This window comes from Leucopleurus acutus, assembly GCF_964270905.1.
Source record: "Leucopleurus acutus genome assembly, chromosome: 9".
NCBI lineage: Eukaryota > Metazoa > Chordata > Mammalia > Artiodactyla > Delphinidae > Leucopleurus > Leucopleurus acutus.
Window position 1 is genome coordinate 36,512,253 of NC_139144.1, and position 72,089 is coordinate 36,584,341.

A 72,089-nucleotide genomic window follows, 5' to 3' on the forward strand; every position below is an offset into this window, starting at 1 on the left:
GCCATGCTCACTCTTGTTTCCACGTCCTGTGTATCATATTCCTTTTAGCTGAAGCACTCTTTACCCTTCTTCTCCCTACAAACTCCATTGTGGAGCTGGCTTGTGAAGCCAGATAGCTCAGCCTCCAGAACCCATTTCATAAACACTGCATGATACCATGAGGCACACAGGATGAAGGACTTCTCCTGTCCTCTTGTATTTCATGATCCCAGCTGTTACTTTCATCCCTCTCTGCCCTCCCTGTTATAACTGCAGACTGCATCCACCTTCCTCTGGGTCTCACCAGCAGCCATTAAGGTTGTCTTTATATTTGATTCATCAATTCAGATGATATAGTGTCACTACTTTCCCTTTACAAGGTATATTTTTTAATAAAGAAACATAAAAGTAGAAATTCATCCTGCCAAATAATACGCAGTCATCTTTGAAGACTTTAAAAAAGAGAGATGAACAACTACCTGAGTAGACTTAGGTTGACACTTTCCTAGATGCAGAGTAATGTGAAAAATACTCAACAATGGACATGGCATGGACACTGACCTATCAGAATGGATGCTGGTCAGCCTATAGTACCTGGTGTTCTCACTGAATATCCACTCTGCCTGAAGCAGTGGATAGGCATGAAAATATTGCCTGGCTTTTATAAACTTCCATTATTGGGTAACACCCATGTTTCTAGTCTAGGATGGCAAGGGATGTCTTAGGAGCCTAACTATGAGGATATTTCCCTTGGTTCAAGCAAAAAGGAAATTAGGTACTGATGGTTGAGAGCATTGCTTCCGCTCCCCTCTTATGTAATGACTGATACGTTGCTTGATCTCGCATGTCTTGAGTTGAGTTGGCTGTTTTCTGAAGTTGAAATTGCCTATAATTAACCTATGCACTCCTGCCTGTTGCAATTTGACAGCAATTTACTTTCTCTTCCAGGATTTGTTGTTATGATCAGTAAGTTGGTTGAGAATGTTGATACCGGAGTTCTCTCAGTAACCTGTTTTTTTCTTGGATGTCATGATTTTCTTCAGTTTTTATTATTATTATTTTGAAATATAAATTAGTGTTTGTTACTGGAAGAGACATTTTTATGTTTATCTGTAGCTCTCTGTTTCTAGTAATCTAAATGAGTAATCTAGTAATAATCTAAATGAGTGTGTGTGTATGCATATAAAATTATATAGCCACTTATTTTCCTTTATTCTCTATCATGCTAATAATTGTAGGATATAGTTAACTCACAGCTGCTTTAAAACTATTCACAAGACCTTTTTTCCTCTATGAAAATATGTTTAATTCACAATTTTCTTACTGATTAATTTTATAGAACATTTAGGTTTATTTATTTTTCTATTTATTTTAATCATTTTTAATTTAAAAATAAATTAAAATTATTTTAAAATAAAAATAGTCTATTTTTTATTAAAAGAAGGTGGTGAGAATTGAAAGTGGATTCCTTAGTATTATTTTTGAATGACACTTTATGTACTCTTGACTCACCTCTGTGAGTTCCTCTTCATTTATTTTTGGTGTTTAATTCTCATGTTAATAAGTTCTTTGTTGTTGCTGTGTGCTTCTCATTTAATTTGAGCAATTGTACTTATTCCTTCATGCTAATTCTTATTTCAGAGCATGGTTCTGAAGTAATTGTTTACTCATGTTTATGCGATGATCTTCCTGGTGTGGGAGGGTGTGATGGGGGAGGATGGTGCTAGAGCACGGGCGAAGAGGATGCCAGGGTGTCCGTTGTGCTGAGCAAGGGAGGCCAGGCGCTTCACCAGTAACTGCACTGATATGTCCTGGGTTGAGCTGCTGCCTCCAGCCCTCTGCCCCATGCTCCCAGGTCCCTGTGTAATTCCCTTTTGCCCCAATAGCTTTAGCTGGGATGCTGCCTTTTTTTTTTTTTTTTTTTTATGTGCCTGAACAGGAGAAAGTGAAATCTGCCAACTCTTTATCTGTGGACCACATTCCCACCTTTGTAGCTAATGTTTTTCCTGTCTACTCCCAGCTTCCTTGCACAAGCATTGTATAAGCCACATAATCTGTCTGTGTCTCAATTTCTTATCTGCAAAAGGAGCTAATAACACTGGCTACTTTTCTGCTAAGATAGTCCTGAGGATTAATGAACTGACTTTCAAATGCACAAGTGTCTAAGATGATAGGCCCTCCATAAATTCAAATTACTATTCTTACCATCCTCCCTTTTTACTGCCACCAGAATATTAGATCACACAGGATCTAGTATTTATAAAGGGCTTTGCAGTTTTTACAATATCTTATAATCTTTAATAATTTAGAAAAGCCTCTCTCTGCACAGTCTCAGCCTCATACGTCTATGGACAAAGGATTTCTGTAGATCTTTTTCATGAACTCTTCATTGTTTTGCCAATTCAGATTATTATTTTTTGAATCCTATTTTGTCTCTCGAAGGATTTGTTCTATGTCAAGGCTGCTTGGGGTGTATGGGATTTATTCCTCTGATTGAATAATTTGGATAATACAAATGTAATTTGACTTATAAATTGGCAACCCTTATAAAAATATTGCTTCATTAGAAAGGAACTGGAGAGACTAAAAATGAGGCTGAGACCTGAATGGAGAACTCCAGAATGAAGGCTTAGACCAGGGACAGACTTCAGGAGCTTATCAAGTCATGATTGAATAATCAAAGGGCGGAGCCTGGACAAATGTTCACTTGTCTGGTTAAGCCTTAAATGTTTACCTTGGCCAGTTGATTCCCTTTCATCCCCTCTGGTCCAATAGGAGCCCACCATCCATTAAACTGATTCCTTGGCTACCCAGCTTTGTTCATTGTTTATACCCTGAACCAGCAGGATACAGTTGGCTCTTTATCCCTCTTGATCTCCCATGCTGCCTTTGGATCCAGTGCTTAATTCTGGTTCAGAAAGTCCCTGGGACTTTACCCAGGCACTAGTTTAATTAGTGGCAGGTTTTTCCCATCACTCATAGAAGGAGATCAGGCATTGCTTTGATCTATATCTTTTTGGCAATGGCTTGCTTCTCTTTCCACCACTTTCCTCCATGCCCCAGGTGTCCTGTGCTCTCCAGGACATCCAGATGCATGTAGTCTTCTTGAGGTTTCTTTGCTAATAACCAAACTTCAGAACTTCCTATTATTTCCTTCTCTACCTGGATGAGTCAGTGCAGTAACTGGAAGGCAGTCTGCCCTCATGACTTTGGTGTTTCAGGGTTTCACCACTAGAGAGTGGTATTTTCTGCCTATGATCCTTGAAATTGTTTATGTTGAAATGGTTTTTATTAAATAAATATTTCTATAAGTGAACTTACCCATATATTCTAGTGGACAAAGTAAGCCTGTATACTGTAAGGAATAAAAATGAAAACAAACAATAAATGATAGCTTTGGAAGCATTTCTCCTAAAAGCCATAATGTTAAGTCTACTATTAGATGATCAAAATTTGATTCAAACTTTTCTGTTCCATCTGAAGTTGAGTGTGAAGAATAATGACTTTGAACTTTGTAGCTCAAATATGGCTTTTTAAAACTTTACATGATTTATTTAAAGTTTGTCTGAAATCTTTGTGCATCATGCAATTACATTCTATTTTCTTAGTTTTTGTCTGGAGGCATTTGTAAAATAAACCATGCTCCCAAGTTTATTCAGTCCTCAGTTTATTGATAGTGGTTACACAAGGACATGTACAGATTTTACTAACAGACAAAAGAATTGGATATGTATTATGTGAAAAATCAAAATCGGGTCAACATTTTAAAATGTCCAAGAAAGAAAAATAAGTTGTCACTAAGATTCCACAGAATCTTTATCTTAGCTATGCTTATTTAATACAGAAAAAATGCAGAGCCATATGATTTTTACTCAGAGGGTCAAAAAATTTAGATCTGTTAGTTTCGCATAGGGAATAGGCAACGCACAGAACCAGTTGAAAGCAAACCTGAAAAGAAGAGAGGCCTATACCCCGCTGGGTGGGCCTAGAAGGAGGAAAAAAGAAAGAAAATAATGTTTGCTGCCTTGTTGAGTTTAAGAAAATCTTAGACTCTCTTTAATTTTTAACAAAATTCAAAACTACTCAATCCTTTTCAAATAACACAATTTTAATGTTAAGCCCATATTGGGATTGACTTTTCTGTTGTAACAAAAATAAACATCTGGCAATCAGGGAACCTAACCTGAGAACTGATGTTGACCTCATCACCACCTTGGTAAGTGTTTTTAGATAAATCACAATTTCAAAGCCTCAGTTTCCATATTTATAAAAGGAGACAATTGAATTTGATTGAGAGTTTTCAAATATGTACCATGGGAAACTGTAAGTTCTGTGGAGTGACTCCAGAGCCCCCCACTGCAGTGAAAGTGGTGGCTAGCAAGTGAGGGTGGTGGGCTATTCTCCCCTTACGTTTCAACCAGATGAACTCTGCTTTTATTATTTACTTTCCAAGTATATTTCTTTAAGTTTTGCATACTATTTCATTTGAAGAAATTGGTCCTCAATGCATGAGAGAATTATGTTTGAAACCAGTCAATTAAATTATTGCTAAGGTCCTTCATTTATAAAGATGTGTTTTCTATGACAATTAATATATATTATATACAGCACACATATACATATACCAACACACATTGTTATATATTTATATACTACCTTTCCCCAACCTAATCATAAAAAATACATATATAATAAAATTGAATACCCTTAACAATAAAAACTGAGCGTCATATAATAATGAAAAGGTATAGTGGGTTGGGTGAAGAGATTAATTATATTAAACAAACAAACAAACAAAAACCAGGGATATGGGAAGCTATTTTAAATGCACTAAAACCCAGTCTAACTTTCCCTAGTAGCCAAGGTAAAACCCAAAGCATGAGGGGATACTAGTCTTTAAGAGAAAAGATTAAAATTTGGAGGAAGAAATGTTTCCTACCCCCCAAATCTGAGAATAGTTTGTCACACATGGCCTTATGTGAAACATACTGGGCAAGTTCCCTGATTACACTTTTACAAAAATATAGAGAAATTTCATATATGGTCACACCTCGTCTTTACCAGGAGTAAAAACCAAGGAAGTAGTGCTAAGCCATCATTCTGTAAAGACCATTTTGATAACAGGCTGGAATAATATGCTTTACTTTTAAAGCTGCCTTCTGATTGGAATTGATCTAGGGATAAGCCTAGAAGAATTGTGTGCTGTGAATAGTTCATATGCCCTGTTCTAGGATTGGCATGGCTTTTGATGGAAACTACATGGTAGGCCATTTTAAATTCACATTGTGAGACCATATCCAGAAGGCAGACTTTCCTTATTGTTTGTGAATACAGCAAAATGATGTTTTGTGTGGAAATAAAGTTCCTGACATGATCTTGCTTTCATAGTTGTCTGCTGGACCTCAGCCACAGGACCACACAAGTTGAGCTAGCGTTCAGCCACCACCTGAGTGACTCAGGTGTGAGCTTCTAAGGGTACAGTAAAAGGAGTGAGGACTACTTAAGAGGCTCTTTATACCTCTGCCACGGGGCCAGATTAAAATGTTTCTCCTTGTGTTTATCTCTAATGAAAACTGAAAAGAAAGAACTTGGAAGGGGGCCATCACTTGGCTGTGCTGTTTTCTAAGTTTGGAGAAGAGAAGAAAAGCTGGGTTCCTTGCCTCTGTCACCACTGAGCTGTGTGTTAGAACCTGGCTTCCTTTTAATTTCTTTCCATCACCTAAAATTGTATCGTCTAAAATTCTATGATCTAAAATTATGTTGTAAAAAAGAGATAAAACCCCTCGGAGCAGCATGGCTTCACAAATTCCCTGGTTTTAAAATGGATCCCATTTCATTTGTGAACAGAGTCAAATGATGGTGACAGGAGATGAGATCTTGATGATCACATCATGAGGATCCCCTCATTTTTCAGACAGAGACGTGAGGCTCTCAGCAAGCAAGGAGTCACTGCAGGTCATAGCACCAACTGGGCACAAACCCAGAACTGGCCTCCAGATCTTGCTCTTTCTGTTCTACCACTCCACAGTATCCAAAAAATTATTACAATAGCCGATGTTTTCTTTAAATATATCTACTTGAAGGGGTGTGTGTGTGTGTATGTGTTTCTATATATATTTTGTGTTCAGGTGCATCCCTATTTGTGTAAAGATGGCAGATACAGGGATGGAGAACAGTGTTGGCTTTTTTTGTTTGTTTGTTTGTTTGTTTTTGCGGTATGCGGGCCTCTCACTGTCGTGGCTTCTCCGGTTGCAGAGCACAGGCTCCGGACGTGTAGGCTCAGCGGCCATGGCTCACGGGCCCAGCCGCTCCGCGGCATTTGGGATCTTCCCGGACCGGGGCACGAACCCGTGTCCCCTGCATCGGCAGGCGGACCCTCAACCACTGCGCCACCAGGGAAGCCCTCAGTGTTGGCTTTTTGATTTCTGGCTCCTGGTGGTTTTACTTTGCTGTTCATGAGGCGAAAAGGGAGTAGAAAGAAGTCAAACTTCCCCAAGAGTCTGAGTTTACCTTCTTAATGACATGTTTATTTTTCCACATCACACTTTGCAAAGAAGTGAGAAGTGGCCTTCCACAACCTGGCCTGCTTTCCCTAGCTTTGGGCATTACAGTAATTCCCTTAGTTTAGCTGCATATTTTACAAGATATCTCATAAAACCTCAGAAGCTGATTTCTGAGAGAGCTTGCATCACTTACCAATGACTGTGATGGGATGCAACTTAGAAGATAAATGGCAAAAAAAGAAATTGAAGATATGGACTTCCCTTTGAAGATATGGTGGTCCGGTGGCTAAGACTCTGCGCTTCTAATGCAGGGGGCCCAGGTTCGATCCCTGGTCAGGGAACTAGTTCCTGCATGCCACAACTAAAAAAGATCCCCTGTGCAGCAACTAAAAAAGACCCGGCATGCTGCAGCTAAGACCTGGCGCAGCCAAATAAATATTTTTTTAAAAAAGAAATTGAAGACAAAGTTGCATTTTATGACCATTACCTCGACATAACTGTTTTTTCACCTCTCCAAATTTCTTTCCAGTTTTTATCGGTAATATATACATTTTTAATACTTGCAACCATAATTCATATAAACTTTCAAGATCAGCTTTTTCACTTATACTATAAACAATTTCTCGTGTTGTTAGAGACTCTGCAACTATTTTGTGAAAAGAGGACATCGTGCTCTAAGTTGATAGCTTATAATGTATTCAATTATTCATCTGTTAAAGAACATTTGGGTTATTTTCAGTTTATTTTTCTATTTTATATAATGCTGTGAAAGAGAGTTTTATAAACATAGCTGTCCATCTTCCTTTTGAATTATTTTTTTGGGGAAAATACAAATTACTTAGAAGGACTATTAGAAGAATTATTGATGTGTCTTCCCCAAAGACAGACTCTATTTTATGGGGCCTGAAATTTATATAACTTGGAGAAAGGGGATCTTTGGGAAAAAGAATACAGAATTACAAACATAAGTTGTTAGGGTCCCTCCCAGTGCCGTGAAGGGAGTCATCACAGTGAGGGGCCATAAGCTCAACTTGTAACAGCTTAACATTATCAAAGTGGTTCCCTCAAATACTGTAATAATTTCAATTTCATCAGTAATATGTGAAATACTTCATCCCTGAAATTTCAAGAGTACTGTGTTTTGTAATTTAATTACTTTAGTATTTTAATAACCTGGCTACATTTAACATGGATAATTTGCTTTAGTGTACATCGTTTTGCTTATTAGAAAGACCATGTTTCATCACCTCTTGCTGTATAACAAACTACCCCAAAACTTAGTGGCTCGAAACATGCGTTTTGTTATATTTTACAATTTGATAGCGAGACGTTTAGGTAGGATTGGCTCGGCAGTCTTCTACCCTTCATAGTATAGGTTGTGGCTGTAGGCTTGCAGGTGGGCTGGTCTGGAGGGTTCATGATGGCTTCATATTCTCGTCTGATACTTTGCACATATGAGTAGAAGTTGGGGCTCAGCTGGGACTGTTGACCAGAGCACCTATATGTAATCTCTCCAGCATGATATGGCCTCAGGGCAGTCAGACTTCTGACATGGCAGCTGGTTTCACCCAGAGCAAGTTTTCAAAGAGAATTGGACAGAGCCTCCACGACTTTTTATGAGCTTGGAAATCTCACAACATTGCTTTTCCCACACTCTATTAGTCAAGCAAATCACTAAGGCCTGTCTGGATTCAAGTGGAATCTCAGTGAGAGGATAGCAACTAATTGAATTGGAGATCATCTTTACTCTACCACAGGGTAATAAATTTTTATTGATTGTGTTCTTATATAAATTACCTGCTTAATAACATCATATATTGGAATGTCAACAGAATTATGAAGGTTTAAGTAGAACATTAACATGGCTTTATGACAGTCAGGAAAGAGATATTTTGTAATTTGCTAAATCTATTAAATATGCCTTTAATAAAGTTGAAAACTCAGAATTATTTCAATAGCCGGCTTAAATAAGGTCACTAGTTTACAGTTATATATTACATGTTTTATATATATTATATCCTTGTCTTCCATTTCTTTCTTTCTTATTTATTTTATTCCTTTAGTAAGATGATAAAAATAAATGCCAGATTGTCATTAGCAATTTTAGGTATAGTCATGTTAAATAAATACTACAGAAAAATTGGCGTAGAATATAGGACATGTGAGCCATTTGCCTGTTTGCCCCTAGCCTCCATTTCTGTTCTTTTCTGCTCTTCTATGTATTGTAGGTTTCTGATACCCCACAGATTGCCTTTCCAGGTTTTTATTGCCAGCAAGATTCCAGTTAGGTCTTGCCAATGAGAGGTCCCGGCAAGAAACTGAGAAATGAAGGAGGGGGAAAGTGACTCACTTCCTGTTTTCAGCTTTTAGGCCTCCATCTGCAGCAACAAAAAGCTATGAACTCCAAGCATCCTCTGGCCGTTTCAGCACCATAGTACAAAATTCTTCCTTGATTGCAACACTCGCCTTTTGGCTCACTCCTTGGCTATACCAGCACCAGGATGTGCAACAGAGACCCTTGGTAACCTTGGCTCCAGCTCAGTGGTACTTCCTCAGCAGTTCCAGCACCACTTACACAGGGCCCAGTTATATTTCCAGCCACCCACCTCTCTCCAGCACCGTATTCGTGGTCCAAGTACTGACACAGGGGTCCCTGCTTGGTGTTTCCAAGATCTCTTGAGGCACCACACAAGTGCATTAGCAAGTGGGCACCTGGATTCCACCACCTCATCCTCCCTTTTGTTTCCTTGGCCCTGGGGATAGTAGCTCCTTCCTGCAGGTGTCAATATTTAGATTAGTTCACATTCCACGTTTTTGCTCTTTCACACTTCTACTCACCTCTGCTTGAAAGACCTCATACAGTTTCTATTTTCCTTACTGGACCCTGAGTGATACTGGAGGAGCTGTGTTACTACCAGTCATTTGCAGATATGGATAAAATGTGTACTAAGGGAGAATGTTCAGATCAGTGCAGCTGGTGTGACAGAAAGGTGAGCAAGCCATTCATAAAATATTGGTGCTTTGTTTTCCAAGTTTTTAATACCCTCCGTTGTTTATGGGCTTTGTGTCACAGTACCAGTTGTATTTTGCAAGGAAATACTGTCTTTTCACAAAACAGAAAGCAAACATTATTGGGAGTAATACTCATTTTTGTCAGTGTCAAATTGAATTTTGCAACAGTAGAAGTCACAGGAATAGGTCCACTGATTGTCCTATCATTAACAGTTCACAAGCAGCCTCTCAAAAATGAAAGAGTAGGTTATTATTAGAAAAAAACCTTGCATTGAAAATATTTCCATTTTTCTTAGTTTGACAAAAACTACAGATTTTGGCTTTGTTGCTGTTTTGAAGCTGTGAACTGCTCCAGATTTTTCATGTTTAGAATTATCTGTGCAGGCTGTGGGAATGGAAAAAGGTACTGCCAATTCCTTTTTGAAAAACAGAATCAACAATGAGGAATGTTTATTTGTTATGCCTTGATTCTTATGTTCATTTGTCAGTTCTGAAAAATTTGTATAAAGAAAAAAAAATTTGTATAATGTCAAGATCCAGTAACAATTTATTAGTTAATCTATGGCCTTAAATATTATACAAATATTAAATAATAATTAAGTAGTAGAATCAAAATGTTTTGAATAAAGAAAGCTAAGCGGAAAACTGTTCACAATTAAACATTTAATTTGGCATGAATGTAATTATCTTTGATGTTCAGAAGACAAAAATGATATGATATACATATATTTGAACAAATCAGGACTGTAAAATAGTCCTGATTTATTTTTTACCACCTTAAGCCTGGTACTGTGGTTATCAAATGTCAAATTGGATAATTATCTTTCTATCTTTAGAGTACCACATATTTATAGTTATTCCATATCACAGATGTTCTTCTTTTAGGATTAAGTTACTTTGGAATACAAAAGACTGGCCTCAGCTAACAGTTTATTTATTAAAGCCAGTTGGGGCTTACTTAGAATATCATTTCATGTGACTATTTTTGTGAGCTTGGAGGACGAGTGCTTGAAATTGATAAACAGGCTAGGTCAAGAATAGCTATTCAGATCTTCACAGAATGAGGTCTTAGGATGGGTGTAAAGACTAAAAAGAATCCAGATGTTTACTAGCTGTCAAATGTACAAATCTGAAGATAATTTAGGAGACTGAAAATATTTGTGATTGTCTGGTCTACTCATTTACAGTGAGGCACTTTAATCCTCACGTGTAGCATAGATAGTAACAGATTAGAAGGTAGAAGTTTAGAAACTGGAGTCTCCTGGATCTCTCTCTCTCTCTCTCTCTCTCTCTCTCTCTCTTTTTCTCTAGTTCTATCTCTGTTTGTGTTTGTGTGTGTGTGTGACTATTTGTCTCTGTCTCTTTCCCCCATCTCATGTTAGTAGGCAGCCTCTCTCACCTTGGCCTAGAACTAGTAGATAGTGGAATTTATGCCATTTCTTGGTTAGTCTCTCCACAGCTTTCACACTGCGGTGGGCATTTCTTTCAAGAAAACTATTCATATAAGCTACCTATATGCCAGATTTGCAAACCACCTAGAAAACCCTCACAGACTTCCTGTGATTTGTTGCAAATAACTTTTGGTCTGTTAATCCAGCTCTTTACTTTCTCAGCTCTCAAGTGGAAATTCATTCATCCATTTCATTTCACTGCATATTTTACTGAGTATCTACTATGTACTAGAAACTGATCTAGATTCTAAGGAAACAACAGTGAACAAAATAGGCAAAGAAATAAATCTTCATTCTGTGGTGCTTATATTCTAGTGTACGGAAAATAGGACATAACAAAATAAATTAGTCGTATATATTGCATATTAGAGGTTATAGGCGGTATGGAGAAAAAGAAGGTAGACACAGGCAACAAGGAATGTGTGTTGAATTACTAATTTTAAATAGGGAGGCCAGGGAAGGCATCATTTATGAGGTGATATTTTAGTAAATATCTAAAGATGCTGAGGAAGTCGCCACAGTTATCTGGGGGGAAGAGTGTTTTAGGTAGAGAAAACAACAAGCATAAAGGCCATGAGGAAAGAATGTACCTGGTGTGTCTGAAGAACAACAAGTAAGGCCAATGTGGGTGGACTCACATGAGGAAGGAGAGGGTATAGAAGATGACCTCAGACAGGTTATGGGGTCAGGTGTTTTGGACTAGGGCCATATAGGTCATATGACTTTGGCTTTTACTTGGTTGAGAAAGGAAGCCATTGCAAGGTTTTGAACAGGTGAATGATATGACCTGAGTGAAATGATCTGACTGTTTCAAGGAGGGGAAAGTGATAAGCTACATTGCATGATGTTGATGAATCAACTAAGACAAGGAATGAAAATTTACCATTGAATTTGGCAATGGGAGGTCACAGATGACCTTGACAAGAGCATTTCTGGTGGAGTGGGGAATGGGTGAAAATGATGGGAAGGCATGAGAGTTAGGAAAAAATAATTGTGGAGAAGGAGACAAGGTATTTTTTTGTGTGTCTGCTTTTGCTGTAAAGGGAAGGGGGAAAATGTGGTGGAATCTAGAGGGTGAAGGAAGGTGAAGACAGGTTTGGTTGGCTTTTTTTTTTTTTTTTTGAGGTGTCCAAAGTATCAGCATGTTTTTATGCTTATGGGAAACATGCAATAGACGGGAATACACTTGTGATGCAGGAAAGATGCAAGAAAGTTTTTGATGCATTTCTCTGAGTAGGTGAATAGGAATGGGGCCTGCAGAGCGAGGGAGATTTGGCTGGCACCACCAACAGCTCATCCACAGTAACAGGAAAGAAACCCAAGTACAGGGGTCCAAATATAGGAAGTTCAAAAGATGTGTTGGTAGGAACAGGTGGAAGTTCTCTCTGATTGCTTTTTTTTTTTAACCCTCAGTAAAATACGAAGCAAGATTATCAGCTAAAAATAAAAACCAAGAAGGATGTTGGAGATTCAGCAAGAAAGGAGAGGGGCGTGTGTGTGCCAGGGGCATTAAGTAAGATTGCCTGGCAACATTAAGAACTAACCACCTGGGATTAGTTTGTATGCTTTTCTTCAGCTACAAGCTGCTTTCTGGTTTATGATTAGTAGGTGGAGTATGGTATGGTCCCAAGGTATGGTTCCACTAGTTAGTGGAAGAAACTTGTAGAATATTTGGAGAGTTAAGGGGGCAGGCAAGAAGGCGGTTGTAATGACCGTTCTTGTCATTTAAACTGTGAATAGAGGAAGAGAGTTTTGAAGGGGAGACAGGTGAAAGGCAGTGAAAAAGTGATAGAATTGGTAGGTTGCCGGTCCTGTAGGGTGAAAGGATTGTTGGAATCAAGGGATTGCCATGAAATATTAATTCCTATTAGAGTTCATATCAATTTTAAGATTTTTTCTTTGTTCCCATTGTGGTTTCCTCTTCATCCTGTTTTATCCTTAAACATGTCCCTCTTCAGAAATTAGCTATGATTTAATCACTATTGTCCTCTCTATGTAAAATAATACTTTCATAATCAAATAATATATACTCATTGAAATTTTTAAAATATAGAAAAGGAAAATGAAAATCAGTCTCAAGAGTCTTACCATTTAAACACATGTACTGGTAGTATTTTTGAGTATGTCAGTCTTTGAGTGTCCTAGTCTTGTTTCTCTTCATGATTTTTCATGATTTTGTACCATGTTTAAGTTTTTTCATTTCAACATAGTCTTATAAGCATACTTCATGCTGTTACATACCTCTATCAAGATTATCTTTAATGACTGCATAATTTTCTAATGACGGGATGTTTCATAATCCGTTCAGTTTTATCTACGTTACAGGATATTTATATTAATTTACTTTGGCATTAAAATTGTGTGGTGATCTTATAATTCTAAGAGAAAGAAAAGAGGAATACATAAACCCCAACAAAGCATGCTGAGGGAGAGAGTATTTGTCCTTAACTCCTAAAGCAGAACTGGTGTTAGAAGTGATCCCTGGGCTATACCAGGAAGTGCCACGCCACTCACAGGGAAGAGAGAGTCCTACATTTCTCCTTTATCACCCCGAAATCCCATGTCTCTCATAATGTCCCAATAAATGTTTTTGCCCCAGAAGAGTTGCCTTGTAGGGATAGGCATCTTGATCTGCCTATATTTTATGATGTCCAGTAATATGTTAGTCTAAAACAAAATAAATTGAAACAAATATATTCTCATCACCTTTAATTATGACTCAGTGGCTCACAATGTTTGTTGTGCATCAGAATCTCCTGGGACATATGTATTGATACCTGGGTTCCACCTCAGGTTCTTGGGATATGTTCTAGACATCAGTTTTTAAAGTTCCATGACTGATGATGCAGAAGAACAGTTGAGAACTGCTACCCTATATTACACTAGCTAGGGCAACCAGCCAGGGGGCTGGAAGCAAAACCAGCACAAAACTCCAGAACAGCAGTCCAGGAGGACCCCGACCTGGCACCAGGTGGTGCTGTGGGCACAGTACGGAGCCTCCTTCCACCCCCCCCACCCCCCCCCCACCCACCCACCCCCGTTTCCCCAGCTGAACACAAGGAACCCTCCAGCTCCCACAGAGCAGTGAGGGTCTCAGTAGAGGGAAACACAAACTTCTACCTTGAGTATTCCACCTGCTTTGAATGAAAGGGGAGATGGAGAGGAAGGGAAAGGAAGAGTTCCTTCTGAAAAGGTTCGAAGTTCTTTTGGGCGAAGTGAGAGCGTTCAATTTTTCAGGCTGATTTAATGAAATAAAAAGGACAGTGATGGACAATTCTATTCATCTCATTCTGGATATTTTCCTTTGTATTAATTTGATATTTCTATTAGAATTTAACACATGAAAATAAAACAACAAAACATAATTTAAACATTAAAATTAGTCATTCCTGTATGGCTCAGTTATAGATATATTTGCTTTTTTCCTCATGATGGTTTTAAATATTTAAAAAAATTTTAATAATAGAAGGAATTTATATTGACTATTTCACATCCTTCAGGTCGGACCATATACTTATACCCTAATATGTGTAATTACAGGGACAACCATCCTGGTTTCCCTGGGCTGAGAGGTTTTAGTTTTAAAACAGGACAGTCCTAGGCAAACCCAGTTAGACAGTTGGTCTCCCTACTTATAACCCATATGTTCGTTTGGACAGCTGTGTTTTCCTGTTATTCATACCTTTAAGTAGGACTTAACACCTCTTATTAGTGATTCACTATAAGCTTATTTTATATCAGTAAGTAATATGGCATTTCTGAATAGTGTCTGGGAGGGAATTCCCTGAGGGTCCAGTGGTTAAGACTCCGCACTTTCACTGCCTGGGGGGTAGTGGGGGAGGTTCAATCCCTAGTCAGGGATCTAACATCTTGCAAGCCTTGAGGTGCAGCCAAAAGAAAAAAAGTGTATGGGAGAACTAGAAGTAGGGTTGACAATGCATAGCCCTCAGTATTTCACTGAAAATATTCTGATTAGTTGCATCTTCTCATTTCCCTTCTTCCTTTTAGGCTGCAGTCACTTGCAGTCCCAAACCCCCAGCCCTGTGAGTTGGTTTCCTTTCTCACACAGAAAAATTTTGGTCTCTCTTAGGTTCTTTCTTTAGACTTCTTTCATACTCCATGATTACTTGATGCTATCTTCAACTAAGTGAAAGTTTGAAGATTTAATTGTCTCTCAGAAAGGAAATGATCTAGTTTCCAGTATGCAGAGAAGAGTGAAGCATTACTAATAACAAACATATTTCTTGTTCTACTAAATAATATATGTATATATACATATGACTGTATGTATATATGACTATACCTATCTACTTTATCTATCTGCTTTATCTGTCTATCTAACCATCCATCTACCTACCAATCTGACTATATATAGTCACGTATGAACACATATTAGTTTTTTTCAAGTTTGTGTTTTAATCAACAGTTCATACTTTGTACACAATTCTCAATTTACAGAATTGATGAATAAAAACACTGTGATTCCCTGGAACATTAAAAATTAGACATGATAAATTGTTGAGAATTTAAGGGAAACTCCGGCTTTACATACTAGATGATGTGGCATAATGAGGGCTCCTTTCTTTAATTTTATCAATTCTACCAAACTTCATCCACGTGCTTCTTCTCACAGCAATTATTAGTGCATGAACATGGTTATCACTTAAGAGCAACTAAGCATTCATATTGACTCTCTGTCAAGAAGGTAGACTTAGATATGTAAATGATTTACACCAGCATTCTAAGGTCAAACCCAGGGGTACACAAAATGTTTGTCAGAGGGTGTTTTTCTCCTGGCAAAGACTATGGGGAATCTTATAATTAATCCAGTAGCAGTGGGGTAAGTGTTGGCTGAAAAATATTAGATTTTGTTGCAAAGGGACTGATAAAATCTAGTTAGAAAAAAATACAGTATTTTTCGATTACCCTCCTTAGAGAGTAAAAAGAGCATTATCAGGTTGAATAATCAATCATGCTAAAATAACAATTAAACTTCCACAGAACTTTTTCTGCTTCCTCTTTTCCAATATTCCTTAAGTATCTTCATCAGTAGCCTCTCATTACTCATGCTAAAACCAACAGAACTGGCACAGATGTGAAAAAATAAAACAAGAACTCTCATTTTCAGCAGTGATTGGTGTTAATTGGGGATTTATGTTATTTAATTTAATCTTTATAGCAACTTTTTGTTTAAAAAAACAGCTTTATTGATATATAGTTCACATGCCATTAAAACAACTATTTAAAATAAATATTTTTATACTCTATTGTTGAGAAAGTGATGCTCAGATCAGTGAATTCATTTGTAAACTTTGCTTGGAACACAAAGCTGTCTAATTTCAAGGCCTGCATTCTTTCTACTGCACCCCAGTTCCTCTGTTGTCACGAGCCTACCACTCTTTTTGGCAGGAGTAATACAGATACCTATTAAAATATTCTATGAAGAATGATGCATAGGAGATAGGGTCCCAAGACACAACTGGTCAGCAATCATTTTTTCCCTTAGGGAGTGAGGTCAGGGTCTCAAGCCATCTGAGTGATAGGAGAAGCTTCTGGAATGGGCCCAGTTGGAGAAATTATTTCTATATGCACAGGAATAATAGGAAGGAGGGACAAGAGGGAGAAAGGGAATCACCTGGTCCTGCCACTTTTTATACAGTACTTCATTTGACTGTTAAAGCAGCACTATGAAGAATGCAGGCTCATGAAGAACAATGGCAACAACAACAGCAACAATAATAATAGTTATTATTATTATTAATTTTTTACAGATGATAAGCGGAATCACAGAATGTTTAGTAACTTTCCCAAGTTTATACCCAGGGGTCCGAAACAAGAGAATTCTAATTCCAAAGCCTAATTTCTTTGTACTTTGCCAAAATGCATTTCCACATAAGGAAAAACAAACAAGCGAATACTGCCGATAGTGGAAAACCAGTGAGATCTCATGATGTCAAGTATTCTATAAAGTAGTGGAGTTTTTCAGGGTATAAATCTTATAAGAAAACAAGTACAGAATTAGACACAGGGCCCTGGAAAGGGCCATGCAAGTCAGAGACCTACAGGTTCAGCTTCCTTAGTCACATTGTAAATCCGACTCTGGCTCCACTCCTTCTGAATCAGTACTTGACCTCTGTACCTTTTGAAAAATACAAGCCAAGAGACTTCTCTTGCATTTAACAACGCAAAAAAAGAAAAAAAAAATGGCTTAAGGTCACTATTATACAGCCAAAGTCATATCCAGCAACTCGTGCAATAATTAAACTTGTTCAGTTACCTACCAGCTCTCTGCAAGTGTCACCCTAATTTATTCACTTACTTGTTTTGTTTTCTAACTTTTTTACTGAAGAATGATGTACACTTACTTGCTGTTTAAGTGCATTGTGTTGTTTGAGTATTTGTAAGCATTCTCAAATTCTTTGTAAACCAAGAAGGAGTGTGTGTGTGTGTGTGTATGTGTGTGTGCATGTGCACATTAAAAAAAGTTTTGTAGCTAATTCATCTTCTAAGTTTTGCTAGGAACATATATTGCTTAAAGTTTAAACTTGAGAGACATATCACTAGGAATATACCGTGGCAACAGCAGGCATTTGATAACACCTTCATTAAACGTTTTCCACAGTGAAAGTACTAACCTTGCTCTATGGCTTAGAAGGTTAGTACCTATATGCTTCTGTGGGGAAGCATTAATACCACTGTGATCTCAGGAAAGTTTCAGCCCATGTCCTAACTGCAACATGCAGAAGTAAAGTGATCTTCTGTTCAGGTCTACGATTTAGCTACTCCTCTTAATTTCCCAAGAGAGAGTGACTCCCATCTTTAGCTTAGCTCATTGTTTGGATCAAGAGGAAGTGATTCTTTGGTTCCTCATCAAAAGCTAGAACATATAAATCCATGTGGGTTGAAATGTGGAAACAGAAACTCAGTTGAGAGAAACTAAGTAGGGTGGGCTTTACTGGCCCTGATGATCTATGCTGTCCTTTTGTAACCTAACGTGTTTTCTTCTGTTAGGATAGGAAAACAGCTGCTTAGCCGGACCCACTGCTCTCTATCCAATTTGACAGAATTGCCCCTGGGTGAGATGCCATCAGCGCATATTAAGAAAGAGTTCTGTGACAGAGACTCACTGTTGAACATATGATAAAGGGTGGGGTAAGGATGTCCTTCCCAGCAGTCCTTCCTCACCACTCCGGGTGATTTTGGTGCTTCTGTTAAGTGGTTTGTTTGTATCATATGCTCACTGTGTAGCTTGTAACTAGTAATGTTTTCCTTATTGTGGTCTCTGAGAAAGTGGAGAGCCAAACTTTTGGTCTATTGCTAGTAATATACTGGAACTTAAAGCATGATGTTTGTAAAATCATTTATTTTTATTTTCCTACCAACTTTCTGCAAGTATCACCCTAATTTATTTACTTATTTGTTTTGTTTTACTTTTTACTGAGGAATAACATACACTTACTTGTTGGTTAAATGCATAGTTTGAGTATTTGTAAGCATTTTCAAATTCTTTTTTAAACCAAAGAAGAGTTTATGTGTGTGTGTGTTTGTATGCATCCACACACAGAAGAAATCCATCTTTAAAATGAACATACTGAAGGGACTTCAAATTAATAAAACAAATGTCTATTGATCATCAGTTATATATGCTTAGGTCAATATTAAAAGATTGGTGATTTACAATGAATATTTATCAGAAGTCTATAATATTCTCTTAAACACTTCTATCTCCATGGAATAGCCTCTGAACTTTTGAAAGATTTCTTACCATTTTTTGAATGTTGATTACATAGTTCTGCTCTCTGAGGTGAAGGCAAGATGTTGCAAGAATGAGGTAAGGTCAGGATGAGTAGAACCAACCTTGCCAAGGACTTGATTTTCTTTTGCCTTGGCCAAATGTCCTATTTAAAAAGTCCTTGTTTGGAGGAGGTATGGTGCGTGAGGCTGGCGACCACTTTATTTCACTCTCATTGAGTTAAACTTCTTATCATTTTTGCCTCAAAGTCTTAAAATCTAAGCCATTGTTACTTTTTTTTTTTTTTTTTTTTTTTTTGCGGTACGGGGGCCTCTCACTGTTGTGGCCTCTCCCGTTGCGGAGCACAGGCTCCGGACGTGCAGGCTCAGCAGCCATGGCTCACAGGCCCAGCCGCTCCGCGGCATGTGACATCTTCCCGGACCGGGGCACGAACCTGTGTCCCCTGCATCGGCAGGCGGACCCTCAACCACTGCGCCACCAGAGAAGCCCCTGGAAGCATTTTTAATATCACATAGGTCGAGAATTAAATGCAGTACAGATCATAGAAACATAACGGAGATCTGAGGTATTCAAGGACTAGTTGGAAAATACTTTGAACCTACTGGGTGGCTAAAAATAGCAATCTTCACTGTATAATGACTACCATAATGACTTCAAATGAACACATTTTAAAGGGATAATTCTTTAGAATGGTATTGCTTGCCTGGTTACTCTTGCAAACACCACCCCCCTTCAGAAAGAATCTGGGATCTTTTGCTAAGTTATACAGTTGGTAAATATTCCCAGTCACTTAAGGCCTAGTTTAAACAGTAAAATAAATGAAGATCAAAACTTTATTCATTGGTTCTTTAAGAAAAAAAATAGTGGATCATGTAGAATCAGAATAATTGTGTTCTAAAAAGCAAGAACATGTCCCCAGTTAAGTGGGTAGTAAACTGCTCTTTTCCCACTTAGTCATTCCGACAAAGACTGACTCATGCTTCTTTAGATGAGGTTTAAAAAATTCCCGTTTCAGACAGCAATTGCAATTGAGTATAAAGTTTAATTGGAAGAAAACACAAGGAAAAGATAAATGTGCCTAGTGCTATTTGCACCTGTGTAAACATGCGCTGCCCTCTGTATGTCAGAATCACAGTCCTTCCAGTCAAGGGATTTTCTCTTATACCACCTTTCCCTGTATTCACAGAAAAAAAAAAAAAAAAACTCCAGGTTTAGGACAAAGTCCAGTGAGGTGTGTGTGTGTGTGTATACACAAAAAGATGGGGAGAAGAAGGATTCATTGGGGGATAGTGGGAAGAGCCAGAGAATAGGGAGAAGTCTATTTGGGAAAGAAATTAGCATGGTGGTTTTTAGAATGTGATTCTCAAAATGTACCCCTCAGAACCACTGCATTACATCACTTTTCCACTTTCTTAGAAATGCAAATTCTCAGGTGCAACCCCAGACCTTCTAGATCTGAAACACTGGGGTGGCTCCAGCAAACTGTTTTGTATTGTGTTTGTTCAAACCCTCCAGGTCATTCTGGTAGGGTTGAATTTTAGAACTACTGGCATAAATGACAGTGAAGATCTGCTTGGGTGACTGGAGAAGAGGACTACTCCATAAAGAATTCCAGCTAACAACCACCTTGTCCCTCTGTTTCTGAAATGTTATAATTCTCCAGGAGCATAACTTCATAAGGCATCATTCCTGGTTCTTATGTTTGAGACATTCTCACTGTATTCCACTGGGTAATTACTATTTTTTATATTAAGGATTATTTGCCTCAAAAGAATCCTAGGTATAAATTGTTCCTTTCTGCTCTTTTCTCCACAAGAAATTAAAGAGTTTAGGTAGACTTCTGTCTAAATTGGTTTTCCATTTAAAGTGTACTTTATCTTTTTGAAAAGTACGTTTTTATTTAAATATTTTTTCTCATTTTAATTTAATCTGCTTAATTTTGCAGAAGGATGTGAACTTAGTTTTCCTATTTCAAAGTTTTGGCTACCTACTCTGTGCTAAAGACTTTAGTTTTGGACATTACATATGGTAAAATCAACCACATAATTTTGAGGATCTGCCAGGAAACTTGAGGTTCAGTGTAAAATGCATAGTGCAAAGCTCTACTTTTCATCCGAACTTTCCATGTAGTTTCACCTATCAGAGAAAAAAGTTGCTATTGCAGTATTTGACTTTTTTTTATGAGATAATTTTTGCATTTGTTTATCCACCATGTTTGGAAAACATTACCCCTTTTTCCGTTCCTTTCTTTCTCTTTCTTTTTCTTTTCCTTCCTCTCTTCTCCTCCCCTCTCCTCTTCAATTTGTTCTTTCTTTTTTTATACCAGAAAAGGCTTTTGATTTCTCTAAAAAAATAAACTGCTTTGAAATAAAATGTCAAGAACTTGAAAGAAATGTATGGCTAAAAAGACAAGTCAAAGGTGAAGGAGGTATGATTAACAGATGAAGGACGACAAGAAATAAGGTTCAGCATGACTGGAAACTGGAAATGGAAGGTGGGATAGTCTCAGAATGTACTCTTGGGAACCTTGAGTCTGAGAAGGGGTATATGGCAACCTGATTATGGGCTATATGGTGTAGCTGTAATGTGCATGAGTAATTATGGCTGGTCAGTCACTCACCAGCTATTTGACCTTGTAGGTTACTTACGTCATATTGTTGAGATTCATTTTTGTACTCTATGAAATCTGATTTAACATACGCATTTTTCAGTGTTGTCATAGGGCTCAGAGAAAACATATATGTAAAGAAGACTGAAGCTCAGCAATGCCATATCTACAGTTAGTACATATGGATACTTTTACTGGTAATCCATCTGTTTTCATAGTTGCATGGTACTCCAGTGTATTAAAACACCACAATTTATCCATTCATATGGCAAAGGATATTTTGATTGATTCCCATTTTTTAAAATATGTAATGAACATTCTTGTATATATCTTCTGATGCACATATGGAAGGTTTTACTAGAACAAATAACTGGAATTGAAATTTCTGAGTACTGGGCTGTAAGCACCTTTCCTAGATAATACCAGATTGATTTCTAAGTGGTTGTACTTATTGACACTTCCACTAGTAGTGTATAAAAGCTCCCTTTGCTCCTCATCTTTGCCAATAATTAGTGTTGCCAGATTTTAAAACTTTTGCAAATTTGATGGTTGATAATTGTATCTCATGTGGTATCATTTAGCATTTCCCTGATTACTGATAAATTGAGCATATTTTAATATACTTAGGGATCATTTGTGTTTACTTTTTATAAGAAATGCTTATTCAGATCTCTTTTCAAATTTTTCTGTAATGTTGTTTTTATTTTGCTTATTAATTTGTAGGAGTCTTTGATGTATTTTAGGATACAGTCCTTTTTTCTTCTTCAGTCATATGTAATGCAAATATCTTCTCCCAGTTTTGAGCTTGTGTTTTTACTTTTTGTAAACAATGTCCTTTGATATGTAGGATTTCTCTTTTTTTTTTATGGTTTGCATTTTGTGTGTGTGCTCTGCTTAAGAAATTCTCCATTTCCAGAAAGCATAAAGATAATTCCTTAGACTCTATTTTTAAGTTTTAAAGTTTTGTTTTTCAGTCTTTAAATCTCTTATAACAGATTTCTGTGTATGATCAATGTAAGTTTTTTCAGCATGGACAACCAATTGTACCATCACTGTTTATTGAATAATCTATTTCCACACTGCTCTGCCTGGCTACCTCTGCCATATATTCAGTTTTCATGTGAGGGTCGGTCTATTTCTAGGGGTATTGTGTGTCCTTAGTCTATTTCTGTTCCAAATCCACATTGTCTTACTCAGCACAAATTATAATAAATACTGATATCTGGCGGCACATATAACTTCTATCGTGTTCTTTTTCTGGTTTGTCTTTGCTTTTCTACATAATTTTTAAAAAGCCTAAGTTACAAACACATATACATAATATATGATTTTTCTTGAACTGCATTAAATGTATAGAAGGATTTGGGGAAAATTTTGTTTTGTGATTTTTAGACTTCCAATCACCAAACAAGGAATGCCTATTTATTGAAGTTTCAACTTACTATTCTTTTTGTTATCCTTGGGATTTTCATTATTACTTTTCTTTATAGGATCACTAATGTATTTCTAGGTTTGCTTGTTGGTATTAATCCAGGATCTGAGGGTTTTTCAATGGAGTAATAATACCTATTTCAGGATACCTAGTCCAGCATCCTATCAGAAGTAGAGGACCTATGCAGAGTGTTTTTATATGCAGTTTTCTATTTAAATATGTAGATTACTTTGAGTTTGGTTTCTATGCCAACCTGTTTATGTATTCTTACAAGAAATATATATATATATATATATATATATGTACACATATATATTATATTTACTTTGTAGGTGGAATAATGTTAACCAGTGAAAAAGCCCATTTTTGGTCAGGAGGAATTTCACGAAGTACGTCTGAAGGAAATTTGTTTGACATGGAAGCCCAACAAGCCTCAAAAAATTGCAATATTACAGGTACAAGAATTTATAATTATTGTAATTTTTTCCTCTACCACCACTAATTATTGGAGAACTACCTCTGAAAAGTGCTACAGAAGATTAAAAGAATGGTAAAATCTAAACTTTACCGTGGAAATACTTAAACTATCATTAAAAAGATGAGGAAAATAAAATAGTCAAACAACATATAATAAATATTATGAGGAGACAAAAACTATTAAATGAGTGGTATATTAAAGTAAATATAATGAATTTTGGGGTTAAAGAGATCTCTGTATGTTGGAGTGGGCTAATAAATACAGTATAAAAGAATTGAACAGATTCTCAGAGAAAAAGTAAGTTTTAAGAGAGTCCGATGGAACTGGGTTTGAAGAAAAGTGTAAAAATAAAAGAAATGCAACATTTATTTTTCAAAACACGTCTTCTGATTTTTAATATATGACACTTAAGGCTCATTTCAATCAATGTATAGTTCTATATATACTAAACAAAAAAGTCTGAAAGCTTATTGAACTCATTTTTCTATTTTAGCTTTCATTTTCTCTAAAGCAGCACCAGCTTCACAAAGTCCACAGAATCATTATCAATATTTTGCAAAACTGCCAAGTATAAGTTGCTCTAAACATAAAAAAATTCAAGATTTTTGAGATATATAGAAATTCATTATAGTTGATATATAAGTATTTTAATGTGTTGCTGATGCTTAAAATACCCACTTTCCAAAGTAACGTGTTTCCATTTTACAGTGGTAATAAGCATGTTCTTTGCCCTTTTAAACTTGAAAAATTTCAGGGAATCCCTTCAGGTAGTAAATCTAATGGTGGTCTATTTTTTCAACGTTTATTTTCATGAAATGTTCATTTTTCATGAAAAAATTCAGTGTTATTAAAATTTATCATTACGAAGTTATCAGAAAATAATCTAAAAAATGCATGATTGTCTAGTTCAGCATATTATTTTTTAACAAATTATTTAAGCTGTTCACAGACGTATTTGATTTTTTTTTACATATTGACTATTATCAGAAAAGAAAAACATTAAATGAATAATTTAGATGTAATGAGACGAACCATTCAATGTTTAGAAAAATCTGGATAATTGACCAATTATTCTGTTCGTTCAGAGGTATTCTTTCATGAAAATGAAATATAAAACAACGCATAGGAGAGAGGGGGAAGATGGCGGAAGAGTAAGACACGGAGATCACCTTCCTCCCCACAGATACATCAGAAATACATCTACACGTGGAACAACTCCTACAGAACACCTACTGAACGCTGGCAGAAGACCTCAGACGTCCCAAAAGGCAAGAAACTCCCCCATGTACCTGGGTAGGGCAAAAGAAAAAAGAATAAACAGAGACAAAAGAATAGGGACGGGACCTGCACCAGTGGGAGGGAGCTGTGAAGGAGGAAAGGGTTCCACACACTAGGAAGCCCCTTTGCGTGCGGAGACTGCGGGTGGCAGAGGGGGAAATCTTCGGAGCCACGGAGGAGAGTACAGCCACAGGGGTGCGGAGGGCAAAGCGGAGAGATTCCCGCACAGAGGATCAGTGCCTACTGGCACTCACCACCCCGAGAGGCTTGTCTGCTCACCCGCTGGGGCGGGTGGGGCTGGGAGCTGAGGCTCGGGTTTCGGTCAGACCACAGGGAGAGGACTGAGGTTGGCAGCGTGAACACAGCCTGCAGGGGGCTAGTGCTCCACGGCTAGCCAGGAGGGAGTCCGGGGAAAAGTCTAGACTTGCCGAAGAGGCAAGAGACCTTTCCTTCCCTCTTTGTTTCCGGGTGCGCGAGGAGAAGGGATTAAGAGCTTAAAGGAGCTCCAGAGACGGGCACGAGCCGCAGCTAACAGTGCAGACCACAGAGACGGGCGTGAGACGCTAAGGCTGCTGCTGCTGCCACCAAGAACCCTGTGTGCGAGCACAGGTCACTCTCCACACCTCCCTTCCGGGGAGTCTGATTAGCCTGCCACTGCCAGGGTCCCGGGATCCAGGGACAACTTCCCCGGGAGAATGCATGGCGCGCCTCAGGCTGGTGCAACGTCACGCCGGCTTCTGCCGTCGCCACAGGCTCGCTCCGCACTCTGTACCCCTCCCTCCCTGTGGCCTGAGTGAGCCAGAGCGGCCGAATTAGCGGCTTCTTTAACCCCGTCCTGTCTGAGCGAAGAACAGAAGCCCTCCTACACGCAGAGGTGGGGCCAAATCCAAAGCTGAGCCCCGGGAGCTGTGCGAACGAAGAAGAGAAAGGGAAATCTCTCCCAGCAGCCTCAGGAGCAGCAGATTAAATCTCCACAATCAACTTGATGTACCCTGCATCTGTGGAATACCTGAATAGACAACAAATCATCCCAAATTGAGGAGGTGGACTTTGAGAGCAAGATTTATGATTTCTTTCCCCTTTTCCTCTTTTTGTGAGTGTGTATGTGTATGCTTCTGTGTGAGATTTTGTCTGTATAGCTTTGCTTTCAGCATTTGTCCTAGGGTTCTATCCATCCGATTTGGGGGGTCTTTTTTTGCTTTTTTCTTACTTAACAAAATTCTTTTTTCTTAATAATTATTTTTATTTTAATAACTTGACTTTATTTTATCTTTATTTTATTTTATACTCTTTCTTTCTTTCTTTCTTCCTTTCTTCCTTCCTTCCTTCCTTGCTTTCTTTCTTTCTACTTTTTCTCCCTTTTATTCTGAGCCATGTGGATGAAAGGCTCTTGGTGCTGCAGCCAGGAGTCAGGTCTGTGCCTCTGAGGTGGGAGAGCCAACTTTAGGACACTGGTCCACAAGAGACCTCCCAGCTCCACATAATATCAAACAGCGAAAATCTCCCAGAGATCTCCATCTCAACACCAAGACCCAGCTTCACTCAATGACCAGCAAGCTACAGTGCTGGACACCCTATGCCAGACAACTAGCAAGACAGGAACACAACACCACCCATTAGCAGAGAGGCTGCCTAAAGTCATAATAAGTCCAAAGACGCCCCAAAACACACGACCAGACATGGACCTGACCACCAGAAAGACAAGATCCAGCCTCATCCACCAGAACACAGGCACTAGTCCCCTCCACCAGGACGCCTACACAACCCTCTGAGTTAACTTTAGCCACTGGGGACAGACACCAAAAACAACGGGAACTACGAACCTGCAGCCTGCAAAAAGGAGACCCCAAACACAGTAAGATAAGCAAAATGAAAAGACAGAAACACACAGCAGATGAAGGAGCAAGATAAAAACCCACCAGACCTAACAAATGAAGAGGAAATAGGCAGTCTACCTGAAAAAGAATTCAGAATAATGATAGTAAAAATGATCCAAAATTTTGGAAATAGAATAGAGAAAATGCAAGAAACATTTAACAAGGACCTAGAAGAACTAAAGATGAAACAAGCAACGATGAACAACACAATAAATGAAAATAAAACTACTCTAGAAGGGATCAATAGCAGAATAACTGAGGCAGAAGAACGAATAAGTGACCTGGAAGATAAAATAGTGGAAATAACTACTGCAGAGCAGAATAAAGAGAAAAGAATGAAAAGAACTGAGGACAGTCTCAGAGACCTCTGGGACAACATTAAACACACCAACATTCGAATTATAGGAGTCCCAGAAGAAGAAGAGAAAAAGAAAGGGACTGAGAAAATATTTGAAGAGATTATAGTTGAAAACTTCCCTAATTTGGGAAAGGAAATAGTTAATCAAGTCCAGGAAGCACAGAGAGTCCCATACGGATAAATCCAAGGAGAAACACACCAAGACACATATTAATCAAACTGTCAAAAATTAAATACAAAGAAAACATATTAAAAGCAGCAAGGGAAAAACAACAAATAACACACAAGGGAATCCGCATAAGTTTAACAGCTGATCTTTCAGCAGAAACTCTGCAAGCCAGAAGGGACTGGCAGGACATATTTAAAGTGATGAAGGAGAAAAACCTACAACCAAGATTACTCTACCCAGCAAGGATCTTATTCAGATTTGATGGAGAAATTAAAACCTTTACAGACAAGCAAAAGCTGATAGAGCTCAGCACCACCAAACCAGCTTTACAACAACTGCTAAAGGATCTTCTCTAGGCAAGAAACACAAGAGAAGGAAAAGACCTACAATAACAAACCCAAAACAATTCAGAAAATGGTCATAAGAACATACATATCGATAATTACCTTAAATGTAAGTGGATTAAATGGTCCCACCAAAAGACACAGACGCCTGAATGGATACAAAAACAAGACCCATATATATGCTGTCTGCAAGAGACCCACTTCAGACCTAGAGACACATACAGACCGAAAGTGAGGGGATGGAAAAAGATATTCCATGCAAATGGAAACCAAAAGAAAACTGGAGTAGCAATTCTCATATCAGACAAAATAGACTTTAAAGATTATTAGAAGAGACAAAGAAGGATACTACATAATGATCAAGGGATCGATCCAAGAAGAAGATATAACAATTGTAAATATTTATGCACCCAACATAGGAGCACCTCAATACATAAGGCAAATAGTAACAACCATAAAAGGGGAAGTCGACAGTAACACATTCATAGTAGGGGACTTTAACACCCCACTTTCACCAATGGACAGATCATCCAAACAGAAAATAAATAAGGAAACACAAGCTTTAAATGATACATTAAATAAGATGGACTTAATTGATATTTATAGGACAGTCCATGCAAAAACAACAGAATACACATTTTTCTCAAGTGCTCATGGAACATTCTCCAGGATATATCATATCTTGGGTCACAAATCAAGCCTTGGTAAATTTAAGAAAATTGAAATTGTATCAAGTATCTTTTCTGACCACAACACTATGAGACTAGATATCAATTACAGAAAAAGATCTGTGAAAAATACAAACACTTGGAGGCTAAACAATACACTACTTAATAACGAAGTGATCACTGAAGAAATCAAAGAGGAAATCAAAAAATACCTAGAAACAAATGACAATGGAGACACGAAAACCCAAAACCTATGGGATGCAGCAAAAACAGTTCTAAGAGGGAAGTTTATAGCAATACAATCTTACCTTAAGAAACAGGAAACACTTCGAATAAACAACCTAACATTGCACCTAAAGCAATTAGAGAAAGAAGAACAAAAAAGACCTAAAGTTAGCAGAAGGAAAGAAATCATAAAGATCAAATCAGAAATAAATGAAAAAGAAATGAAGGAAACGATAACAACGATCAATAAAACTAAAAGCTGGTTCTTTGAGAAGATAAACAAAATTGATAAACCATTAGCCAGACTCCTTAAGAAAAAAAGGGACAAGACTCAAATCAATAGAATTAGAAATGAAAAAGGAGAAGTAACAACTGACACTGCAGAAATAGAAAATATCATGAGAGATTACTACAAGCAACTCTATGCCAATAAAATGGACAACCTGGAAGAAATGGACAAATTCTTAGAAATGCACAACCTGCCAAGACTGAATCAGGAAGAAATAGAAAATATGAACAGACCAATCACAAGCACTGAAATTGAAACTGTGTTTAAAAATCTTCCAGAAAACAAAAGCCCAGGACCAGATAGCTTCACAGGAGAATTCTATCAAACATTTAGAGAAGAGCTAACACCTATCCTTCTCAAACTCTTCCAAAATATAGCAGAGGGAGGAACACTCCCAAACTCATTCTACGAGACCACCATCACCCTGATACCAAAACCAGACAAGAATGTCACAAAGAAAATTACAGGCCAATATCACTGATGAACATAGATGCAAAAATCCTCAACAAAATACTAGCAAACAGAATCCAGCAGCACATTAAACGGATCATACACCATGATCAAGTGGGGTTTATTCCAGGAATGCAAGGATTCTTCAATATATGCAAATCAATCAATGTGATACACCATATTAACAAATTGAAGGAAAAAAACCATATAGTCATCTCAATAGATGCAGAGAAAGCTTTTGACAAAATTCAACACCCATTTATGATAAAAACCCTCCAGAAAGTAGGCATAGAGGGAACTTTCCTCAACATAATGAAGGCCATATATGACAAACCCACAGTCAACATCGTCCTCATTGGTGAAAAACTGAAAGCATTTCCACTAAGATCAGGAACAAGACAAGGTTGCCCACTCTCACCACTCTTATTCAACATAGTTTTGGAAGTTTTAGCCACAGCAATCAGAGAAGAAAAGGAAATAAAAGGAATCCAAATCGGAAAAGAAGAAGTAAAGCTGTCACTGTTTCAGATGACATGATACTATACGTAGAGAACCCTAAAGATGCTACCAGAAAACTACTAGAGCTAATCAATGAATTTGGTAAAGTAGCAGGATACAAAACTAATGCACAGAAATCTCTGGCATTCCTATACACTAATGATGAAAAATCTGAAAGTGAAATCAAGAAAACACTCCCATTTACCACTGCAACAAAAAGAATAAAATACCTAGGAATAAACTTACCTAAGGAGACAAAAGACCTGTATGCAGAAAATTATAAGACACTGATGAAAGAAATTAAAGATGATACAAATAGATGGAGAGATAGACCATGTTCTTGGATTGGAAGAATCAACATTGTGAAAATGACTCTACTACCCAAAGCAATCTACAGATTCAATGCAATCCCTATCAATCTACCACTGGCATTTTTCACAGAACTAGAACAAAAAATTTCACAATTTGTATGGAAACACAAAAGACCCCGAATAGCCAAAGCAATCTTGAGAACGAAAAATGGAGCTGGAGGAAAAAGGCTCCCTGACTTCAGACTATACTACAAAGCTACAGTAATCAAGACAGTATGGTACTGGCACAAAAACAGAAAGATAGATCAATGGAACAGGATAGAAAGCCCAGAGATAAACCCACGCACATATGGTCACCTTATCTTTGATAAAGGAGGCAGGAATGTACAATGGAGAAAGGACAGCCTCTTCAATAAGTGGTGCTGGGAAAACTGGACAGGTACCATGTAGAAGTATGAGATTAGAACACTCCCTAACACCATACACAAAAATAAGCTCAAAATGGATTAAAGACCTAAATGTAAGGCCAGTAACTATCAAACTCTTAGAGGAAAACATAGGCAGAACACTCTATGACATAAATCACAGCAAGATCCTTTTTGACCCACCTCCTAGAGAAATGGAAATAAAAACAAAAATAAACAAATGGGACCTAATGAAACTTTAGAGCTTTTCCACAACAAAGGAAACCATAAACAAGACCAAAAGACAACCCTCAGAATGGGAGAAAATATCTGCAAATGAAGCAACTGACAAAGGATTAATCTCCAAGATTTACAAGCAGCTCACGCAGCTGAATAACAAAAAAATGAACAACCCGATCCAAAAATGGGCAGAAGACCTAAATAGACATTTCTCCAAAGAAGATATACAGACTGCCAACAAACACATGAAGGAATGCTCAGCATCATTAATCATTAGAGAAATGTAAATCAAAACTACAATGGGATATCATCTCACACCTGTCAGAATGGCCATCATCAAAAAATCTAGAAACAATAAATGCTGGAGAGGGTGTGGAGTAAAGGGAACAGTCTTTCACTGCTGGTGGGAATGTGAATTGGTACAGCCACTATGGAGAACAGTATGGAGGTTCCTTAAAAAACTACAAATAGAACTACCATATGACTCAGCAATCCCACTTCTGGGCCTATACCTTGAGAAAACCATAATTCAAAAAGAGTCATGTAAAAAAAAAAAAAAAAGAGTTATGTACCACAATGTTCATTGAAGCTCTATTTACAATAGCCTGGAGATGGAAACAACCTAAGTATCCATCATCGGATGAATGGATAAAGAAGATGTGGCACATATACACAATGGAATATTACTCAGCCATAAAAAGAAATGAAATTGAGTTATTTGTAGTGAGGTGGATGGACCTAGAGTCTGTCATACAGAGTGAAGTAAGTCAGAAAGAGAAAAGACAAATACCGTATGCTAACACATATATGTGGAATCTAAGAAAAAAAAAATGTCATGAAGAACCTAGGGGTAAGACAGGAATAAAGACACAGACCTACTAGAGAATGGACCTGAGGATATGGGGAGGGGAAGGGTAAGCTGGGACAAAGTGAGAGAGTGGCATGGACATATATACACTACCAAATGTAAAACAGATAGCTAGTGGGAAGCAGCCGCATAGCACAGGGAGATCAGCTCAGTGCTTTGTGACCACCTAGAGGGGTGGGATAGGGAGGGTGGGAAGGAGGGAGACGCAAGAGGGAAGAGATATTGGAACATATGTATATGTATAGCTGATTCACTTTGTTATAAAGCAGAAACTAACATACCATTGTAAAGCAATTATACTCCAATAAAGATGTAAAAAAAAAAAAAACAAGGCATAAATGTTTGTAGTCTGGATCATTTTCAAGAAGATGATTAAATGATTATTATCTAAATTGCTATACCTTTGTTTATAAATCATAATGTCTTAAGATAAAGTAACATTACATATGGTCAAATAATCTGGTCAAACAATATCTCTTTCCTCACAACATGAAAATTTGACCAAATTTAACATTAATTTTGTAGTATTCATTAGACTGGAGATCAAAAAGCAAATAAAAACTCTTCAATTTTTTAGCTATAATAAAAATTAATCTTGGTTATATCTCAGAATGCCACTTCATCTTTGTTTTTCTTTGTTTTTGTTTAAATAACAACCAGACCCAGGTTTGCCTCTCAATTGGCCCGATGATTTCACACTCCATGGCAATAGTGCTTCCAGTGCTATGAATCCATTCTGGAATGAACTGTCTGCATCTAACCCATTTTTGGATGACATAATTTAGCTAAGAAATAACCAGAAGAGAGATAATATTTCCAACTTGAAGGAAGATCCTTTTCTTTTTTTTAGAGAAGTAGAAACTGGAAATTCTTTTGGTTCTTCTGGTGATGAACTTGACGTGCATCAGTTGCTTAGGCAGTCTTCCTCAAGGAAATCTGAAAGATCTAATTGTTTCAGAACTTTTGGACATTTTAGATGACACAGCACATGCCCATCAGAATATACATAACTCTGACCAGATCTTAGAAGAAGACTTAGAATGGCTTCAAAATGATCGAGAGGCTTATAAAATGGCTTGGTTAAGTCAACATCACCTGGCCTGCTCCTGCCTAGATTTGAATACAATTAATCAGAGTCCTGGATGGGCCCAAACACAAGTTGCAGAGACCACAATAGTTTGCAAATTAAACTACCAGGGAGGGTCAGTACAATTACCTGAATCAGATATCACTGTTCATGTGCCCCAAGGCCATGTAGCTGTGGGAGAATACCAACAGGTATCTTGAAGGGCTTTTCTAGATCCTCCACAGATGCTAAACCATGATCTTTCATGCACTGTAAGCCCACTGTTGGAAATCATGTTAGGTAACCTTAACACAATGGAAGCCATTTTGCTAGAGATGAAAATTGGAGCTGAAGTGAAAGAGGATCCTTTCAGCCAAGTCATGACAGAAGTGGTGTGTTTTCACAGCCTGGGTAAAGAAGGCCCTTTTAAAGTATTAAACAATTGCTACATTTATAAAGACACCATCCAAGTCAAGCTAGTAGACTTGAGTCAGGCAATGTATCTAGTGGTTGCTGCACAAACTAAAGGTACTCAGTCACCAGCTGCCACCATTTGGGATTATATCCACAAAACCATCTCAGTTGGAACTTATGGGCATAAATATATCCATCCCAGTTTCACTGCTATTTTCACGGTTTGTGGACATAGTTATATGCCAGGAAGGCTTACAACCTCTGATATTAAGAAGGGTGAGGTGCTTCCCTGGTGGCGCAGTGGTTGAGAGTCCGCCTGCCGATGCAGGGGACACGGGTTTGTGCCCTGGTCCGGGAAGATCCCACATGCTGTGGAGCGGCTGGGTCCATAAGCCATGGCCGCTGAGCCGCAAAAAAAAAAAAAAAAAAAAAAGAAGGGTGGGAAACAACACATCTCCAGTTGTGTTTCAGCTCTGGAAGCATTCCTTCTTACTTGAAAAGCCACAAGATTTCAGTATTTCTGTCTTTTCATGTGATCCTGATTTTGAAGTAAAGGTAGAAGGAAAAGGGAAAGAAATTAAACAAAAGCAGTTGCAATCAGGTCAAGTAGTTCATCAACAATTTTTATTCTCCTTAGTTGACTCCAGAGAAATGCACTTGTTTGTTTTCCGTGTTCAAGTGGAGCCTCCCAATGGTAGGCCAGTTACACAGTTCTTTATTACTGCACCCGATCCAGCCCCAAACCTAAAAAGCCTCTCAAATCTGCCAGGTGATTTGCAGAAGGAGAAGGAAATCAAGTCTGCTCCTTTATTACCAACAGTGCGTGTTAAATATCCTACATTTCAAAACAAAAATTTGAACTTTGCCAACTATGGGGTAACCCTGAAGACAGTGCTAAGACAAAGCAAGATTGACTACTTACTTGAATATTTCAAAGGGGACACAGTAGCTCTTCTTGGAGAAGGTAAAGTAAAAGCCATTGGATGGTCCAAAGTGAAAGAATGGTATGTGGGAGTCCTGAGAGGTAGGATTGGACTTTTACATTGCAAAAATGTCAAGGTGATTGCAAAGGAACAAGTAATGTCTATGTCAGATAATGTCTTCAAAACCAGGAATCTTCTTGAACAAATTACCCTGCCTCTTAAAAAACTGACTTACATCTACTCAGTTGTATTGACCTTGGTGTCAGAAAAAGTTTATGATTGGAAAGTTTTAGCTCATGTCCTAGGTTACTCACATCTGGCACTGGAAGATTTTGATCGAATACAACCAGACAAAGAATCAGAAAAAGTTTCTTATGTTGTAAAGAAGTTAAAGGAAGATTTTCATGCAGATAGAAATACCAGGAAGTTTCTTTATGAACTTACTGTGGTGAGTATTGCTTGATCACAGTAATTTATTTACCATAGAGAACTTTATTGGCAATATTTATAAGTAAACATATGAGAGTAGTTAAAAAATTCTCAGCAGTCTCAAGTAAATTGAAGTCACTTTACAGCAAATATAGAGCTTTGCCTACAAGATCATATAACTGGTTTCTTAGATTTGACATTCAATTGTGATTTTCCCAGAAACTAGGCCCCCAAGGATCATCCTTTAATGGAAGATTAAAGATTCTGTTTGTGCTAGAGCATAACAGTTAAGAGATCCCTTCTTTTCCTTTTTCAAATATTTAGATAGCTCTTAAAATATCAGAGAAGCTCCAATTACATGAAAGTAAATAAGAACAAACTGAAACAAAGCTAGTTAACTTGGCCATTGGTATCGGTTCACTTTTTAGTGTTTTTTAGACATATCACCAATGTCTTTAACTTTAGCAATTTAATATTCATCCTTTGTATGCAATGCATCACAATCCAAAAATGATATTGCTAATTCCCTTCTTAATCTTCATGTTTTAATAGGACTCTTAGGATTCTTTTTTTTTAACATAGCATTCACCCCAGTGTAAGGCTCAGCAGAGATCTATAAAAAAGATGAAGAACTATTTTGCCTTAAATGTAGAAATTCAGTATTTTATAAAAGTAAAAAAAAAAAAAAGAGCATTATTTCTAAAAATGGCTAAAATGTGACTGTATAAATAATAATAATGATATATACCGCTTCTCTAGGGTTCTCTATGTGTTTGGCACTGTCCCCAACATCCTATACATGCTCTCTCATTTAGTCGTTTTAACCACTCTACAGGGTAAGTCTAGTTAGTATCTTCATCTTCAAATAGAGGAAACTGAGTCTTGGGCGGTTGGGCAACTTGCCCAAGTTCTGACAGTTGGTTAGTATCAGAGATGGGATTTGAAACCTTTTTGGTTCCAAAGCCATACGTAAAACCACTATGTCTTCCAGAAACAAAGGTATTAACAATGCATGCGTGTGTGTAAAAATATTTGTTTGAGTACGTATGTTGGTGTGTAGTAAATATCACTATTACTGTGCAAAGCTGGTGCTGTGTAAGAGATGTAGATCTTCACATAGATGAGGCAGGTTCATGTAGAGGAGCAAAGTTTTAACCAAAGTGCAAAAGGAGGAGAGAAATTTTTGGAGAGAAATTTATTCTGTGATGTTAACAATAATTTATATAATAAAGAACTATATATATAAAACAATCCCTCTCCTTCTGTTATTTTTATGTTTCTACAGTGATACTGTGAGGGGTGAATTTTTAAAGTCCAATATCTGATTGTTAAATAGGTGGTTTTATGATGGTGTGCTGCATTCTCACTTAACCCAGGCCATTTACAGTCATTGGCTGATCTACCTGGTTGAAGCTGCACATGCATTTTACAATAGCTCATTACCTCTCATAGCTCATGTTCAGCATGGAGCCATGAAAGTCTGAATTGAAAATTGCTTTCTTGTTTCTCTTAGTGGCAAAAAAGGTTATATTGGCCGAATGATCTGAAAGTTTAAGCCTGGTTACGCCTGCTCTGTGTTGGTGTGTGATAACTGAGTAGCTTTGGTGACTAACTAGACAGTGCTGGTGGAGAGCTCATTCAAGGGAGTAGTTCCTAAAATTTTATATTTTGCCTCAGTGGAGGCTTCAGAATTTCTGAATGGAAAGAGCTAAGGCCTGGCTATCTGACCAGAAGACAATGAAGCATATTGTATAGAGGCTACCCCTTGAAACTTCATTTGCATAGTAAGTGTACTTACTTGGTAATTCATTTTTACTTATTGTTTCATAATGATAAAGCTTTTCAGTGCCATTAAATGATGAAGGGCTACCAAACATCTTTATCTGAACAGAGATAGATAAATCTAATCTCGTATTTTAAAAATATATTCAAGGCAAAAGAGAAAGTCATAGACTTGTTTTAAAACATGCATGGTGACTGACAAATCTCAGATGCTTAATTAAGGAAGAAAGAGTCTGAAGGTTTTCCAGTGTGCATTGTTGAAACCTCAGTGTTTTATATTTGATACCTTGAGATTTAAATTTAGCAAAACTACACTGGTGGTGAATGGAGAGAGTAAATTTTTTTTAAGTCATAAATATTAATAGCTTTGTTCAAGGTTGTCAGAGTGTTTCATTTTTTATGCAATACACATGATTCTGGGAAGTTTTAAATCACATTTTGATTAAAAAACTAGAATAATGTACCAGCAACTGTGTGCTCCCCCTATAGAAATCCTGTAGCCAGTCCTCTGGTAAGGAAAGTAATTACTGTTCATATAGTAAATAATCATCTCTGGGTTGATAAATTATTGACTGCTAGAACCTCAGGGTATCTTTGGAAGTGGCTAATTCAACTTCTTCCTTTTGTAATTAAGGCTATTAAGAAATATATTAGTTCAGTGGTTTACACAAGAAATATATTAGTTCAGTGGTTTACACAATGAGTTAGTCCTAAATCTCCCCTAATTCTGGTCTAGTTGTGGTCTCTGTACTTTGCTTGTTGGATTTGCTTAAAAGGTAAATCAGCTCTTTGAATTTTAGAAAATTCAAATATATGTGTGGTGAGAAAAAGGATGCCAGTTTCCAGAATATGTAATGACAAATTTAATTTATAGAAAAAAGCTCAAATTAGTTGCTTTTAATTATGCCATGCAATTGTTGCTGCAGGCTCTGCTGAAGACTGGTTGCCAGGGGTTAGTAGCACATCTCGTCCAAGAGGCTGCTAGTCTGACTTCAGCTGTCAAGCTTGGAAAAGGCTGGAGGAAACTAGCTGAAAAGTTAGTACGACTCACAAAGCGACAAATGGAGGCATATGAAATTCCTCACCAAGGAAAAGCTGGAGATGTTGCTGTAGAGGTAAGATTTCTATTTGTCTAAATAGTGAAAAACTGCAGACCAGGTGAATCAAATGCAATCAAGAGTGCCCTACATATGTGGATTGATTGAGTGTTCTAGAGGATCCACTAACTGAAGTCACTGCCCCTATAACCATTGATATTATCTGAAATATACACACATCACTCTTTAAAGGTATTAAGAACCTTTAAAATATACTGATGTTTCTCCTATTGGATTGCATATCTCCATGGCCTTTTATCAAATAAATTGACCAAATTAAATAGGCAGTTAGTATGTAGGGCTATAATAACTTGAGGCAGAGAACAGATAAACTTTGAAGGGAAGAGTTGGGACCCAGTCATGACAAGGAAAAAGGACATAGTAATTAATATTTATCAGCCTCAGGCACAGACTTAGTCATTGGTGGTAAATAATGTTTGGTGACAAAAAGCATTAAGAGAGTAGATGGTGTGGGGTTCATTGGTAATGATAGCTAGAGATATCTACGAGCATTATCTCCTTTACAGTTTTGCATACAATAACTATAGACATCAAATACAGAATGACAGCATGTAGAACAAAGTAAATATTTAAAATTCAAATTTTTATTAATATTAAAACAAAGGTATACTATTAGGTGTAAGTTAGATAAATATTTTCTCTATTTAATACCATAAAGAAATGTGAATCAGTGTTTATTGACCTAAATAAAAATATTCCAGTGATGAGCACATATAAAATGTTCTGTATCTTTCTCTTACATGAGTGTAAACATTTTCAAGATATTTCAGTTAAGGAAAGATTATCTCTCTAGTTAGATGATGACTTGACAGCAGGCAAAAGCTGTATTTGCTACTTCCTTTATGAGCATAGAACTGGGTATTAATTTCTTGAGAAAATTTTCTTACTTTGAAGTAACTATGTCAGCTGGGTGTGCAGGACAAGACAAGCTTTTCCATGAAGGGTCAAGAGTCAAATCAAGTTAGTTGAATTCTAGCAGCTACAGTGGAAGTCTCAGCAGGCTGGCTTCTGGTTTCCTAAAACCTGACTCTCTAAACAAGATTCTTTAGCCACGACTAGCCAAAGGCTGAAGCCATATTTCCTTTGCATAGATTACATTTATCTCTATATACTAAGAAGGGCATTACAACCTACAGATCAGTTTTTACTGAATGAGCCAAAAATGAGAGATCTTTAAGAAATAAAAAAGGAACAGTACTGTACGTGATATGCTACTCTGATATTTTAGTTAACTGACTAAAAATTTGTGTAATTGAGATACCACTACATACGTATTAGAGTGGCCAAAATCCAGAACACTGACCACACCAAATACTGTTGAGGATATGGAGTAACAGGAACCCTCACTCATTGCTGGTGGGAATATACAATCACTTTGGAGCACCTTGGCTGTTTCTGGCAAATGAAACATACTCTTGGTATGTGATCCATCAGTCATGCTCCTTAGTATTTATCCAAAGGAATTAAAAACTTTTGTCCACACAAAAACCTGCACATGAATGTTTATAGCAACTTTATTCGTAATTACTAAACGTGGAAGAAACCAAGAGGTCCTTCAGTAGGTGAATGGATAAATAAACTGTGGTACAATGGAATATTGTGTGACAATGGAATATTATTCAACACTAAAAAGAAATGAGCTATGAAGCCATGAAAAGACATGGAGGAACCTTAAGAGCACATTACTAAGCAAAAGAACCCAATCTGAAAAGGCTATATACTGTACGAGTCCAATATATGACATTCTGGAAAAGTCAAAACTATGGAGACAGTGAAAAGATCAGTGGTTGTCAGGGGTTGGGAGGGAAGGATAAATAAGCAGAGCACAGAGGATTTTTAGGGCAGTGAAAGTACTCAGTATGATACCATAATGATGGATACATAACATTTTATATTTGTTCAAACCCATAGAATGTACAACACTGGGAGTCAACCCTACAGTAAACTATGGACTTTGAGTGATTATGATATATTAGTGTAGATTCATCAGTTGTACCAAATATACCACTATGGTGAAGGGTGTTGATAATGGGGAGGCTGTGCATGTGGGGGGGGGCAGGGCATAAACAGGAAATCTCTATACCTTCCTCTCAATTTTGCTGTGAACCTAAAATGGCTCTAAAAAAAAATCTTTTAAAAAACGTTGTCTCATTGAAATCAGGACTTATTTTTTTCTTAATAAGATCGGTTTTTAAAAAGGTTTTATTTAGAGTTGTTTATCAGAGTGCTATTTATCAAAGAGTTTTTTGTTAAGTATCCAACTTCTCTCTGATTGTGGTTGTTTACAGTTTGTCCTCCCCAGAATCTTCATGGAGGCCAACAAACAGGCTACTTTTCCTTTATTTACTTTTGCACAGCCCAAATCACAAATGACTAAGTCTATGCCTGAGGCTGATAAACACTCAGAAGCAGAAAGGAAAGCCCCTATGTGTCTTTCTAGGGGCTATTGTTCAATCTGTTGGGATCAACACTAACAATCATCACTTTGATGCGTATTGTTAAATGTTTAGAAAATAATTCACAGCATATTGGCCTGAAGCTATTCCAAATAATCTATGAGAATCTTTACCTTTTAGGCCATGTAAAGTAAGGGTAAATATATGCTGATTTCCATCTCTCTGAAAAAAATATAGTTGTACAATATTTTTCTCCTAGGAAGGAGATGATTCTTAAATATGATCAATTTACAAGTTAAGCAGTTGATTTCAAAACATACTTATATTAGTTCTGGGTAGGGTGTACAGAGGGAGGGAATTGAAATTGGGGCAGGGAGATAACAAGTTCTTGTGGTTCCCATGCTGCTTTTATTTCCTTTATCTCACTTCCTCAGTGGGCACAAATTTAGAGAATTTCCTCCTATGTGTGCCAATGTCTACAATCATGTTCTTTTCACTCACTTTCCTTGCTTTTCAACTTCTCCCTTTTTCCTTTGTTCTATTTTTATTTTATCTAATAGTTATGTGGCACTTACTCTGTGCCAGCCACTATTCCAGTAACATTTCAAAAATTAACTTATTTAATCCTTTCAACAAAAACTTGTGGGGCAGATACTAATGTTATCTAAGCTGTAGGGAGGCTAAGTAACTTGCTCAAACATGCATAGCTAGGAAGTCATGGAACGAGTTTTGGAGCACAAATCTTGACTTTGGGGTCCTTGCACTTTAACCATTACACTCTGACCATCCAGTCCAAATCCAATATAGTGGCTGAGTGGCAGAGCTGGGAGTTACGGTTAGGATGGAGAGTTTAAGCAACTAATTTCACTTTTTCTTTTTTCAAGCTATGATAGGATACTATCAAAATTTGCCTCAACATCTTCATCAAGCCTCAGCCAATTAAAGAATGGATTATTAATAGTGTGTCAGATTTTTCTTCAGTACTTCTGACCACTTCTTATTCTTTTCTTTTTTAAAATTTTTTAATTTAATTTAATTTTATTTTTTATACAGCAGGTCCTTATTAGTCATCAATTTTAATACACATCAGTGTATACATGTCAATCCCAATCACCCAATTCATCACACCACCACCACCCACGCCCCACCACCCCCCACGCCGCTTTCCCTTATTCTTTTCTAAGATGAAAAAAGTCTCTCTCTGGAGACTTCTGAGAACAACACTTTTAAATTAACCGTCTCCCTAAGTAAAATTTTAAGAAAATTTTAGGAAATTTTCTAATGACACTGTAATTCCTACGTGAAAGAAAAATTATAAAACTTGGAATATGATTATAAGCAAAACATGTTTTTCAGAGTATTTCTTTTGGGAAAAAAACCTATTTATACTTATACAAAGACATTTAACTCTTGCCAAGGTTTTCCTGTGAAAGTTAGTAAAAATTCATTGGAATTTTTCTGAGCTTTAATTTAAAAAAATAGGTATCAATAAAATATTAGAAAAATAGCGCATTTTAAAAACAGTTGTATTTTACAAGTGGAAATGCTGGGGATTTCAGGACCAAGATATTCACAGGCCTAAATTAGGTACTCTTTATTTAACCTTCTGGAGATTATCACCATATATGATAATAACTTCCTTAGCAACTCTCTCACCTTGGTTCCCTGCCTAACAATAAAGGTTATGCTCTTTCCCTCTTATTCAATATGGACATTTATTCATTAAGGACACTAAGGGTTCGCTTCCCCTTTTAAATTACCTACTACCAGTGCCCACTGGGTTCCAATAAACCTGTTGAGGCTGATTTCTTATTTGACTTATCAGAATGGGCCATCCTCCCTATGAAAGCCCGATGAAGTGAACATTCCTAATTGTAATGTTTTCATCTCAGAAACCACTCACCTATAGACAGCTGTAACCAGCAAGATATATTTATGTCTTCTTGCCATCTGTACTTAATCAGTGAGGATCTAATTCTCTGTTCTATCTTCTAGCTACAATCTTTTCCCTCCTCATTCTCTAACTGACAGCTGTAGTGTTCAGAGCACTTTATTCTAAGTCTAGATTAAAAATGGGAAAGTAGGTAATCCTCAAACAGCTAATTTTATTAGTACTTTTATAGGTGAATAAAAATTCTATATGGAGTTCTTCCTACTTTTTTAGAATCTTGCCTCTGTATCCTTGCTTTCAGTATTAAATTAATCCATACAATTAATATGTTTTCTGGGATTATCAGTTCTCCGCATTATCAGTTCTCAGTATCCCTGGTAGCTACAACAAACACAAACAGAATGAAAAATATGAATTTTTTTCTCTAAAGCCAAGTTTCATTTGGCATGGGAATTGGGATAAACTTAATATTTGAATTGTTATATTTTAAACAAGTATATGATTAGATGCTGAAATAAGTAAATATAACTAATAATGAGAATGATAATAGTTGTTGCAATTTATTGCATATTTATTGTGTGTCATCTAATCATTATGATCATTTTCTTTGTAATATCTCATGTACTGTAACAAAGTTTGTAAGGAAGACATTAGAACCATCCTCTTTTTACAGATATGCAAACTGAGAGTGAATGCATTTGTGTAAGCTATCCAGAATTACATGGCTGTTAAGTGACAGAACTAGGATTTAAATCCAGGTTTGTTTTACACACAGTTATTCTCTTGCTCTGCTGATGATAAATTCTTTCAGAGTTAACTAAACGAAAGAAGATCAAAGAGGCAGGTGCTGTCAGAGGGCACATCCTAGTCCTGAAGGATGGGTAACATTTGAATAATTGGAGAGGACTAGAAGGGGAGTTCAGTGCTTCTGGATACAATGACTTCTAGAGACCACTGAGGAGAATGTGTGGGCTTGAGGAGAGAGTGCATCTTATTAATTATGGGGAGACACGGTTGGATATATATATTTTGGAGAGTCTTGAATGACTGCCAGAGCAGAGGTTAAGATTCCTTGTCTGGATTTCTGTTTCAGCTCTACCATCTATTAGCCCTAAGACCTTGGACAAGTCATTTGACTTTTTTAGGAATCTTTTTTTTTTTCTGTAAAAAAATCATTTTTTTTGTAAAATCATTTTTTGTAAAATGATAGTAATAATACTGTCGTATTCATCAGATGTTTGGAGGATTAAGTGAGATAATATATGTGAAATATTTGGGAAAATGCTTTGCACATTGTAATAGCTAAATATATATTATATTATTATTATTTATTTTGTCTAAGAGGAAGAGGTAAATTTGACAACTGTGTGACACTGAGTGATTTTGGAAAAGGGAATAAAGTATACTAACTTTTTAGTATTATGGTGGAGAGTAACTATAGAAAGAATGTAGGTAAGGGGAAAGTCAGCAGTGATTTTGAGCCTTCTCTTCTGAGAAACTGGCAGAATGGTAATGCATGGAAAAAATGAGAAAAAAAATCCTGGCTGACCAGCTTTTTCTTACTGGCTTAACAACATTTAATTTTCCTTGGAAAATATCTCTTGCAAAAGGTAAAAGGAATGTCCTTCAAGTCTTATGGTTTTCTGATTTTCCGACTCACACTGCAATGCCTGGATTCTGCTTACAGGGATGTGGCATTGTCTGGTTCTGTATCTGGGCCCGGCTCAGTTCTAGCCTTAGTACTTAAATTTATGATTTGCTGTTCTTTTACAGTAAGAAGTATATTTATAATTTCTTTAAAAAGGGGAGAGTATTATATGGAAATTCATCTACCATTGGTAAAATGTATAGAATAATTTCTCAAATCTTCATTGTTTGTATTAGAGATTTGGCACAGTGACATAATATTTAGATTATCATTGTTTATTTTGTACAGTACTATAATGCTTTGTGCTATAATCTTTAATTCCGAAAACATACTCCATTTTTTGAGACGATGGAATAAAGAAAAAAGGATATCACAGTGTAATACATTGGGGTAACACATTGTATTCCTATGATCTTTGGTTTAATTCTGCATTATATATCTGATTACCACACTGAAAATCAAATAGAAGTAATAATCATATTAGGTTAAATATTACAAAGGTATTTAAAAATGTATTTAGAGACACTAATATTTGAATTCGATTTTAGATTTTTCTTTATTAAGATTTATTGTTAGGGATCACAAACAATAGGAAATTTCAGAAAACCAAAGCCCAGCTAATTATAAGACTTAAATTAGCATTTATTAAAACTGTTTACTACTGAAATAAATTTGTTGCAATACAATAGTGAGATGGCCTCGTAATTATAACCAGGTGACCTGTAGTCTCTTCCTAATTAAGAATTGGTTGGAATAGCTTAGCCAGCAGGTTCTCCTAAGATGTTAGACTATTTTGATGCCGTAGTAAGGAATGTGTCCTCTGTCTTCCTGTGGCTCATGCTTAACCCCTGAAGTTTCAAGTGGTTATTTCTAGAGCAAACACAGCTGGCTGTACCCAAAGAGACTTTTCCAAGAAAATATTAGGTCAAGTTTTAACCAAGTCCAGTACCGTCTCCTTTCTAAGGAAATAGGGACCCCAGATATGTTAGTCTCCCTTCTTTTCTAAAGATAACGGCAACCTCATTTCAATAATATTTATGTAGTTACCAATTAAAGGTGATGGAAGGCCCACCTCGATATTGTAAATGATGCACTGAAGATAAAATGCATATAATAATCATTAATGAGACAAATGTCCCTTGATACTTCTTCAGATAATTGTACTTAAAATGAAATGTTGCTCCAATCGTTTTATGAGGAAAGTAGGTGGATTATTAATCCTTTAATGTGGCAAAATGTAATTATCCAAAGGTAGTTAAAACCACTTGCGTTCTTTATACTATTCATATTTTATGAGCTAAAAAAAGACATAGAGTGCTTTGCTCAAATTTGAATTCCTTTTGTTCATGTTGCATTTCGTTATCTAGTGAGTCTGATTGGCTTTTGGAAACAAGCACTCTAAATTTAGAAAACTTTTTTTTTTTAATCTCTATTCCATTTCATTTCTTTTGGCATCCCACTTATTACTTTTTCATTGCTCCTTTACCTTCTTATTTGTCCTCTAGTATCTGGAAGATAAACCAAAGACATATTCCTACTATACAAATTCTGGGAGCTTAGAAACTGCTCAGCTTTGGTAGATTAAATGCCTACTGATGCTGCTGCCCTTTATATAAAGAGATCAAAGCACATAGATGAGAAATTAATAACTCTCTGCTTTTATTAGCCTCATGCTTCTTATTCAGAGATGAATGCATAAACACCATGAAGTTAACATCAAAAAGCTAAGAGTAAAGGGGCAAGAATGATGCTTGTGTGTCAGATATTTGTGATAAAGATGAGAAGCCTGATGGAAGTTGTTTTGTGATCAGGAATAATTCAAGAAAAACAAACACTGAAGAGCATGCTTTCCTTCTGATTAGTCAAAGCATTAGTGCAGTGTTTCTGCATATCTTCCATTAAATCATAACACTGAGCAAGAGAGGAAGAACTATTTTTAGACCACTGAATAGGTATAAGATAATGTAAACCTGGAACAGATCTTGGCAGTCCACAACTCATTTCCAGTTTTAGATGACTTAACTTAGATCATTCCGGAAAGAAAATTGTTTATTCCACTCATTCATTCAAACTTTTCCAGAGAAAATGATTTCATTTTCTGTTTAATTTATTACAACGTTTAGAATCCTTGTGGCCTTAATGTGTATGTATATTTGGACATAATTTCATAAAGTCTGTAGTTAATTAACGTATGGAAGTTACCTTTTGTGTCTTTGCCTGTGATAACATATGTTCACTTGCTGAGTACGAAAATAGAATGATCTTAGAAAATTAAAAAATGCTGAAGAAAAATGTAAGTATTTAAGAACTTGAGTCCAAATGTCATATATCTATACCGCAAAGGATGACAAACAACTGATTAGACTTTTGCATTGATGAAAGCTGGACTTCTATCAGGCTTTGTTAAGGCAATCTCAGTATAGAAAAAGTTGTACTGACTCTGCCTGGCAGAGACTTTCTTATTGAGGGAAAACGTAGTTCTTAATATTTTTCATCAGTGTATCAAGTGCATAACTACACCATATGCTTTTGAACCCATTCCTTCTCTATTTTTCTTGATACTTGCCCCCTTAGTTACATGCCCCAACTCCATAATTTTTTTTTTTTTTTTTTTTTTTTTTGCGGTATGCGGGCCACTCACTGCTGTGGCCTCTCCCGTTGCGGAGCACAGGCTCCGGACGCACAGGCCCAGCGGCCATGGCTCACGGGACCGGCCGCTCCGCGGCACGTGGGATCTTCCCGCACCGGGGCACGAACCCGCGTCCCTTGCATCGGCAGGCAGACTCTCAACCACTGCACCACCAGGGAAGCCCCATAATTATTTTAATGTTTGTCTGTGTTTATGTCTTTTCTGTCTAAAGAAAGTTAACTTTTCTCCTTGAGTATGTTGCGTTTGCTACCTCTCTAGTCCTCAACAACCCTAAATTCTCCATCTGGCTAAGTTAGGATTCAAACCAAACTCTCCTTTCAATTAATATTACTTTATACAGACCTTTTTCCTTTTAAACATACTTTCATTTTCCACTGCTTCTACTTCTAGCTTTGTCTTTCTTCCTTTAACTTCCAAATTCCAGACATGACCCATTTGTTCTGTGGCTTCCAGTTCCTTGGCACCTGCTCATACCTGCAGTCTGCCTTCCACCACTCTCTTGAAACTGCCTCCTCCAAGGTTACCAAAGTCCTTTCAATTGCCAAAATCCTGAATTTTCTCAGTTTTCTTTCATGTTTCCACATCACTTGATGTTCGAGGTAGCAGAAGATGTAACAGAAAAGAGATGTCCTGAGTGAGTGCCATGCTGGTAAATGTTTTACAAGTTCTTCAAGGGAAGAAAAGCCCTAACTTAAAGCTTTTGCCCATTTCCTTGGTGTAAAAACTCCCAACATGGGTGATTTTAATCTTACAATGTGATGTCACTGAACATGGAATTGGGAGGCTATATGAACAATAGGCTGGTGTGAGCCAGCTCCAGCAAATCACTGAATGTCCTTTGGGGGATACTATCAGCCCTTAACTTTTGCAACATGAAGCAATCTGCTTCATTTTCTATTACTCTGACACTAGCTTCTCTCCATCCTTTTATTGCTTCTCTTTCTTAGTTGTGGTCCCTAACTGTAGACTTAATTAAAGGTTAAATTTTTCATCCCTTTTTTTTCCTCCGTGGCATTTTCCTCTACTCTCATGCTTTTCACCATCAGTTTAGCACAAGTGACGCTAAACTCTTGCCTACTCCCTAGAGATCATCTCTCTATTCCAATTTCTTATTGGAAATAAGAGATAGCCCCTTTTTACTTCAAGCTCAGTAAGGCTAAAATCCGACTGCTTATCTTTCCCTCACCCAAAAAGTACCCACTTTCCACCATATCCTACTGAAAAGCATTAAATGCAAACAATATGCCAGACCCTTCATGAGGTACTTTGGACACAGACATGGAGATTATTATCCATATTTTATAGATTAAAAAATTCAAAGCTCAGATAAGTTAATAAATTTACTCTAACTGACCCATCCAATACCCAATGGAAATCAGATGTGAACCCAGGATTCTGAAATCAAAACTCATCTTTCTTTCTGTTACACCATAGTGCTTCTCGGTTGATGGAACTATCCTTTTTTTTCTTACACTGAATTAGAATGTGCAAGTAATTTTTGAGTTTTTCTTAATCATTATTTAGTATAAAACCCTGTCTATTCATACATTGGGCCAGTGTTTGTGCAAGTATGTATCTCCCTTCTATGCTTTAAAGCTTCTAAAAACAAGAGCCCTGCTATATATCAACATCTTATTCCTTTTTGTAACAAAATTCCTTATAGCAGTAACTCAGTAATTTTGATTTAATAAGTGAAATAATTAATTAATGAACAACAATGTATTTCAAATATTTTCACTGTATGTGTACTACAGTGGTGTTTCTCTGTCATCTGTATTGAGAGCCACCAAATGATGTTATATATAGCAGAACAAATTTTGCACTGAAGGAATATTCAGGCTTAATTTGCTACAAAGAGGAGCAAAAATGGGATGCAAAATGTGCTCGTATTTTAGTACAAATCATGCAGTTTACCATTGCCATAGTATTTTTAGCCCAAAGCCACTGTACCTATTTCTAGGTAGCTTATGGTTTAGACTCCAGGGGATCTCCAATGAGTGTAGAGCAGTATGCCTCCTTGTATTTCTGCCTAATTCAGAGGACTCCTGGAAAGTCTTTTTACCCTTTCAGAGGTCCTAATTAGGGTCCAGGACTCAGCAATCTTTCCACATTTCTCTGAATTGCAAGAGCTGACCATACTGTTCTGCTATCAGTACAAATTGCCAGACTTGAGGAGATTATGTGGCCCTCTGCCTAAGTAAGTTGGTAAGTGTATCATTGGACTTCTGCATCTGTAGTTTCTAATTCCCATATCACCTTGGTGTATTTCCTGCTTCTGACAGCAGCAAGGGGCTCCTTCGTCATTGAGTATGCCTCAGGCCTTTTCTATACATAGCAATGCACTGTGCTGCAGCAAGATATGTGATGCAGAGCTTTTCTACCCAGGAAAGTTAGTGAAGATGTGTACTTTGAATCTGCACTGTAGTGCACAACCTGTAAATTACCCATCTGCAATTCTTAAGAGACATCTGTTTTCAGTGATACTGTGCCATTACCTTGGTACTGAAATGCTCTCAGTTGCTGTTTATCATAAAATATCTTCAAATACATCTTTTTATCAGACTCAGTCACTAAGGGGCTTAGAATAAAGTCTTAGAAGCCTTTAGCTATAAACACTTATTTTAAACAATATATAACAAGTTGAAAAATAATGTAACAGCTAGTTGAGCATCAGGGAATTTTAAATGAATGCAACATAGAATACAGGTCTCAAAGCTTTTACAGTAGGTCACGGGATTATTCCCACTACAGAATAATCTACTCATTTAGTGCTTTTTTGCATCTTAGCAGTGATAGGCAAGATTGAATCTGCCAAAAAGGCTCTATTAATATGCCTCACCTCATCTTCCATTGCAGAGTATTAGTGGGACTTACTCTTTGGGAGGTTTGGTTTCAGTGTGAATATTCAGAAAAATAGATGAGAGAACACCTCATTCACAGTTCTTTATAAATCAGCTTGGTGAGGATAAAGCTTATATACAGAAATATGGGATGATTTCTGTTGCTGCATTATGACTACATAGATAGGGTTTAACTTTGATAATTATCTTCCATTCAATACCTTGAAGACTCGAGCTTTGTCTAGAGAGGTGAAAATATGGGTGTTCATGGCTTCCCAGGAATGCTAACTGGATAAATAACATCAAATTATCCTTTGAGCCTGATGCATAGCGTTTCATATAGATTGAATTGAAACATAACAGAACTCCTTATTTAGGTCTTTCATTCTTTTAACTTCAATTGTAGGGTATATGGGGGTATCAGTGGAAGGTGAAGGATTATATCCCAAGGCCCTTTATCATGTGATATTACTGTTAATTGAGTCTCTGTTTTAAGAGGGCAACTCTGTATAATGTGTAGCTAACAATCTGTGTTCCTGCACTTTGAAAGTGATAAAATGACAAATGAATTAGTTTAGTGAACCCAAATAAGTAGCAAGTAACAAAGTTTATATTCCAAATATTCCAGTTACAAGTGCAGAGATCGTTTCGTTGTTTTCCTAGAGAAAATGTATTTTAACCTGGGTGTGTGTCTGTGTGTGTGTGTATTCCACAATTTGTCTTATTTGGTCGGCCTTTGTCTCTAGTCTCTCTAAGCCTGGTTGCCTTGGTTACCATTACATACACCCTTGTATGTGAGGTTCCTCTTTGGCGTACATTTATTTCTATGGAAACAATGAGGTCATTGGTATGGGTAGGTGCTTAGGGAAAGCATAATAAGTATTGAATATCTATCTTCTTTTGGTCATTAAAATGTATCATTAAATTATTTTTTAATTAGAGAATTATATTTTTGCTTTCCTTTTGACTTGATCGTGAAGCTACATTTTTCCTCGTTTATAGACTTGGTCAAATAAAATGACTTAAATCATTAGATATACTGTATACTTCCTTCTTGTTATATGTGGTATGGTAAAGATCTCCACAGACACATAACAATAAAAGAGTTATTATTTTAACCTTAAAGGTCTGTCAGAGAGCAAAAAGTTTATCGCAATAACATCTGTTACAATAAAAAAATTGCACAAGGAATTTTGTATTCCTATGAAGACAATGAACAATGTTTAGATCATGAATCAAGGAAAAAAAAAGCCCTACTTGTGGTCATTATTTTTTAAATCTTGAGGTTTAGAAACAGAAATATAACAGAGGAGTGATAGTTATTAAAACATGTTTTCTGTGACATTAAATAAGTTATATGTAATTGGTATTCCATTTTCTTCTTAAGTTTTAAGAGGCTTTTAAACCTTTTTTTAAAGCATCTATTTTCCTCTCTGATTTATTTCCAAACTACTCCAGTTTAATGTTTTTTTTTCTTTATAGATGATGTGGAAACCTGCCTGTGATTTTCTCTATACTTGGAGTGCTCACTACGGAAATAGTTACAGAGATGTGTTACAAGACCTTCAATCAGCTTTGGACAGAATGAAAAACCCTGTGACCAAACAAAGGCGAGACTTAACTGGAGCTTTAATACTAGTAAGTTCTTTAGAGGTTTTGAGAGCAACTACATTCTCCACTTCTGAGGAAGTATAGAATTGAAGAGTATGTTTTGGAGGAGGGAGTAGGGGGAGAAAGGAAAATAAAGGGGTGTGTATGTGTGGTTGTGTGTGTGTGTGTGTGTGTGTGTGTGTGTGTGTGTGTGTGTGTGTGTGAAAGAGAAAGAAGCTCAGAAAAGTATTACTTTTTTTCATGTTTGAAAAAGTATTTTTTCCTGGTGAAAGCACAGCCTAACACAAAATCCAAGGATGTGTTTTATAATCAAATATGCATTTTTATATATGTTTCAACTGCAAACATTAAGCGGCTTTGTTGCTGAGAAGGGAAAGAAAAGCCCTCTCTCCCTTTCAAAGTTACTTTTAATTTCTTTTAGTTAAAACAAATGACAGCTAACATAGTTACATCACACAGATACCCAGATAATCTAGAGACTCTCAATGTGAACACTGGAATTTTGCCAGCAGACAGGTAGGGAGAGAGGAGAAGCAAACAATACTCTGTGGCCAGGGACAGGGCTACAGGCTTTCTATGCCTGATCGCTTATTTCTCAGTGGTGTTTGCCAACATTATTCCCATTTTTCATGTGAAGAAACTAAGGACTGGAGAGGATGCTCAGGGCTCTACAGCCAGTGTGAAGGAGGTTTTCTGTTTGCAGAACTTGGTTCTGGATTTTTAAGAAAGCATAGAACATAGGAATATAGTTTAAAAAAATCAAAATGCATATTAAAACTTATAGGGAAATGGTAATGCTTTCATTTTCATTGGAACTCACTGCTCTTTTGTACCATCTCTTGAAAGACTGCCAGAAGGAACACATGATCTATCGGAAATCTGTTGTCTGTACCCACTAGCTGGAGTTTTCACCACCTTCCTCCAGCATCTTGAGACCTAGTTAATCCTGCCTAAGTTTTGGACTTTTTCTTCAGGATCATAGTGCAGAGTAGTTCTTTAACTCTCAAAGATTTTTAAATACAACAGTTATTTTTTAAAAACCTGATTTATCACTGCTGAGTGCAGTAGTCTTAACCACTAGAACCACTGATAACTGTGTGTGTGCATGCTCATGTGTTCATGTAAACACGTGTGTGTGTGTTTGTTTGTGTGCACCAGAGTGTTTTCTAAAGCTTTTGGAAGACAAAGATGATATAGAAATTTGGGCCAGTATAAATGCTAACTGTTGGAGAGTTGATAAAGAGATGGTCTGTGCTTACTCCTATGTTCAATCCTCTGCCGCGTGCCAGTGTTTATGTGTTTTAGACAGTCATTCATTTATTGGCATTCAGTTGGCAGATGGAGTGTGTGTACCTACTCTGTGGCAGACACATAGATGTTTGAGGTTAATAATGGGGAAAAAACAGCATGATCGTTGACTTCAATTCTGCTGAAGTGATAGAGACAATAATAAAAAAAATACACAGTTAAATCTAAAATGGCATCTGCAATACCTGCTGCAATGGAAAGGCTGGGAAGCTAAGAGATACAGATATTGGGGGACATCATATAGATCAGGGAGATCAGATAAGTTTTCCCTGGTAAAGAAAGGATGAGCCTGAAGGAAGATTAGATACTACTTCTGGTCTGGGGAGGTTGGAAGAGGCAGTTCCTCAATGCACTGAAGCCCTCAGGCAGGAGGAGAGCCCAGGAGATGCAGGGAGCCAGGATGAAGGGCTGGAAAGGGTGAAGGAGTGAAGGAAGGAAAGACATATCCTCAAAGGTAATGTGGATGAGCTGAATAAGGATTTTATTTAGGGATCCTGAATAAAACATGTCCATTTGGCTAAAAAGTAAAAGCAGAATCTTTTTAGAGCTTTTAATACACCCACCCTGGGGTATTTGGTATGCTGGCAAAGGTAATTTGAATTAGGGTTTAAGATCTTTAAGGCTTTTAATATTTATATTTGATGATAAGAGAATATAGCCTGCCCAAGGAGTTATGTACACACATTCAAGGACAGAATTTATTTTAGTTGAAAATGAATTCAGGGAGAAGAAAAAAGACAATTTGTAACTTCAGAACACAATCATTTTTAGTAGTGATTTTTCTTTTTTTAGAACATTCTTGGAATCTTATTAGCACATCTGCAAACCAGAGAATTTCGGGAAAGGATAGTCAAGAATTAATAACTGGGTTTTTCCAGGCTCTGAGATCTGAGATGACAGAGATTTTGCTAGCTGATTAGGGCAGTAAGATTTTATAAATCACTTCAGGTTTATCGCATTATCTGTTGTGATTGTGGTTGGGAAGTTTAAGAAGAGTTTATAAAATGAACAGCATGATCTGTGTAATTTAAGGATGAAACAACAGTTTAAATATTAATATACACAAAGATATTTTATAATCTTGTAACAAATCCTTTCAGAGGAATTTTAAACCCATGTCCAAACATTCTGTTCTTTTAAATATATTCTAACATTTTTATAAATCATTTCCACTTTTCTGAATTTTATATTTTTCTTCCTATAATGGATTTTCATAATCAGAAAAGATTAGCTCAGTAATCACGAATTGCCTTTTAAGATTTGGTGGCAAATCAAGGGAATTAATAAGGCACTTAAATCCCATCCTTGACATCATTAAAAGCATCAAAAGCCATTAATATAAAACTTCTTTAAACATTTCGAAACTGGAAAAAGCATAGATGGTTCTTTCGGTTCTTCAGGCTCTTCCCCTAATGATGCATTAGGATGAGATTTTTGTTCAGAGCTCAGCTTGCAGTGTAGTAATTTTTCTGTGTAAGCCACAGAGCCTCTGCTTCCTTCTGTTAAAGCCTTAATATGAAAGCCAATTAATGAGGTGCAAGCAATAGTGAGTCATTAACTGTTCATGCCAGTCATGAATACAGCACACTTTCATGTCCTGTAATGTAGAAAATACCTTATTAAGTTTTGAACTTGGGAATGACCAGGTCTCTGGAAGGAACAGAATGCATTACATTAATGGATGGTCTAAGAAATTTTGCTGCTACTAAATAGCTTTGAATATGTTATGTGAAAATACAGGGCCTTCCCTGGTGGTGCAGTGGCTGAGAATCCCCCTGCCAAGGCAGGGGACATGAGTTCGAGCCCTGGTCCGGGAAGATCCCACATGCCGCGGAGCAACTAAGCCCGTGCGCCACAGCTACTAAGCCTGTGCTCTAGAGCCCGTGAGCCACAACTAATGAAGTCTGTGTGGCTAGAGCCCATGCTCTGCAACAAGAGAAGCCACCACAATGAGAAGCCCGCGCACTGCAACAAAGAGTAGCCCCCGGTCGCTGCAACTAGAGAAAGCCCACGTGCACCCAGCCAAAAATAAATAAACAAAAAAAGAAAGAAAGAGGAAATACAATAAAGAAAATATATTCAAAATCATACGATGCTATACATAATTAGAAGTTTCAGAATGAATTTTCATACTGTGCTACTGTAAATTATATTTTCCATAATTTTTTAATGTCCAAGGAATATTTAAGGCACTATAAAGGAAAAGGAGAATAATAAAAAGTATGTCTCTGAAGGCTTTTCTAATTAAAACAGATTTCTTTTTATATGTACATACTTCTTCCCCCCTCTTTTGTATGAAGTTTCCTTCATGTGCTGCTGTATAATTTAGTGAGTTTCAAAGTTCTAAAGAGGTGGGGTCAACCCAAAGACATTCTTCAAAATAACATAATTGTTGAAAGTTGGTTTCTTGCATGCTTATTTACTAGTCCACAATACAAAATAAAAAGTGACTATGTATACACTACAATATTTTATTATTTCACTAAATGTTATGGAAATTTGTGGCTTTTGCATGCATATTTTACCTTTTGTTTTTATGTACATCTAGGCTTATGTAGGCCAGAAAGCTTTAAATCTAATAGCTTTGCAATTCTGAATAATAGTTTATACATGAGGGAGTGCAGAAGGAGAGCTTAGTACTGGATAATAATTAGTAAGGGCAAAGGAGAAAATTCCAGAGTAAGCACTGCTGTTGTAGTAGTGAGTACAACCTGAATGGCTTCTTCTGTGAGATACTAGTCCAGGAGTTGAAGCTGTGGCTTCTAATCTTTGCCCATTACTTCCTAAGAGAATTTTGACCTGTCATTCAGCCTCCCTGGGCTTCAGTTTTTTCATCTGTAAAACGAGGGGCTTGAACTGGGTAATCTTGAAATTCCTCTTAGGCTTAAATGTCTATGAATGTATAATGAGTAGGATATTTTGTGGGTTTTGTATATTTATTTTGCTGTGAGGGAAAAGAATGTGAACTAAGACTAATAGTTAGAATATCAATTATTTACATTAAAATAAGGTCCCCTCTGTGTGAGGCATAGCATGCACACATAAGCACACTAATCACTTTACAAATAGTATCTCATTTATTACTCATGTAGCCTACTGAAACTGGTTATGCAATATGCACAATTTTGAATAGTTGAAAACCACCAGCTATTGAAAACAAACTCGAATATGAGTATGAGGACTGAGTTAGAAGGTCAGCAATGGTTTTACTAGGAGCTACCCAAAGCACATTGTCAAACATGCTCCAGTCTCATAGCAAAGGCCTTAGACCAAGCAACCTCTACTACAGAGGTTCTTCAACTTTAGCAGCAGCAGAACCATCTAGAGGGCTTGTTGGAACACAGACTTCTGGGCTCCACCCCAGAATTCTGATTCAGCAGGTCTAGGGTGGTACCTGAGAATTTGCATTTCTGATAAGTTCTCAGGTAATATAGATACTGCTGGTCCAGGGACTATACTTTGAGTACCACAGCATTAATTTCCTTCATCTCTATAAGAATAAAGGAATCTTTGCTAAACCAGAAAACCTTACTTCTAGGTAACAAATTTTTATGTCATTCCATCAAAAAAATAGTTTTTAAATTGTAAAACAAAAAAACCCCTGCAAATCAGATTATATAATGGCTCCATTTATATATATAAAGTGAACTTTTTCATAATGACTTCCTAAACGCTTGAAGAATAATTTTTATTATAAAACTAATTAAAATAATTAACATCTCTACATCTCGTTTAAAATGTAAACACATTTGAATAAAAATAGGTTAATAATTTGAGACATTTAATGTGTGTTAAGATGATTTTGCAAAATATATGCACTGTTTCTATAAAATATTTTTGGAGAAAGCCTTGTTTTTACTGGCCCATCACTTATGTCTTGTTAAATTAATTTTTCCCCATTGGAAACAAAAAAATGTTTCTAATGTGGTCAGTACAACTCTCTCTATGCCTCACCTTTGTAGAATTACAGAGTGATCACAGGCACTTGTTAATAAGGTAGACAGATGTTCTCTTTCCAATGAGGAATTCCACATTTAAAGGGATGGTGACTCTGACAGGGGTGATGAGCTGAGCAGCCTCACTTTGACATTAATGTATCATATCTCATCCTCTGCCAAAGTCCAAAATTTTCTTTTTAATTGTTCTTGTTTGGGTGACTAGGAGAATCTATGACTTACTTTTTCCTTCTTAGATACATTTGAGACTCTCCTTTTGGGCTTGGAAGCAGATTTTAAATGTTCCTAATATATAAGTTGACAGTTAAACCCTTGGAATGTGCTGAGACATTTAACGTATTTATATAAATATGGTTAGTAGTTGAAAATCAAACTTAGCCATGATGATATTACTCATTTTACTTAAACTGGTTCTACCAAAGTCAGTCATTTAAGCAGAATTTGGGGTTGACAAGTTTGGTATAATGTTGACCTTACACTTATTATGTTAAATGGCATAATAGAATTATCTACCACACTCTTTCTTAGTATAGTAGAAAAATCCATTATAAGAGGAAAATATACTCTTTTACTCCAGAAAATATGTACTCAGCGCTCACTCAGTCTCCTTACATCATGGTGGAAAGCAAGGAAAGTGTGAAGGAGAGATAGGAAAAAATTTGATTGTGGTCTAATGAAAGGAACAATGGAAACTTTCTCTCTTATTGCTGGTCTTTTTAAAAATGGAAAATATCTTTCACTGATTCTCCTTATCTGATTAATAATAAGATACAAATTAACTGTTGCTTGGTTTCCTCCAGGATGGATTTAATGCTGCTAAAGACTGTTCCTTAAAACTCTTAAGAAACTTCAGCAAGAGCAAACACAGCAGCCCTACGTTAAGATTGTAATTTAGCAGTCTTTCGGGAGCTAGTGTCAGAAAACCTATTTCAAACTGGCTTAAGCACAAAGAATTTATTGTCTCTCACAACTGAAAACTCCAGGGGTAGTTTCAGGCATTCCAGGATTCAGGGCTTGAAGGGTGTGATCAAGTTGCTCATTTGTTTTTCACTCTTCTCTGACTTTGATTATATTAGTTTAATCCTTGGGCTCCACAAAGCAGCCCAGCAGCTCTGGGCTCTCTCTGGGGCAAGATGGCTGCAGCAGCTCCCACCTCATATTTCTCCATGTTCCAGTTTCAGGCTGTGGTGGCTTTGTAATGTGTCGACTTGGCTAAACTAAACTATGTTTCCCAGAATTCTCTTCACTGAATATTTCTGGGTAGGGTTAGCTACAAGAGAAATCTGTGGAAGATTTGGAAGGTCACTGTGGAGCAATAGCCGTTGTGACTCTTGGAAGGTGGATGTAGGTTAGGCTCCATAGCAGCTTCTGACTCAGCTTGTTGGTGGGCATCTGCAGCCAGAGCACCACTTGTCCTGAGGGTTATCCACAACAGCAAGGTTGCGGGCTTGGAGACAGGGAGGGACCAACAAGGGTGCGAGTAACTGACAAAGGCAGATTCTAGTTGTCCCTGCTCTTCCTCAGTCAGGTGTTCATCTTTTCTTTCCCTCAGCCTGACCTATGACTTCTGGCTCCACACCAGAGACAGAAGAAAGCGCCAGGCCAAGACTTTGACCAGCTCTCACATATGTGTCAGGTCAAATCACTGCAATAAATCCTTACTGTATATCATTGCTGATGGTCCTGCTTTTCTGAGTAAACTTTGATTGATAGGTAGGGCAATACTGAGTATTTCCCTATAACCCCAGAAGAAGAGTGCCTCTGATTAGACCAGTTTAGGTTTTGTGCTTCTCCCTCAGCCAGTCACTAAGGGCTGTAACCAGCAATCCTTTGACTAGTCAGACCTGGGTCACAAGCTCCTTCCTTGACAACCTCCCCCCTCATTCAAACCACTGGGTTTGGGAGTCACTGGTCACCAGGTGAAATTGAGATCTGTTCCTGGAATTGGGAGGAGGTTGGTGTTGGGGACGTCAACAACAATTTTCCATTAAAAATGTGATGTGAGATAACCTCAGAACTATTTTTCCTATACCAGGAAAACTTTTTCCCTCAAGTGTAATTCAAGAATCTAGTCATCTGAGTCCTTCTCACGAGACTGGGCAGTGGGCCTGCTTCTGTAAACGTCTACACTAAATCAAACGCTAAGTAAGTGAAACCTCACTGGCAATCTACCCTTTACATACCAATTTATAAATTGCTGATGACATGACAGAGCCATCTAAAACCCCATCAAGACTGTGAATTCACCTGACCCAGGAGGTCCAGCGGTAGATCTCCTATTACTCCTAATTGTTCGGTCTCAAGCAGGACCTGTAACCTAGTCAATGCACCTCAACTGCTGCCAGAAAGAAGCTGACTGGGAGAGAGGGATAGAGGAGGAGTTCCCAGAGTGCCTGATTGAGAAAATTGTAAAGATTGAGTGGCAGGTATCACCTGCTCGTGAAAAACATCACGGCACAATCCTTTGAACATTCTCTGAATGAAATTATGAAAGGAAGTCCAAGGTCAGGGGTATTTCTATCTTTGTCAGCCATCTGACTTTTCATTGGAGACCTTTATCTCCACTTTTGAATCAGTAATAACCTCTAAATGCTGCCCAAGGGGAAAGTAGAACAGCAAAGTAAATTAGATGATTCTAAGACATCAGTGAAAAATAGGACAAAATGACACAAAAGGGATACACTGACAAAGGTGGTGTATTTATTTGCTTGTTCTATATACAGAACAAATTTATTAAGATAAAGCTCATATTATACAATTCATTCTGTCCATTTTTAAGAACCTATAAACATTTTCTTTCTTAATACATAGTTCCTGTATAATATGTGTTTAATATGTGTTCAGTTATACTTATGATTTACTCTGAGTGGAGAAATGCTCTTCAGGAAAGACTATCGTACTGTTGTTTTTCAGGTGGAGTGGAATGCTGTGGGTTGTGGTGAAATAAAAGATGATTGATCAAGGTTATCCATGAGAAGATGAGACAGCGCTTGATGTTACATTCCTAAAGCTATTTTCAAGAGATTTCACTGATAGGTTGGAAGAAAAAAATCCATACTCTTAAGAGAACCTTTCTATTTATTTCCATTTGGATTGCTGAGAAGTTTACTGTGTGCCTAGGGATAACAGTCCAAGTACTGATGTGAGAGCTACAAACCCATACAAGTAATTAATCCATACGCCCTGGGTTCTTGCCTTGAGCAAGGTTCTAAATCTGTATTTAATGAGAGTTCATTTTGATCACTTAGTATTTCTGTATTTATCCACCAGAAAATTTTATTAGTTTGCTAGTGCCGCCATAACAAAGTACCATAAATTGGGTGGCTTAAACAACAAAAATTTATTTTCTCCCAGTTCTGGAGGCTAGAAGTCCAAGATCAAAGCTTTGGCAGGGTTGGTTTCTTCTGAGGGCCATGAGGGAAGGATCTGTTCTAGGCCTGTCTCCTGGCTTGTAGATGGTTATCTTCTCTGTGTCTTTATGCAGTTTTATCTTGGTACATGTGTCTATGTCCTAATCTCTTCTCATATTTGATTAAGGCTTACCCTAGTGACTTCATTTTAACTTAATAACCTTTTGAAAGACCCTATCACCAAATCTAATAACATTCTTAAGCATTGGGGATTAGGAGTTCAATATATGAATTGGGGGGGACACAATCCAGCCATAAATCCATAACAGAAATGATATGGTCAAATTTTTTTTAATTTAGTGAAATCATCTACTTTCTTTGAATGTATTTTAAACAATCCCACAATGAGCCTTTAAAAAATTTTTCTTCCTTGCTTCTCTATCACAGGCAAATCATAGATGCCTGAGAAATGATGGATGTTCCAGAGCCACAGAATGAATAGAATTATATTGAGATGGCAAACCTAGACAGCTGGAACCTTTTCACTACATTGTCCTTTTACTTCAGGCAAGACATATCATCAAATTCTGCTTATTAGAACTAATGAAAAATATTGGTGTAGATAAACATACTCATAGATGGTTTCCCTTGGGTTTTCTTTGTTGTTATTATAGGATCTGAGTGCTTTAGATAAAGAATGCTCTTTCTACAGGTGGGCAACGTGAAGACAAAGAGCAGAGTGTTGTGGGTAAGGATTATGACATGTATCTGGACCCTTTTTTTGTGAACACTGAGATGCCTAGGAAGGTGAATGTCTTTTACTGAGCAAACTAAAATAATGGAAGGCTTAGATCACCCAGAAAGCACGAGGAGCAAATCTGGGAAATATGTCTTGAAGAGTGTGGTGGGGAGGAAAGAGAAGATATCCTGAGGGGGTTAAGTACATCATACTGAAGAGAGATCTGAGAGAAGCAGCAGCAACTGGGAACTGCAACTGGGAACTGCATTTGAGAGAGAAGGCTAAAAAGTCTTCCCCAGCTGTCATTTTTTCCAGTCCTTTCAGGGCAATTAGGGTAAATAAGCTTGGAACTGAGGGGTTTCCTGAGACTTGGAATTTCCACTGCTGAAACCAGGAAAGTCCCAGGCAAACTGAAACAGTTGGTCACCCCAGGTATAAAACACTGAAAGACAGTGCTAAAAATAAAAGTGGCGGCTGGGAAGGATATCACTTTCAATCATTATCAGACATTTTGCACCATAGCTCAAACAATCACAATAGTTAAACCTTTGTTAGCGAAGGACATGGGATATTTTTATAGGTGAAGGGAGACATGCAGAATACCAAAAATGTGTCACTGACTTGGGGACAGACTGTCTTGAGAAAAGGGCAAAACTTAAAGTAAGTACCAGTGCAGAAGGTGATAGGGAGAGATAATGAATGCAAACCTTGCTAATTACAGTTTTGGCTGAGGACCAGACCTGATAAAACTCATGCCACTTTGATGTGGGTAATCTTTGAAATGATTATCTGTAAGTGTATTACTTAATTATCAGTTTCCCTGACTACAAAGCACACCAATTATTAACTCAGTTCAGTCAAAAAGATACAATGGTCAAAAAAATTTGTGACTTTACTGAGCAGTTTATGGGAAGGGTATTTGTCAAAGTGGTTATTTTGGTTTATAAAGACCAGTGTTAGGCATAATCATTTGCACATTTAATTAACTAATTAATTGAATTATAGTTGATTTACAATATTATATTAGTTTCAGGTGTACAGTGTAGTGATTCTGTATTTGTATAGATTATAATCCATTTAAAATTATTACAAAATAATGGCTGTAATTCCCTGTGCTATACAATATATCCTTGTTGCTTATCTATTTCATACATAGTGGTTTGTATCTCTTAATCCCATACCCCTATCTTGCCCATCCCACCTTCCTTCTCCCCACCAGCATCCACTAGTTTGTTTTATATATCTGTGAGTCTGTTTCTGTTTTGCTATATGCATTCATTTGTTTTATTTCTTAGAGTCCACGTTAAGTGATAACATACAGTATTTGTCTTTCTCTGCCTGACATATTTTACTAAGAATAATACTCTAAAAGTCCATCCACATTGTTGCAAATGGCAGAATTTCATTCTTTTTATGGCTGAGTAATATTCCATTGCATATATATGCCACATCTTCTTTATCCATTTGTCTGTTGATAGACATTTGGATTGCTTCCATATCTTGGCCATTGTAAGTAGTGCTGCTATGAACATTGGAGTGCACATACCTTTTTGAATTAGTGTTTTCTTTTTTTTTTTGTTTGTTTGTTTGTTTTTGCGGTACGCGGGCCTCTCACTGTTGTGGCCTCTCCCGTTGCGGAGCACAGGCTCCGGACGCGCAGGCTCAGCGGCCATGGCCCATGGGCCCAGCCGCTCCGCGGCATGTGGGATCTTCCCGGACCGGGGCACGAACCCGTGTCCCCTGAATCGGCAGGCGGACTCTCAACCACTGTGCCACTAGGGAAGCCCAGTGTTTTCATTTGTTTTCTTTCAGATATATCCCCAGGAGTGGGATTGCTGGATCCTATAGTAGTTCTATTTTTAGTTTCTTGAGGAAGCTCCATACTGTTCTCCATAGTGGCTGTATCAATTTACATTCCTACCAACAGTGTACAAGTGTTCCCTTTTCTCCACACCCTCTCCAGCATTTGATATTTGTAGACATTTTGATGATAGTCATCCTGAAAGGTGTGAGTTGATATCGTTGTTTTGATTTGCATTTCTCTAATAATTAGTGATGTTGAGCATCTTTTCATGGATGTTGAATTTTGTCAAATGCTTTTTCTGTGACTAAAGAGATGATTGTGTGATTTTTATCCTTCCTTTTGTTAATGTGTTGTATCACATTGATTATTTGTGAATATTGAACCATCCTTGCAACCCTGGAATAAATCCCACTTAATCATGATATATGATCCTTTCTATATATTATTAGATACAGATTACTAATATTTTGTTAAGGATTTTCGCATCTATATTCATCAAAGATATTGGCCTATAATTTTTTTTTTTTTTTTTGTGATCTTTGTCTGGGTTTGGTATCAGGGTAATGGTGGCCTTGGAGAATGAATTTGGGAGTGTTCTATCCCCTTCAGTTTTTTGCAGTAATTTAACAAGGATTGGTATTAGCTATTCTTTATATGTTTGGCAGAATTCCCCTGTGAAGCCATTCGGTCCTGGACTTTTGTTTGCTGGGAGTTTTTTAATTACAAATTTAATTTCACTACTAATGATCTGTCTGTTCAAATTTTCTATTTCTTCTTGATTCAGTCTTGGCAGGTTGTATGTTTCTAGAAATCTGTCCTTTTCTTCGAGGTTGTCCAATTTGTTGGCATGTAACTATTTGTAATAGTCTCTTATGATCTCTTGTATCTCTGTGATATTGGTTGTAACTTCTCCTTTTTTGTTTCTAATTTTGTTTATTTGGGTCTTCTCACTTTTCTTCTGGATGAACCTGGCTAAAGATGTATCAATTTTGTTTTTCTTTTAAAAAACCGGCTCTTGATTTCATTGATATTTTTCATTGTTTTTTGGTCTCTATTTTATTTATTTCCACTCTGATCTTTATCATTTCCTTCCTTCTGCTGACTTTGGGCTTTGTTAGTTCTTCTTTTTGTAATTCCTTTAGGTGGTAGGTTAGATTGTTTATGTGAGATTTTTCTTCTTTCTTGAGGAAGGTTTGTATTGCTATAAACTTCCCTCTTAGATGTGCTTTTCCTGAATCCCATAAATCTTGGAAAGTTATGTTTTCATTTTCATTTTTCTTAAGGTATTTTCTGATTTTTCTTTGATTTCTTCACTGACCCATTTTTTTTTTTAGTAGCATGTTGTTTAGCCTTCGTGATTTTTAGTTTCATACTGTTGTGATTGGGAAACAAATGCTTGATATAATTTCTATTTTCTTAAATTTTTCAAGACTTGTTTTGTGTTCTAGCATATGATCTATCCTGGAGCACCTTCCATGTGCATTTGAAAATAATGTGTATTCTGCTGGTTTTGGATGGAATGTCCTATAGATACCAATTAAGTCCAACTGGTCTATTGTGCCATTTGAGACCACTGTTGCCTTTTTGATTTTCTCTCTGAATGATCTGTCCATTGATGTAAGTGGGGTGTTAAAATTCTTTACTATTATTATATTATTGTCAATTTCTCCCTTCTGTTAATATTTGCTTTATATATTTAGGTGCTCCTGTATTAGGTGCATACATGTTAATGAGTGTAATATTCCCTTCTTGTATTGGTCCCTTAACTATTATATAATGCCCTTCTTTGTCTTTTGTTATAGCCTTTATGTTAATATCCATTTTGTCTGTATGAATATTTCCACTCCTGTTTTCTTGTTGTTTCCATTTGAATGAAATATCTTTTCCCATCATCTCACTTTCAGTCTATGTGTGTCTTTAGCTCTGGAGTGAGTCTCTTGTAGGCAGTATATAGATGGGTCTTGTCATGTTTTTTATCCAATCAGCCACCCTATGTCTTCTGATTGGACCATTTATTTCATTGACATCTAAATTAACTATTGATAGGTATGTACTTACACCATTTTATTGCATGTTTTCGAGTTGTTTTTGTAGTTCTTCTCTGTTATTTTTTCTTATTTCTTCCCTTGTGGTTGGATGATTTTCTTTAGTAGTATGCTTGTGTTCATTTCTTTTTAGTTGTTGTGTATCTGTTGTAGGTTTTTGATTACTGGTTACCATGAGATTCATATGTGTTGACCTATAACAATATCTACTTGTTTTATACTGGTAGTCAGTTAAGTTCAAACATATGCTAAAAGATCTACATTGTTTATTCTGCTCTCCCATGTTTTGTGTTTTTGATGTCATATTGTACATCTTCATGCTTATCCCTTAACTGTTTGTTATACTTATAGTTACTTTTACAATTTTTTGTCTTTTAATCTTCGTACTAGCTTATTTAAATGGTTGATCCTCAGGCCTTACTCTATACTTGCCTTTCCTAGTGGAATTTTCCCTTTCTTATAGATTCTTACTTCTTTTCCACTTAGAGAAGATCTTTTAACATTTCTTTTAGGGTAGATTTACCCTAAAAGAATTGATGAACTCATAAAAGTATTGATGAACTCTTTTAGTTTTTGCTTGTCTGAGAAATTCTTTCTCTCTCCTTCTATTCTAAATGATAGTCTTGCTGTGTAGATTATCCTGACTAGCAGGTTTTTTCCCTTTCAGTACTTTGAATATATCATGACATTCCCTTCTGGCCTGCAAATATTCTGCAGAAAAATCAGCTGATATCCTTATGGGGGTTCCCTTTTATATGACTCTGTGTTTTTCCCTTGATACCTTTAGAATTCTCTCTTTATCTTTAACTTTTGTCATTTTAATTATGATTTGTCTTGGCATGGGTCTGTTTAGGTTCATCTTATTTAGGACCCTCTGTGCTTCCTGTACCTGGATATCTGTTTCCTTCTTCAAGTTTGAGAAGTTTTCAGCCATAATTTCATCAAATACATTTTCAATCATCAATTTTCTCTCTTCTTCTGGGACCCCTATAATGCAAACATTGCTTTGCTTGATGTTATCCAAAAAATCTCTTAAACTGTTTTCATTTAAATTTTTTTCTTTTTGCTCTTCTGATTGGTGATTTCCATTATTCCAGATCACTTATGCGTTCTTCTGTATTACTTAGTCTGCTATTCATTCCTGCTAGTACGTTTTTTATTTTAGTTACTGAATTCTTCATTTCTGATTGTGTTTTTTTTTTTTTTTTAAGGAAGTGGCTAATGCAACTATGGGGGTTGGTGAGTCTGAAATCTGTAGACCAGTCCCTCTGCCTTTTCATTTTGCTTAACTTTCTCTATCTCTATGAATTTAGGTTAAACGGTTACCCATTGCAGATTTGAAAGGGTGTTCTTATGTAGGTGTGTCCCTATAGAGACTGCTTGTGTCCAGTCTCTTTGGTTGGAAAGCTAGATTTGATGTGGATGCAAGTCATGTCTTTCCTCAGATTATGCCTGCACCCATCACCTTGGTAGGCAGTGGGGCTGGAGATACAGTGGCTAGAGTTGGAACTGATTTTGAGGCAGGGCTTCCCCTCTGCTCAGTGGCTGTAACCATCCTATTGGGGACAGGGCAGATCCCAAGTTGCTGGAGCAGAAGCCCTGAGGGTCTGGTCTGAGCTAGCTCTGTTCCCTTTAAGTATGTGCTATCTCCTCTCTAAGTACTGGGACTCTTGGCTCAGAGGGGAGCAGTGCTGAAGCAGAGGGGCCCATGCAAGTGCTCTCATGATGGGGCATGGGCTATGGTGTGTCAGCTGTAGTGGTCCAAGCTGCCTGCAATGTGCCACCTGTGTAGGCATGAGCAATTGTTGCCTTCACCTCGTTTAGACTCAGCCTCACATCTGAGTCCCCTTTATTCCACACAGCTGATCACTCCTTCCAATCTCCACAGTCCCTGCCCTGTTGTGAAGTCTCATCACAGTGCAGGTGGGGCCCACATGGTCTCAGTATTTATCAGGGTGTGGGTTATGGTGGACCAGCCACCATCAGAATTCCAGGCTGCTTCTGATGCACTGCCTAAGTATCTGCCAGCAGTTGCCACCCCCACCCCACCCAGACACTGTTCTGGGTCCAAGTCGCCTCTGCATCCCACAGCTGAGCTCTCTCTCTGGTGTTGGCAGCCTAGGTACAGTGCAGGGCTGGGACATGGAGTGATGGGTCTTGACCATTCATTCTGCTCAGGCTCGGGCATGTGCCAGGGCAGTCACTGGAAACCAAGCAGCCACTGGAGCTGTCTTCAATCTGCCCTGTCCGTCCTACCTCAGGAGCAAGACAGCATGCACATGCTCCTCACAAGCAAAGCCCAGCCTTCTGATAACCCTCCTGTTAGTCCCAGCCAACCAGCATACGGGGCTCATCTTCCCTGTATAGGACCCCAGGGCCGGGGCACCCAATAAGTGGCTCAAACAGCTCACCCCCCAGGGAGGATCTCTGCCCATGTAACATCCCTTTTCCTCTGAGCCTCCTCCCAGGGGCACAGGTCCTGACCTGATCACTTCTCTTCCCTTCCTACCTGATTCTGTGTGTATCTTTCTTACAGTCTTGGTTGTGCAGAAGTCTTTCTGTGTTCTTCAGTTAGTTTTCAGTGAGGATTGTTCCACATGTAGATGCTTTTTTGATGTGTTCATGGAGAGAGGTGAGTTCCATGTCCTCCTACTCTGCCATCTTGATTGATTTCTTCTGCACATTAAGTTTAAAACATGAAGAAGGTTTGAAAAGCTTTTGTGTCTAACTTTGTGATCTTTGCAAAGGTTTTTGGAAATCCTTCTAAGATTACCTAGAACATCACCATGACTTCATATGGCTACAGTTATCAACCAAACTATTAATTAGCATTCAAGGAACACTAATTTGTGCTAAGTCAAGCACCATATGAGTGAGAAATGATCCAAATAAATTTAAATGGGAATTTATTGTTTTATTATGACCGTCTTGTCAGGATCAGTCTCCTCTGCTTATTTTTCATTCTCTTCCTCCTCCTCCTCCTCCTTATCCTCCTATTCTTTTTTTCTCATTGTCAAAAAGAAGTAGACCTATTATTCTTGGAACAATATATGAAGTATCTACTTCTGAGAAAACAATGTTCATTGCTTATCTATCATGTCTAAAGTACTATGCAGGGCATGGAACACAAGCAAAGAAAATCTTTGTATTCTGACATAATTTTCTGTCTAGTGGAGGACTAGACATGCAAGCAAATAATTATAGACATAGCAGAAAAAAACAGTTGGTCAACACTTGAAGTGACATGTAGAAAGCCCTTGAATGAATGTTTACTATCTTAAAGTATTTACACAACATACTAACGTGAAAAGTAGCGAGACCGGTTGCCATCGTTACTGCAGTTCATTCCTGTTGCTCCTCCTGTGGTTTGTGGCATAATAACAGATATGCTTGTGTTAACCATAAGTTGTTCTTTTTTATATTTATACTTAGCTAGATTCAAAGCTCATTCGACAGTCAATTTCAACTGTTGCACATAGTAAAAACAGCGAACTTGGAAGACTTTACTTCTCTCTGGACTACCTACTTCTTAAATTCCATTTTTCTATGTGCTGAGAATGCAGAATAAGTACAATCCACCAGCTTTCCTGCCTTCTCAGACCCATTTGTATATTGATAGTGTCTGTATTATTTAGAAGCAAAAAACACCTTCAAATGGAAAGTTTCTAAAATCTTACACAAGGTTCCTTATTAAATATTACAGTGACAGCTACATTAATGCACTCCTTGATTCCTTGGGAGCAAAGGGCACTTGGAACACAACATTTAAAGCTCTGGGTAAATTCAGGAATCTATCAGTAAGTCCTGACTCAACAGAATTAACTCAAGTTTACGGGCAGGGCTCTTACATTAATAAGGGAGATTGTATTTCCAAAATATTCCAGTGTTTAAAACGATTTGGAAAAACTGTAACCCTGCCTAAACAGTGCTCAAGTAGAAATAATCCTGTGACTAAGTACTTGTACAGGAAAAGACCTTGGGAAGGGCCCAGTTATAATTAACTGTGAAGGTGTGACTTTGACAATTTTTCCTCTCTTTAGAAGAAAAATAAACATTTTAATGATTGGGATATAAAAAATACTTTCTGGGATATTGGATAAGGTGTTTGGAAAGAATCTCTGGAGCAAGAAGGGTCAATGTAATATGTCTCCCTAAAGCACTCTAACAAATAAAATTTTAGACTATCAAAGCATATCTATGAATTGATTATCTAAAATTATACATTATATAGGATTATACTATAGGACAGCCCATTCCCATCTGTCTACATACTATAGCAAGTTTTAAATGGAAATCTGTAGTACAATAGATTTTTGATGTTTTTAATAGGCTATTTATATAAACAATTTTATTTTCCATACAAAAGCATACTTTTTATTGTTCATAGCACTTTATGAAAAAAATCTAATAGAATATCTACTTTGAAGTCTTGTTATTGTCATGATATCTTCCTTTTGGTAGTAATGATAGATTGAAATTTCTCTCTTTATGCTTCTTGTCTGGTGCTGGATCAATGCCATGATTTCCAAGAGGGTTGGATAAATTCACTGGTAGAGCAATTTGTGTGAATATCAGTCACATTCATATTGGGCATAATTATTAGAACCGCTTTACCCAGAAAATATATCATAACTCATTGGAAGCATGGATCAGAAAACTTACAATTGAAAGAAGCCTGCTATTTGATCATCAGATTTTATTTCAACAGTGTAAGTATTGAAAAGCTCATCACCCAGAAAGGCAGGTCATTCCTAAAGAATAAAGTGTTTTGAGGAGTTTTGTCAGACTAAAAACATGAATGAGGCAACAGTAAGAAGTGTAAAATAATTTGTCATTAAAGGGAGGATGTTTGCAGGAGAGCTCTTGGGGCAGGTGGGGGGACTTGTTTGGAGGTTTCGTTGGGTGGCAAGGTTTCAAGAGAAAGGAAGAGAAGGAGCTTCCACTGGCATCTCCTGCCAGGGCTAAAACTCAGAACTGTGCCAAGGGAAGATAAAGAGGCTTTGTACACACAGAAGATGAAGGCAGGTGGGAACAGGAGTAAATGGAGAGGCACAGGCAGTGAGTGGGTGATAAGCCTAAGGGCTGAGCAGGACTGGGATCTGAGAGCACTTGGAATTTTCTACACTTCTTGGTGGTTCCCCCTTATCCTAGATTCTCTAATGATGTTTTACAGCTGATTCTCTGCATAATGCTACTGCTACATCTCCACTCCAATTTTATTATGTTAATTTCTCATCTTTTATTTTAGAAGTATACCACCTGCATTAAAGAGTACAAAATATATAATTTAAGATATACAATAGACTTTGCCTTATGGGGCTCTGCTATTTAAATATTTTTTTAAGAATTTATAATCATATCTTATGCTCATACTTCTCATATGCCTGAACACCTAAGTATATAATTTATATACCTAAAGACAATGCTTTCTAACTAAAAGCTAAAACAAAAACATAATGTTGAGAGAGAAAAGAATGTAAGTCAAAAAAGGATTCATAAAGTATGTAGCCCTTCATATACACTCTAAATACATAAAATTATGTATTATTTATGATTACATGTGTACATAGGTAGTAAAAGTATAAAAGACATGCATGGGGGAATGCATGGCAAATTCAGAAGAGCGATCACATTTAGAGAAAGGAAGAAACAGATGAATAGTGGGGCATTGGCTGTTTCTATTACATTTTAATTTTTTCTAAATGGAGCTTTGAACCATAGGTAGCAACATATTAGCATGCATTTAATCTAGTTCTGCATATAGATGCTTGCATGAACAATATATTCTGTACTCTGTGTTTGAAATACTTGATAAGTAAAAATAAATTTAAAATTAAAACAAAAACAAAGGAAAGCCTAAACTCCTATTTTTCTGCTAGGAAAAATCCTAGCAGAATTCCTCATCAAGCAGAATCTTGCTTAAAATGCTTCACTAAGCAGAATCTCAAATCACTCACCACTCTTGGTTACCCTCTCCACTTGGTAGTTGAAAAATACGCTTTCATTCAACATACAGTGATAAGGATGCTACCTTTAAAACAATTGGTTGTTATGTATTACTGTTTTATAAAGGATAACTCATAAGCCATGAACTGAATATACCAGGGACTGAGAAACTTCAAGATCACTACAGTTTTCCTCGAAAATATTAAAATTGCATACAAATTACATAGTATATGGATTGCCTCCCATACAGGGAGGTATGTTATAGTGAAAGAAGTCTGAGCTTAGGACCAGAAAACTAGGTTCTAGCTCAGTTCTACCATTTAATAGTAGTTCGACCATAAGCAAGACAGTTAGTTACCTTCTCTGCATCTTACCTCTTCATCTGTAAATTGAAGACTTGAAATTCTTCCTAGCTCTGGGTCCTCTCAGTAGGAGGCAAAGCAGCAGAATGTTTAGGAAGTAGCTTCTGAGGTCAGAGTGGGGCAGACTCTCATCCCTTCCTTACAGGGTGCTTGTGAGGACTGAATAAAATAATACAAGCATAGCCCTTAGAACAGTGCTTTGCAAATGTGAGATGGCCTAGCTCTTTTTAAGCTGTGATAAAATGCTCTGATTCAATTTGCCCAGAACCATGGTAGGCTGTGAAAGCTTATGATACCAAATGCTTTATTTTGGTTTATTGCATATAAAGTACTTTCACACTATTTCATTGCATCCCAGGATAGAAGAGACCTGGGCTCTTGGTCCTGGGCCTTGAGGAGTTAGCATGCAGTTGAGATATAAAAAACAAAGTACATAGGATAATTACTAATACATATAAAGCTCTGTCAATGAAGAGCTAGGTGGTGAGTTTTATAACTAATCTAGGAGATGGGGGATGAGACAGCAGCATTGGAGCTTGAGCTGAAACAAAAATGATTCAATGAACAACATGGGAACTCAGCTAAGTCCCGGTGTCCTTTGTTATCTTAGTCTTTTCCCAGCCATCGTCAGTGGTTAACAGACTGGAATAACAAAGTCCTGAGTGCTTTCATCACCAACGCCGGAAGGCTCTGGGTTCTGGGAAGAATCTCGCTTAATTATTTACAACTTGGGGCACGGATTGATAACTTCTTTCTTAAGCAAGAAGGTTATGTGCCAAAATTTTACATTCCTCCACTTAAAAGTATGAATTCCATTCTGTTCTAAAGCTCAAACACTCTTTCCAAACATGCTATTTACTTTTTAATCCTCTCTGCCAGGAATCTTTCTGCATGCTCATTACTGATCTCCCGCTCAGTGAGGCAATGGTCTTATGCTTCTTAGGTTGAACCAGAGGAATCATTCAACCCTCACAAAAGAAGGAAGTAAGCCTGGAGCAGAGGCTTACTGCCCACCATTGTTGTCTAGAATGGTCAATGCCTTCCCCTCTAGAAGCAAGGCAGCATCTATTGGAGGGCTAGCCATTAGGTCCTTGTAGGAATGAGATCCCAGAGGAGTTTATGCAGGGTCTCTCTAGCTGACTGTACAATGTGGTAAACTGCAATAAGCAAAGGTTCACAGGCAGGTGGATCTCAGTTGGCCTCTGCCTCCTATAAGCTACTGAGTTTATTTTGGCAAATTACATAACTTCTCTGAGACTATTTTCTTATTTGTAAAATAGGAAAAAATAGATCTACCTCAGTGGATTATTGTATGGATTAACAAGATAAGTCATGTAAAGTACTTAGCAAAATAATCAAAAAGGGTCATCTATGTGTGTGGCACACAGAATTGAAGATATCCATATTCCCATCACCTTTCCCTTTCCTCTCTTTTGATAAAATAAACAGCAGCATTTCAAAATAGTGATATTTAATATTTTACTATTATTCTCTAGAAAATATAAAGAGGAAATTCAGATCTCAAAAAATTGAAATAAAAACCCAAGACTTTAGCTGGTCAAGAGAGAGGACTGCTCTGAGCAGAACAGATTCACACACAGTTCTTTTATGCAGCCCAGCCAATTTAAAGAGGTATGGTGTTTGTTTCCCCACCCCATCCTGTTGTCCACATTTATTAACATTTTGTTTCTGTGAGGATCACAACTTCCCTTTGCTAACACCTGTGGACATATCCTTCCAACATCTAAGTTTTTGTTTTGTTTTATAGTTACTCAAATTTCTCATGTTACTTGGTGTAAAAGGATTTTGAATGAAGAGGGTTTTCACTGAGCTGAGTCAGGTGATCTCAGAAATCTGATTTAGAATCCAAACTGAGTTAGTGTTTCCTTTTTAGTCCCATACCAATCATTTTATTCACTTCAGCTGGCTCACTAATCCACAAAACTAATCAAATCTTTGAAAAGCTTCCATCGCCTCTTTTGTGCTGCCTTTTACAAGGAAGAACAAACAGTACTATTTTTGAGTGAAAGGAAACTACACAGAACTGATAATTGACTTCTATTTTTACATCATGGTTCTGTCTGTATTCTTAGTGTGGCATTGGTCTCAGAAGAGTCATGGCTAGAGAGTGGCCCCAAGCATCTGATAGCCTGTCATCAGCGACGGCATTTCTGGAACTCAAGTATTTTCTTTTGTTATCCTTGGCTTAAAAAAATAAAAAATATCCAGACCTCTTCCTGAAATGATCCTGATGAAAACATATATGGCTAAGGAGAGTAAGGATATAATTTGTACTCTCTAAGGTTATCAGTTAACGGTAATGAAATAGATTCCACAAGGGATTTTCAATTTTTACCAATGCCTTCATTTTTTTACCTTAGTGATTGAAATGTTTCAATAATGAAAGTTTATCAAGCAGTAACTGTATGCCAGGCATTCCTACTCAATGAAGTGTCTTAATGTGCATAGTACCTACCAATGAGGTGCAGGTGCTATTATCATATGTGCTTTACCAATGAGGACACTGAAACAGAGAAGTTAAGTTAATAGCTCGTGGTCACACAGCTTGTAAAATTAAAGTGGCAGACCTTGGAATCAAACTTGAGTCTTTGGATT

General features: G+C 37.2%; 1 protein-coding gene across 1 annotated transcript; it reads left to right on the forward strand.

The window, feature by feature from the left end:
• Positions 1-2,568: 2,568 nt before the first annotated feature.
• Positions 2,569-50,047, forward strand: MACC1 (MET transcriptional regulator MACC1; the record flags this gene model as incomplete). Its single annotated transcript, XM_082846201.1, is given in 11 exon segments — positions 2,569-2,601; positions 2,605-2,649; positions 2,653-2,680; positions 23,071-23,193; positions 31,856-31,977; positions 31,981-32,144; positions 32,146-32,479; positions 32,483-32,951; positions 33,115-34,046; positions 36,736-36,924; positions 49,835-50,047. Coding segments are annotated over 11 exon segments (2,652 nt in total).
• Between the last annotated feature and the right edge of the window lie 22,042 nt (positions 50,048-72,089).